Here is a 72,089-nt window from a genome sequence, read left to right as displayed (position 1 = left end):
TCATAGGCCATAGGATTAGGACTAAGTGGACACTGTGACACTCCATTCTTTTGAAATTTCTCATTATGCTCTTCATTACTACTGCTCTCATAGTCCATAGGATTAGGACTAAGAGGACACTATGACACTCCATTCTTTTGAAATTTTTCATCATGCTCTTCAGCACTGTTGCTCTCATAGTCCTTAGGATTATGACTAATTGGACACCGTGACACTCCATTCTTTTGAAATTCGTTATCATGATCTTCATCACTGCTACTCTCATAGTCCATAGGATTAGGACTAAGTGGACACCGTGACACTCCATTCTTTTGAAATTCCTCATCATGCTCTTCATCACTACTGCTCTCATAGTCCATAGGATTAGGACTAAGTGGACATCGTGATACTCCATTCTTTTGAAATTATTCATCATGCTCCTCATCACTGTTGCTCTCATAATCCTTAGGATTAGGACTAAGTGGAATCCATGACTCTTTATTTATTTGAAATTCTTTATCTCCTCTTTCATCAGTGCTGCTCTCATAGTCCTTAGGATTAGGACTAAGTGGAAGAATTGAATTTCTATTCATAGAGGAAGAATTTCCATTATATTGATGTATATTTATCAATATGATTAGAGTTGTTACGCAACAAATATGTTGATGCTTTACCAAGCGAAACTTCACTATCAAAAGAATCCATCCCTTTCAAATAGAAGAGGTTGAATGATACAAATGCAAACTCTTCTAAAGATATTATATAGCTTAGAGAATGAAATTTTCCCTCCAAAACTTTTTGCCAAAATATTTCCCTCCAAAAATTTCGTTTCATGTATTTCCCTTCATTATTTTATTCTACAATTTATTGAAAAATTTTAACTAATTTTTTTTATGAGATAAATTTTTAAATTTAAAATTGTAAACTAAAACTTTACCTAAATTATTTTAATAGTTAAACTATATAATATTTACTAAACAATTGAATGTTTTTTTTTAAATTTTTATAATACTTTCTAAAAAAAATTAATCCCACATTCACCGCGTTGTAAAACAATTCCATAATATTCACTTTATCATAGTTTCCTATATCGCCATAACAAAATTAACATGTTATTTTTTTTTTTAAAACAAATTAATCCCACATTAATCGTACGGTAAAACATCTCCATAATTTCACCTAAATAATAAATTTCATTATTACTATTACTCACATCACATCAAGGTTTTCTGAGGTTCGTTAAAAGACTTGGAGCGAATTTGTGGGGTAGCGACATTACTATCAAGAACATATTCAACGGAGGATTCTCGCATTTGAAAGGTTAGTTAATTTTTCTGCTTTGAAAATTGTAAAATTAAATATGTTTAATGAAGGTTTATTTATTTATTTTTAAATTAAAACTTTTTGTGGACCAAATTTACCCACTACTTCCACAGTGGGCATGGTGGGCCTGGTAATGCTCACGACGACCAAATAGGTCCGTAGGTTAGGGGCGATGGGGATGGCTACATAGCCCTCTGCCCCACCCTGATGGCTCGCCGGGTGGCGGGGCGACTCCAACAGCTCCCCTGCCCCACCTCGATGGCCCGCCGGCCCATAGGGTGGCAGGGCGATTCTCTGAGTCACCTCGCCACCCTGCAGGCCAACGAGGTGGGGTGGGGGGAGCTGTCGCCAGCTCCCCTGCCCCACCCCGGCAGCCCGCTGGCCTGCGGGGTGGTCGGGCCGTTGGGGTTGGGCGGGGTGGCGAGCGATTCCGAGAATCACCCGTTACCCTGCGGGCCTTCGAGCCGCTGTGGTAGGGCGGGGGGAGCTAATATCCCACCACCCCGCAGGCCGTTAGGCCGCCAGGGTGAGGCAGGCAGATCTGGAAGCTGAGAATCGCCCCACCACCCCACGGGTCGTCGAGCTGCCGGGGTGGGGTGGGGGAGCTATCGCCAACTCCCCCACCCCACCTTGACGGCCCGCGGGCAGCCCCCTCGCCCCACCTCGACGACCCGACAGCCCGTAGGATGGCTGGGCCACTAGGGTTGGGCGGGGGGCAGTGGTTGGGCCGCCAGGGTGGGTTAGGGGGCCAGACCCAATGATCGGCTCGGTTGGCCGACCGATTTTCAGGGTGCGGCGGCAGGGCGATGTATTTTTTAAATTTCTTATTTTTTTCTAAATTGTTATGGTTTATAAAATTAATTATCATTTATCATTTTCATTGTTAATTTAAGTTACTATGTTTTTGTCATTTACTGATTTATGTGTGCCTTTTTTTCAAGAAAATGACATCAAAGAAGATTTTTGTGAATCTTTCTGGACCAAAGACTCTTAAAGGTGGATCTTCAAAAAACATTGGTGAATGAACCCCACCTGAGTTGATGGCTACAAATCTTTCAAGTGCCTCAAATGATAAGAAGATGATTTCATACTGGAAGAAATCAAAAGAAGTGAAACTTCCATCAAATGTCTGGTATGTGAAAGAAAGAGAAATCCAAAATGTGCAGATATATCTATACTTTGATATACCTAATGATAATGGAGTTTATGACGTGATGGGAAAAGTCATAGACATGTGTTCAGTACCGGACAGTGAAGTTGTTTACAAACTTACAAAACCACCCATGTCACATGAAAGGATTAAATACTAGTTATCATATTCATTGTATGACACGAGAGAGGTATCTACAAAGTTGTGTAAACAAATCGTAAATGAGATGAAACAAAATATCGTAAGTATTGTTATTTATATATGTGTTTTGCATTCTTGTAACTATCTCACTATATTTTTTTAATTTTGTTTTTATTGACATATGATATTTTGTTTGGCATAATTTTGTTGAAAGTTGTTCAATTAGGTGCGGATGCATTCATTTCATAGAGCATAATATTATGAAAGTTGTTAGTAGTTTCTACTCAGTGTCGGAAGAAGATAAGGCAAACAAGCAAAATGTAGTAATTCATGATGCTACAAAACTACATCAAAGGTATCAGGAAAAAAAGCCCCTAATGGATAAATCTAGCAAGGGTAGAAAAGTTACTTTTGAAGACAAGAAAGTTGAAACTGGAAGTGAAGAATATGTTGTCGTTACTGAGGATGACATTGGAACTGAGAAGAGCCATAAAAGACCAAAAATAACAATGCCCAAGAATAAATCTGTTACAGTTAATGATAAGAATGTTATGAAGAAGAAAAGTAAAGTTGAACAATTTGAAGTAATCATTACCAATAGTCAAGAACCTAGTGAAACTTCAAAAGAAAGCAGAGAAATCATTAAACGAGGAGTTGATTTAGAGGATGGCATTATCAAAACAAAACAAAACTCCATTCGACAGAACTTGACAAAGAGAAACTTAATTGAGGTAGTCGTACATTTCAGCTTAATGTCAGACAAATCTATAAGGCAAGTGAAAGAAAATGTCAATATCAAATAAGAAAGCTACACCATCTGCATGTTCACAACTTGAAGACATTGATGAGGTATAATCCATATGCTCATGTGGTTAATTATGTGCTTCTTCTTGATCCAATTCAAGTTCCCAACAAAGAAGCATTTGATAAGTCAAAATGTTTTGAATATAATTATTATGTGCTTGGGGGGAACCATTCAGTAGAAGCTCAAGGACAATTGATGAAGGAATATCCCAATAACCCACGTTTTGAAACAATGAAATGTATCATTTATGCTGGTTTATCAGACACAGACACAAAGTTAGTGGCATGGGATCATAATTCAGATAATGAATATAAGACGTCTATGAATTTCATCCAAAGGGTTAGATTTATTCATAGTGAATTTGAAGAAAAATGTGGTGGGGATAGGAGAAATGTTACTATAGATTTATGAAAGGAATGTTGTATGGAAATAGGCTATCAAATTGAAGAGAAAATCAATTCAAAAGGAAGAAAAGGCGAAAAATTTAGTGATTTATTTAGAGGTGTTGATAACATTTTCCAGTTGGCATTTAGAACTGGAGAGATATGGGAGTTGATTAATGATATTTTTAGCATGTGGGAGAACATTGGCATTAAAAACCAGAAGGTCAAAAAGTCTAAGCCATTGATATGTAGCAACAGTAAATCAGGTCCTGAAATGAAGTAGCTTCCAGAAGATATGACTATCACACCTTGGAGAGCATTGCAAGGAGTGAAAGATGAAAAACTTATCAAAGCAATATTATCTCGTGTGAGGTTAGGGGAATTATCATTGGAGGAAATGCCTGAGGAATTTCAAAAGTAAGCTTATTGAATTATTTTTATTTATTTTCTAGATTATAATTTTCTTTTAAATATAACATATTGTTCTTGGTAGTATTTGTTATACATATCATTATATTAACTTTTTTTACATTATCTATGCAGTCACAAAATTTACATGAAAATTCAAGAGCAAATGGTTAAATTGTTGAATGAAGATAGTTGGGATGATGTTGTACGCAACTATCCAGATTCATGTTCTACATCAACATTAATTAATTATTATTATTATTATTATTATTATTATTATTTTATTTTTTATTTTATTTTATTTTTATTTTTATTTTTATTTTTATCTTGCATTTAAAAAGGTATGTTGATTTATACATTCATTTTTATTCATTTGTATACTATTTTTAATTTATAACTTACACATATATTTGTTTATTTTATAAAAGATGAAGAATGATGAAAATGGAGCACCAGATAGTTTCAGAACCTTTATTGAAAAAATAAAGATCGAAAGACTAAAGAAGCAACGTCTTAAGAATGTTGAACTTGATCCAACTCTTACTCATTTCATTTGGAATGGACTAGACACTATTCAATATCAAGTAATACATTGCGACTGTGAAGACATTCCTAAACTCATACCTAAAAGGGATTATGCCCTAGTTATTGTAGATATTCCCCATGGTTTCAATATTCCAAACATTGACTATGATAGTGACCCTTATACTTATCAAGCTCTTAGTAAAGTGGTTGCAGGATTTCTAGAAGTCATGTCATCACCATTATGGAGATTTGTGACATTTCATTCAGACACACAATTTGCAATGTTATTGTCAAGCCTTAAGGGGAAAACAAATTCAAGGATGCAGCTTACATGGTAAGACGTTTAAAATGTATATTTGATTAATGTTAAAAAATTCATTTATGTACAAGTTAATTGAACTTTTACTATTTCATGTTACAGGTAAAAGTGAAATCTTCTTAACCGTGAAGATCAACCATTTATAAATGATTATGAATTCATCGATATTGATAGTTGGGCAAAAGATGATAGCTATATGTCTGTGATTTTTAATCGGGTAGATGGAAAGATTCATAGCCAAATATTGACTTATGATGTTGTTGTGAGAAAACTAACATATGTAGACAAACAAGTAAAAGGAGAGATAGTTAACATTTATGAAAAACCACAGTTATTGATTAACTATCTTATAGACACATGTTCAAATGAAGGAGATTGGGTTTTGAATTTATTTTCTGGCTCAGGTAAGTTTTATTATATGGAATTGAATTTCAATATGTTATTTATTAATTTATATGTCATTGTACTAATTTACTTCATTATTTCTTTTGTGCTTGATAATTAGGTACAACACTAGTATGTTTCCTTCAAAAAGGAAGAAATTGCATTGCCATTGAAAAAGATCCAATACAGTGCAATTTTATTTAGCAAAACATTAATGCTTTTCAATTTCTTCCAGATGCAATGCAAGAAATTAGGTTGAAGAAAGGGGACATTAGTGAATCACGTGTGGCAAAAAAGGTAAAGGAACCCCAACCACCATTACATGGAATGATTGGAAAGACATACATTGAGAGATTCGTAGACAAGATCCATTAGAGGAGGAAAATGAGCAAAATGAAGCAGAAATTTTTGTGGAAGAAGACAATGATGAGACTCTAGAGGACGAAGAGTTTGGATTACGTGACATTTTTAATTAAATTTAAGTTATACTTGGAAATCAAGCTCATTTTTTGTAACTATTAATTGGTTATACTTGTAATGTTTTGACTTTGACATTTTATGAGAAGAATAAGCACTCAACTAAGATTGTTATGTATTCAATATTTATATTATGTGATTTTCGCGTTAATTTTTATGTTAATCATTATTTTTTCAAAAAAACTGTGATTATTATTATTTTTTTGACATGAAATTCATAAAAAAACTATTATTTAACCATTTTTAGTTAAATTTTTCCTATAAAAATTGTGATTTTGACATGTCATCTCTAGCAAAAAATTAGAAAAAATGATCAAAACGTGTAGTTTTTTAGTTATATTTATGTTAAAATGGCTATTTTTATGTCAATTGTCAAAAAATATTGTTTTTTAGAGACAATTATTTCATGTGGATTGAAATATTAATTAACGATATATAAATATGTAGAATATCGAAAATTCAAAATATCGACCTTCTTCTTTAAATATGCAAAACAATAAAAACCTCACTACAAAAAAAGGAATTAAAATAAAAACATGAAAATATGAAGAAGAAGACCACTTCAAAAATTATTAAATTTAGAAAATAAATATTTACATTTCATACATTAGAAAATTTAAAGTCAAAAAACAAGTCTTTTAAAAAAAGGGCCCAATGCAGAATTACCACTTTTTAAAATCAGCATGAAATTTACTACCATTCTAAAACGTAATGTTCATAAAAAAATTTAAAGTGAAAAAAACTATGCTCTAAAAAAAACGTGTGTGTTCTGCATCACCCCTTTTCAAAATTGGGTCACTTTTTTGCTATCTCTACGAAACGGCTAACAATATCAGTTCCCGTTTCAAAGTTTACATTGTTTGTCTTCTAAAACAAGATAACAATTGAAAATTAACATTCCATGTGATAATTAAACTATGTGATTACACATTAATGAATGATTACATATGCTTGATACATATTAGAGTCGTGATAACTTCTCCTATATTTCAATATTCTTATTTCTTTGATCATCTTCTTGTACATTTTTTGGACGACTTTGTCAGAATGCTTTAGATATAATTGCATTCAATGTCTTCAATTTTCTCAATCTTCATGAAAAAAAATCATTTAACTTAATATTTATATGAAAGTAAATATAATAAAAGTATTATTTTGATAACTTTTTGGATTAGATATACAAACATATTTGGCAATAATGCTTTCCAAATTATTCACTTTGTTTGTTGTAAAATCTTTTTATGGCGAGTCTCAGAAGTCTCTAACTATTGCTTCAAAAATGCTTGTCATAGTTTAAATATAACTTGAATTTTTCATTATTTGCATTGATATTTGTATTGTAAGTGAAAAGAAAATGAATATGTTATTTTCATTATATCCTCATATTTTAATTAAAAAGTTCTCCATGTCATTAACTTCTAACGCCACTCCAAATGCGCTATGGATCAATTGATCGTCATGCACATTCGTTATATTTTGTTTCTTCTTAAGAGTACCTTATTCCCCTGTTTTCAGACCCTGCACAACATTCAAAATATGTGAAGCTGAATGTTGGAAACATACTAGCTATCATTGTTGAGAATTACATTATAAGTAAAAAGTCAAATAAAAAAACTTCATGTTTATTACCTTTGGATCCACCTATTTCCCCTATTTTCAACATTTGCATATTATAGATTCTTCAATCTTTTCCGTTCAAATTGTGAATAACATTATTGAGTTTTATCGAGTAAAACATACACATGAGAAAAGATATTATGGATGTGCATGTAGACATAGATCCATTCATTCATTCAACAAAAGAAGAAGACAAGAAATAGAAGAACATAATCAAAGCTTGCTTGAAATTTATTATTTCATAAATGGAAATGTGCCTTGGTTATCTTAATTACATTATAATTTCAATAGTTTTTTGTATTATAACAAGCGCATTGGTTGGGGACTATGAAATCTCAATCCTAGGCTTCTTTTGATTCCTTTCCAGATTTTGGAGCTTACATATATGCTTCTAGAGATTAAGGGAATGGGAGAGAGGGGAAAATGGAATCAATGTGCAGATATTCCCAACATGGAGTCAACAAAAAGTATGTGATGAAAGTGCTTGACTCTCACAAAATTATAGCAACCTTATAATACACAATTTTATGATATTTGGTCCTATTGTTGAGCTCTCCCTTTATAGATTGGGTTGGCCCACTGTTAGTTGATAACTAATCCCTTTCTCCTAGGGTTTAGTTATCTTAAGAAATTACCACTCCTAATGTTATTGTAAAATTAGGAACGGTTAAGTGGGGAATACCAAAAATGTTTACATTCTATTTTTATTTCTTTCTGCCTTTGGAACCACTTCCTTTTAAGGATTATGAAGGTAACTTCATCTATTATCACCCCTTTATGAAGATAGCGCTAGTGGAAGAGGCGGGACCTACTACCCTAATAGTGCTTGAGCTAGTGGTTGCACATGCTGGGTTATGTCCTTTTATGGGGCTATTATGTGTAATCATAGGCATTTCTAAGTTGTTTTCACTCTTCTTCACTCAATAGTTTCCCACGCTTCAAATTCATAAAAGACTTATCTAGTTGTGTGTTCTCCATATGATCCATAGATTAAAATTAACATGTGATCCATAGATGAAAATTAACATAAGTAATTCTTTTAAGTTTCACGTGGACATGGAAGGATAAAGTTGGCTCAAGCATCCAACAAAAAAGGTACCCCTTGGTTTACCATGGATGATAATTAGAATTTTGTTGCTTTCAACATCCATGTAGATGATTTTTGGGAGTGCAGAAAAAAATGCTTATCCCAAGGATAAGGGAGGACATTGGTTACCATGTCTTCCATGTCATTGATTTGTAAAGTAACATGGATATTCCACTAGAATAGTTTTCGCAACAAATCTTGTATTATACTAAAATATTTTATTGCATAGGTTTATTTCCCTACAACTCATATTTATTATCACTAACTTATTGCTCAATTTATGAAAATAAACAAAAACATGAAAATAAAAGAACAAATAAACGGACATTCTATCCACACAAATAAACCCAAAATGTATCCTATGAAACCTATAATACGTAAACTTTGCAAGAAAATGAAGCCTATGCTTTGTTCTCTTTTATTTAGTTATGAATTGCAAATATAAAAAATTGATGCTCACAATAAAGTTGTCCTGACATTATGGCCTAAATCACTAAAAGCTTCTTAAAACCGTGAACGTAAAATATTTTTCTTAATAGTTAAAATAATAAACTTAAATACAATAAATTTAAAAACATAAAAGTTTTTCACATATTATTGAGAAATAATAGATTATATCATTACCTTAGAGTGTAGAAATAATATTCTTGGTTAAATATTTCATTGCAGGGAAAACACCAATTAATGAATGTTTTCAATCTTGCAAAATTGAATAAAATTATTAAAAATCCTTCTACTAAAAATCTACCATTCTAGTGAGTGATTTAATGAATGATCACTATAACTAAAATATATGAGTGGTTAGAGGTCTAAACAAAATTTATGTTTTTTTAGCACTTAAAATAGCAGTGTACTAATGCCCCATGTGCATCTTACACATTTTGGTTTTTTAACAATTAAAATATCAAAATGTACTAAAGCCCCTTGTGCATCTTAGATTTTTTTGAAAGCGTTGATCCACATTGTATACTTTTAAAACACCAATGTATATTGGATATTTTGAAAGCATCAATGTGTATTACCTTTTTTTTTTTAAGAATTGATGTGTATTATATTTTTTAAAGCATGTATATATATTATATATATAATTAAGCACTAATTTGTATATATTTTTATACCAATGAAGTTTTTTTAATGGTAATGATAAAATAATGACAATGGTGATCGTATCATTTACGGAAAGTGTCCCACTATTTTAGTTAGAAGCATGGGTGTATTTATTAGCATCAATGTGATTTTCCATGTATAATGTATAACAATTATTAAAATGGACTAACGTGTAAATATGTATGAAATACATTATTGTATTCAAATGAATATAATGCACCAATATGTTTCAATGTTAAACTTTTTCACATTGCTAGCATATAAATGTAATTTCTTGTTTTTTAAATAAAAAATTAAGTAATTATAAAAAATCCAATATTTTTTTATGATGATGCTAATTTTTATATTAGAGTTAATGTGTTTTTTTAATTTATACATCAATATATTGTATCATATAAACAAATATATGAGTCAATTACACTTATATTTATTGTAATAATGTAAATCATTCACGTATTTAATAAAAAAATAATATTTTACAATATTATGGGTTGTAACAAAATAAGGAACATTTCGTAATACAAAATTGAAAAATATAAAGGACGTTGATAATAAAAATGCTAAATTAATAATTAATTGTTACAATTATTGGTAACTTGTTATCCTAATTAGAATAATATGCCCACGTTTAACAAATCTTATTTTTAAAAACAAACATTATAAAATATAAATCTGTATAACACACACACACACAATTGAATGTTATTGTCTTAGGAGGGGATCAATAACTAGAAAATATAATGATTGTTTCCACCAAGGATCACATGGCATCACTGCTAAGAAACCCCCGTCCTCGCCCCCACCCTCTTTGCTCAATATGATATCTTGTAAACTATACCAAGCAAGGCTAGCCAATCTTTGAACCAGATGGATGGAATTATCACTATGAATCCAAATCACTCAAAAACCTACCCCTAAGGGTTTGTGACATTCACTTACATTGAACATCATTGATCTCTTGAATTGTTGTCATTGCTTGAGTTGCTTTCATGACTAGTTTCTTTACAGTCATTTGTAGAATATTATACTTGGGTAATTTGCAATGTTTTGTTGATTTGTTTGATCTTTTTTTGCCCCTTCCAGTTTTAGTTATAAACACATAAATAAAGTATATGTTTATATCTCTACTTTAGTGTAATATACATGATTGTGAAAATAGAAAAGAGTATCATAAATTTAAGTAATTCATAACCAATACATATTATTTTGAAGTCATTCATCATGTTGTCTCTCAACATATCTTCTATTTGCTCCATCCCATAATTTTTTCATGCAAGCTTTATACACATAGTAAAGATTGGATATAACTAAGGATTACTATTGTTTTAATAATTATAAAATAAGGGAAGTAAAACAACATAGCCACTTACAAGTTATTCAAGTAACCCTTAACATTATAGCATATACTCATAATCCATACATAATCCATTATTAATCAAATGTTCAAATGACTCATCTTTGTACATTAGTACCTAGTAGAAAACATCCATGGACAATTGTTAATTTATTAAATATAAACATCACAACAAATATGAAACATTAAGGAAAACAAAAGTGCTCACAAAATTTGCAATCAACTATTTTTTTTCCTTGTCATATTGTTTTTTGTGTTGAATGGGTTCCATATTGTTTTCTTCTACAACAAGAGAACAATTGAAAATTAGCATTCCGTGTTATAATTAAACTCTTTGATTACACATTAATGAATAATTACATATGTTTTATAGATATTGGGGTTGTGATAGCTTCTCCTATAATTCAATTATTCTTAATTCTTTGATCATCTTCTTGTACATTTTTTGGATATATTTATTAAAAAATTCCCCATGTCATTAACTTCTAGAACCACTCCAGATGCACTAAAGATAAATACATCATCATACGCATCCTTTAAATATATATATATATATTCTTCTGAGGAGAGTCTTATGCTCCTTTGTTGTTAGACCTTGCACACCATTCAAAATATGTGAAGTCAAATGTTGGACACATATTAGATATCATTGTTGAGAATTACATTATTAGTAAAAAGTCAAATAAAAAAACTTCATGTTCATAACCTTTGGATCCACCTAATTCCCCTATTTGCAACATTTCCATACTATAGTTTCTATGCTCTTTTCCATTCAAATTGTGAATAATCTTATTGAATCTTTTCAAGTAAAACATACTCATAAGGAAAAATATTATGGGTATGCATGTAGAATAGATCCTTTCATTCATTCAACATAAGAATAGGACAAGAAATAGAAGAACATCATCATAACTTTCTTGAAATTTATTATTTCATAAATGGAAGTGTGCCTTAGTCATCTAACTATATAATAATTTCAATAGCTTTTTGTATTATAATGAGGACATTGGTTGGGGACTATGAAATCCCAATATTAGGCTTATTTTGATTCCTTTCCAAACTTTGGAGCTTACAAATATGTTTATAGAGAGTAAGGGAATGGAAGTAGAGCTTGAGTTAGTGGCTACACATGCTAGGTTACAACCTTTGATGGGGCTATCAAGTGTAATCATAGAAATGATAAGTTGTTTTAATTCTTCTTCACTCAATTCTTTCCCACCCTTCAAAATCGTAGAAGACTTATCTAATTATGTGTTCTCCATATGATCCATAGGTGAAAAGTAACATAGGTAGTTTTTTTTTAGGGTACAGATGCACATGGAAGGATAAAGTTGGCTCAAAACGTCCAACACTAAAGGTATTTCTTGCTTTACCATTGGTTATAGTTGGAATTTTGTTGCTTTCAACATCCCTGTAGATGATTTTTGGAATGTAGCAAAAACTACTTATCCCAAGAAAAAGGGAGGACATTGGTTACCATGGCTTCCATGTCATTGATTTGTAAAGTAACATGGATATTTCACTAGAATAGTTTGTCACAACAAATATTATATAATGCTGAAATATTTTAGTACATAGGTTTATTTCCCTATATCTCATATTTATTATCACTAGATTATTGGTCAACTTATGAAAATAAACAAAAATATGAAAATGAAAGAATAAGAAAATGAACATTCCATTTACACAAATAAACCTAAGATGTATCGTAGGAAACCTATAATGAGTAAACCTTGCTAGAAAATGAAGCCTATGCATTACTCTCTTTTTTTAGTTATGAATTACAAATATAAAGAAATTAAGGCTCATTATGAAGTTGTCCTTGACATTGTGGCCTAAATCACTAAAATCTTCTTAGAACTGTGAATATAAAATTGTTTTCCTAATAGTTAAATAAATGAACGTAAATACAATAGTTTTGAAAATGTAAAAGTTTTATACATACAATTAAGAAATCATAGATTTGATCGTTACCTTAGATTCTAAAAATATTATACTTTGTTAAATATTTCATTATAAGGAAAATATCAGTTAATGAATGTTTTCAATCTTGTAAAATTGAACAAAATTATTAAATATCCTTCTACTATAAAAATTTCCCATTCTAGTGTGTGTTTTAGTAAATGATCACTATAGCTAAAATTTATGTGTAGTTAGATGTCTCAACAAAGTTTTTTGTTTTTTTAATCACTTAAAATAGCAAAGTGTACTAATGCCCCTAGTTCTCTTAGATATCTTGAAAGCATTGATTCACATTGTGTACTTTAAAAACACCAATGTATATTGGATATTTTGAAAGTGTCAATGTGTATTATGCTTTTTAAAGAATTGATGTGTATATATTATTTAAAGCATGTCTATGTATTATATATGATTAAACATTAATTTGTATACATTTGTATATCAATGAATTTCTCATAATCGTAATGATAACAATAATGACAATGGTGATGATAGCATTCAAGGAAAGAATGAAAATACAAAAATCCTTCTACTAAAAAATATACCTTTCTAGTGGGTGTTTTAGTCAATGACATTCTTCTTGTACATTTTTTTGACATCTTTGTACTATAGAAAGGACCATGATTGTAAAATGTCAATAAATAATTGTTACAATTATTGGTAACTTGTCACCATACCAATTAGAACAATATGTCCACATTTAACAAAATATCTTAATTTTTAAAAACGAATATTCTAAAATATAATTTTTTTTAACACACACACATAGATATATATAATTGAATGTTATTGTATCATGAGGGAATTAGAAGCTAGAAAATAAAATCATTGTTTCCACCAAGGATCACATGGAATTGTTGTCAAGAAACCACCCTCCTCACTTCCACCCCCCTCGCTTAATAGATATCTTGTAAATTGTAACAAACAAGGCTAGCCAAAATTTGAACGGAGGTGGATGGTATTAACACCATGAGTCCCAACGACTCCAAAACCTACCCTTAAGGGGTTGTAACACCAAATTACATTGAAAACCATTTATCTCTTGAATTGTTGTCATTTTTTGAGTTGCTTCCATGATTCATTTCTTCAATCACTTGTAGATATATTGTACTTAGGTTATTTGCACTGTATTGTTGATTTGCTTGATTTTGTTTTTCCCCTTCATGTTTTAGCTACAAACACATAAATATAGTATATGTGTATATCTCTATTTTAGTGTAACATACATGATTGTGTAAATTGAAAAGTGTACTGTAAAAATAAGTGATTCATAACCAATACATATTATTTCAAATTCATTCATCATGTTGTCTCTCAACATGTCTTCTATTTTCTCCACCCCACACTTTTTTATGTAAGCAAATGATAAAGAATGGATATAATTAAAGGCTTGTTATTGTTTTAATAATTATAAAATAAGGGAAGTAAAACAACATAGCCACTTACAAATTATTCAAGTAACCTTTGACATTCTAGCATATACTCACAATCCATACATAATCCATTATTAATCAAATGTTCAAATGACTCATCTTTGTACATTGTCACCTGGTAGAAATCATCCTTGGAATTTTTTTAATATACTAAATGTAAACATAACAAAAAATATGAACCGTTAAGTAAGTAAAACAAAAGTGCTCACAAAATTTATAATCAACTTTTTTTCCTTATCATATTGTCTTTTGTGTTGAATGGGTTCCATATTGTTTTCTTCTACAACAAGAGAACAATTGAAAATTGGTGTTCCATGTGATAATTAAACTCTTTGATTACACATTAATGAATGATTACATATGTTTAATACATATTGGAATTTGGGGTTTTGGTAGCTTCTCCTATAATTCAATTATTCTTTTTTTTTTTGACTATATTCTTGTATATTTTTTGGACATATTTATTAAAAATGCCGCATGGCATTAACTTCTAGTACCACTCCGTATGCACTAAGCCTTCAATTCATCATCATAAACATCCTTTATAGTTTGTTTCTTCTTAGGAGAGCCTTATTATCCCTTGTCATCAAACCTTGCACAACAATCAAAATATGTGAAGTCGAACATTGGAAACATATTAACTATGATTGTTGAGAATTGCATTATTAGTAAAAAGTAAAAAAAAAACAACTTCACGTTCATTACCTTTGGATTCACCTAATTCCCCTATTTGCAGCATTTCCATATTATAGCTTCTATTCTATTTTCCATTCAAATTGTGAATAATATTATTGAGTTTATTCAAGTAAAACATTCTTATGAGAAAATATATTATGGGTGTGCATGTAGACATAGATGCATTCATTCATTCAACATAAGAATAAGACAATAAATAGAAAAACATCATCATAGCTTCCTTAAAATTTATTTTCATAAATGGAAATGTGCCTTGGTCATCTTAATTACATAATAAATTCAATAGTGTTTTGTATTATAACGAGGGCATTGGTTGGGGACTATGAAATCTCAATCCTAGGCTTCTTTTGATTATTTTACAAATTTTGGAGCTTACAAATATTCTTATAAAGAGTAAGGGAATGGGAGTAGAGGAGAAAATGGACTCAATGTGCAAATATATTCAACATGGAATCAACCAAAAATATGCGTTGAAAGGACTCGACTCTCACTAAATTATAGCAACCTATTAGTACACAATTTCATGATATTTGGTCCTATTGTTGAGCGCTCTCTTTATAGATTAGGTTGGCCCAGTATTAGTTGATAACTAATCCCTTTTTCATAGGGTTTAGTTATCTTAAGAAAGTACCACTCCCGATGTTGCTGCAAAATTAGGAATTGTTAAGTGGGGAATACGAAAAATGTTTAAATTCTACTTTTATTTCTTTCTACCTTTGGAACCACTTTCTTTTAAGGATTAGGAAGGTATCTTCATCTACTATGACGCCTTATATGAAGGTAGTGCTAGTGGTGGAGGTGGGACCTACTACCCTAATAGTTCTTGATTTAGTGGCTGCACATGCTAGGTTACATCATTTGATGGGGCTATCAAGTGTAATCATAGACAATGCTAAGTTGTTTTCACTCTTCTTCACTCAATTCTTTCCCACCTTCAAAATCGTAAAAGGATTATCTAGTTGTGTGTTCTACGTATGATCCATAGGTGAAAAATAACATAAGTATCATTTTGTTAGGGTCCACATGGACATGGAAGGATAAAGTTGGCTCAAAACATCCAACACTAAAGGTATCCCCTGGTTTACAATGGATGATAGTTGGAATTTTGTTACTTTTAGCATCCATGTGGATGATTTTGGGGAGTGTAGAAAAAACTACTCATCCCAAGTATAAGTGAGGACATTGGTTACCATGGCTACCATGTCATTGATTTGTAAACTAACATGGATATTCCACTAGAATTGTTTGTCACAACAAATATTATATTATGCTGAAATATTTTATTACATAGGTTTCTTTCCCTATATCCCATATTTATTATCATTAGCTTATTTCTCAATTTATGGAAATACACTAAAATATTAAAATGAAAGAAAAAAAAAATGAGCATTCCATCCATATAAATAAGCCCAAAATGTATCTTGGAAAATCTATAATTTATGGAAATTTGACACTCACTGTGAAATTGCCTTTGACATTGTGGTCTAAATCACAAAAGCTTCTTAAAACTATGAACATAAAATATTTTTCCTAATATTAAATTAAAATAAACACAAATACAATAGTTTTGAAAACATATAGGTTTTACGCATATAATTGAGAAATAATAGATTTGATCGTTACCTTAGACCTATAAATATTATGCATTTTTAAATATTTCATTATAATGAAATATCAGTTAGTGGATGTTTTCAATCTTGCAAAAGTGAACAAAATTATTAAAAATCCTTTTTACTAAAAAAAAATATTGCTCTAGTGGGTGTTTTAATGAAGGATCACTATATCTAAAATTTATGGGTTCTTAGAGGTCTAAACAAGTTTTTGGCTTTCTTAGAACTTAAAATAGCAAAGTGTACTAATGTTCGTGGTGCATCTTAGATATTTTGAAAGCATTGATTCAAATTGTATACTTTGAAAATATCAATTTATATTGGATATTTTGAAAGCATCAATGTGTATTATGCTTTTTAAAGAATTGGTGTGTATTTATTTTTTAATGCACATGTATATATATTATATATGATTAAGCATTAATTTGTATATATTTTTATACCAATGAAGTTTTGTAATGGTAATGATAACAATAATGATAATGGTGACGATATTATATAAGGAAAGAATAAGATTACTAAAAAATTTACCATTCTAGTGGTTGTTTTAGTGAATTACCATATTCTTGTACATTTTTCGATGCATTTGGACAATATAAAGGATCATGATAATCAAAATGTCAATAAATAATTGTTATAATTATTGGAAACCATTCATCATACCAATTAGAACAATATGTCCACATTTAACAAAAGATCTTATTTTTAAAAACAAACATTCTAAAATATAAAATTTGTAATTCACACACACACACATGTAATCGAATGTTATTGTATCATGGGGGGGAATTCGTAACTAGGAAACATAATCATTGTTTCCACCAAGGATCACATGGAATTGTTGCCAAGAAACCTCACTCCTCACCTCCACCCCCCTCGCTTAATAGGATATCTCATAAATTGTACCGTACAAGGTAGCCAAAATGCGAATTGAGGTGGATGGTATTATCACTACCAGTCCCAAACACTCAAGAACCTACCCCTAAGGTGATATGACATTAACTTACATTGAATATAATTGATCTCTTGAATTGTTGTCATTGCTTGAGTTGCTTCCATGACTCATTTCATAAATCACTTGTAAATATATTGTACTTGGCTTATTTGCAATGTTTTTTTGATTTGCCTAATTTTGTTTTTGTGAGATTTCCTTAAATTGTAGAAACTGGAAACTTATTCTTATAAATGGTTAATTATGTAGTTTATTTTCTATGGAAAACAATGAATAAATCAGACTACATTTTTTCACAATTAAAATACACTTCAGAAATAAAATGGAAAATGAGAAAATGCTAGCACGACACAATAAAATTGATAGTTATTTTTGGAAAAATGTTCCCGAAAAATTCCAATGCAGGAAATTCGATGCAACAGATGAGGGTTTTAATATTATTATTATGTAGTGAAAATCTGAGTAAAATCTGGGTGCCAAACTGGCTATCCTTAGCAAATAATATATCCAAAATTATTAGAGATAATTTCCTCTCTCTCCATGAGCAATCTTGACATAATCTACCTTAAACAATTGGCCCTCAAGAACCCTTACGTAGGCCCCTGCACAATGCTTGTCCAAACCTTCATATGCATAGCCTGAATCTACTTCTAATCAAGTCATTCTGCCTGTCGCTACTACTGAAAATGATCCTCTGACCCTCTAGAAAATTTTCCCAGCCTCCAGCAACTGAATTGATCACCTTCTCATCCAAATCGAATTTACTCACTGAAGTTTCTTGTGCAATCCCTGCATAGCCTCTAGTGGAATAACTCGGCCTTTTTGATGCTTCCACTATGAAACAGGAAACTCCTATGGAATCACTGTCTTTAATATATCTTTGTCTCTACATCCCTTCTGGTTTGAAATTCTTTCCCTTGCTTGATCTCTACAGCTCGGTAGCTCGATCTACCAAGGAACCCAACCCCTCTATTGTATTCTCCATATATCCATCGAGTTGCTCTTATAATATCTCGTTGGTGAACCAACAACCATGATTAGATCCCCATCAACAACTAAGATCATCTCCAACTCTATCCATGTGAGTTTCTAGAGAATTCTCACCTTTCTCAATTAATTATTGTTAATTAATCACTTTTCCTAAGTTAGAATTAGGAAATATTTAATTATTGATTAAATAAGCTAATTGAGTTATCTCTAGGTTTTTTCTCCTGAAATGCTTTCTAGGTTTTGGAGATCTAGTGTTTCTTAGCCTCTCTGACCAAAGTCGAGACTAGAACACTTGTCTGATGCTATGAAACTAACATTCCCTCTTAGCGAGGAAGGTTTTCTCTCTCACTATCTCATAACATCCTTCCATACAAGCTGTTGATGTCTGACAAGTGTGACAACCTGCCACTGTCCACCAAGCCACTATGCAACTTTGATTCATTTCCCACTCTGAGCTGAACCAACCTACAACTGCGGTATTGCTGACACTACATTGTACACCCTATATTGTGTCCAATTGTGCTCTACACTGCAACTGATCTAACGTTGTTGCTAATGCTACAACTATTGCAATTAAGAATGTTGAATCAACTTTGTACCTAAATTGACTCTACAACTGTCTCCTGAGTCTCTGTCTGCTACTAGACTTTTCACTGTCTATTGAGTATTTTTCTGCACCTTGACTGGGTTTGCGCCCCTCAATAACTGACTGCAACTAATGCTGCAACTATCCCTCAAGATCTTACTGCGCAAACTAACATCGATCCAACTGCTACTGGAAATTATGGGCCCTTGTAGCAAGGGTAATGATCCATGAGGAAACTGGTGAGCTCCAGTATTGTAGCAATAATGCTACAACTCCTGGGGCTTCCTGTCTCTTAATTTTATCAACCCGGTAGTTCGTACAAACTTGGAAGCGGCGGTGCTATATGCACAAGTACTAGCTCTTGTCGCAGCTGTCACTTGGTCAGCTGGCACAAGTCCGCTAGGGCTCAAGCCAACTTCTATAGGCTCTCAGAAGAAGCTTGCTAATTGATGGACGAAAGCTATTCTCAAAGGAAAGCTACTTTACTTGACAAAAATGAACTGAAAGCAAATCAAAGCATGTAAACCTAGGAAACCCTAATTTGACTAGTCTAACCTCTACAATGCAAAGAATGTGAATAAAACTTCTACCAATGCTGTCATTACCTCTAATAAGTGAAAATGCATGGATCTAAGCTACTTGCATCATAAAAGACATGTTTTTATATTTTTTCTTTAAGTGGATGGAGTGATTGTGATTTTGTGCTTATTAGGGTTTGGTTGTGCAGATGTGATGCGGAAGGAAGGAAAGCTTGGGAAAGGTTGGGGAGGCTAGGAGAGGTCCCCAGAGATCTTTAGCATCAGTCCACAGAGGTTCCTCACGTTCAGAGGCTCAGCAACCGAGTGAGTGGCCTCCTACAGGATGTCTGCAGGGGATTCTACAGGAAACACAGGGGTTTCTACAGGAAGGTCTGCAATTCTTCTACAGGATGTTCTGAAATGGGATGTTTGAGGATGGATGGTTGATGGAAGATGCATGGATGGTTATGGAGGTAGGATGGGGGTCTGAAATGACCCAGGAACTGATGGATGGAGTGGTGAGGTGATGTGGAAAGCTGACTTGGCTTGAAGGTGGTTGAGACAACAATGGAGAAGGAGGTAAGGTTACTTGGCAAAAGAGAAGATGGGAGATGAAGAAACAGACTTGGTGATGGAGGAGCTGACCTGAACGAGGCTCAGATGAACGAGGAGGTGATGAAGGTGATAGAGATGCCCTGCACAACGCTTATTCAAACAAATCAATGAATTCTTGCAAACAAACAAAGTCCTAGCTAACTCAATCCAACTGTTAATGAATGAGTAAACAACAGCCTTGTTTGAAAAGAGAACCATATACATCACATGAGCAAGAACATGCCAAAAGATCTAAATGCATAACAAACTCCTACCAATCTATTATAAACATGAAAAGCTACTTGAACCATCAAAACAAACCTAAGTAACAAAGCACGAATTAAGTCTAAAGAGCAGATTTTATTTCAAGAATGCAGCAAACACATAAAGATAAACAAGGGAGGTACTGGGCGCTTGAGATGGGCCCAACCCCAAGAACTATAGCCTCCCAAGAGAGATTTAGAGCTGGTGCAAAGCTGGATCCATCTTTATTAATCAAGAAATGAAAAGCACATCAAAACTGTCCATAAGGAGAGCTTGAGAATAAGCTGAAAGCAAAGCTAATCCATGGCCTAAAAATCGAACTACAAGCTAGCTAACTAATGGCTAAAACAAAATGACTAACTAGCTACAAAAATGACTACCAACTAGCTAACCAAAATGAGGCCCCAAGCCTTCTTATTTATACAATTTGAGGACCCAACAGTCCTCCTAAAAGTTAGGGACTTGGCTGCCCAAGACTTGTAGTTAACAGCAGTCCAACTTGACTTGCTTGGCTGCCCTTGAGCTCATTGATTTGGTGGCCTTTGAACTCCGAGCTGATGGTGGAGAATTCGAGGTAAGGGTCCATAAATGAGGGGGACACCTTCCTACAAATCCTCTAGCTTGTTCTCCCACGAATTTGGCTGCCAAGTGCTCATTAAGACCTTCAATTTTGTCTCCAAGTTGACCAACAAGGCTACACAAAGCACCCATTAGACTTGTTGGCATAATGACTAACCAAATTCACTCTATTAACATAAAAATAATCAAAAACATGCAATAAACAAATGAGAATGGTGGAATAAGCCAAATTAGGAGGTTGAATGAGCCCAAATAATTGTACATTTTTGGGGCTCATCATCACCCCCCTACTGAAAGTGTTGCTCATCCTCTGAGCAACCAAATCTCTCCCCTTGTCTTTGATGGCCCTGGTGACTTCCTTGGCTAATCATCTCGTCCAATTTCTCCTTTGGATTCCTTCTTTCAAACTTCCTGTAGAAATAGTTTGCTGGCTTCCTGTAGAAACAGTCTGCCAGCTTCCTGTAGAACCACTTTTCTCTGATTTGCTTGGCTGGGGGTGCCTTCTCCTTGAACTGTGCTGTGGCAGCCTTCATCTTCTCCTCCTTTCTGCTCTTCTCCCTCACGGCCTGCTGCTTTTCCTGTTGAATTCTCAGCTTCCTGTAGAACTGTCTCATCATCCTGTAGAGAGGCCTTTGTGTCCAACATTTTCATTCTTTCTCTCTAAGTGGATGTCTTCGGGCTTCCCTGTTCATAGCTGATGGATATCTTTGAAGGAGGCTCCTCTTTTTGTTTCGCTTTCGTGTCCTTAATGACAATTTGCTCCTTTGACAGTGGTTTGGGTTTGCCCACTTTTATTTGTGTGCTTTTTTTTTTTTTTTTTTTTTGACTTTAAAGTACATGAAGGTTTGCCTCTTTCCCTTCCCTTTTGGTCTTGGAGGTGTGCTAATGGTGGCAAGTATGGCTGCTGCCTCCTTAGCTAGGATGTCCACCTTCTTCTCTTTGGGTTTTACCTTTTTGGGGCTTCCTGTAGAAGCCTGTTTCTACAATTTCGGGCTTCCTGTAGAAGCCTGTTTCTGCAATTTTGGGCCTCCTGTAGAATCCTTTATCTCTGTTTTCGGGCTTCCTGTAGAAGCCTGTGTCTTAATGATTTTTGGGCTTCCTGTAGAAGCCTTGGTCTTTGCTTTTGGGCTTCCTGTAGAAGCCTGCTTCTCAATGATCCTGCATCTTATCACAAAAAGGCATCCATTGTGCTCTGGGGAAGGGCTCTACCACTGCCGGGTTTTCCCTCAATTTAGTGGACTCAGTGGGTTCCCGTCTTATAAAACCACCCGGCATGATGAACACGGTCGTTTTAATTAAGGGTGGCAAATGCAACAGAGATTTGGTCTATTAAGACAGAGCATGCACATAATCCACAAAATTCAACACAGTCTACTTATATCGACATCCTGTAGAACGATAGCATAGGCACAGCAAACAACGATTCCACCAATATCTTTATGACCCGACTGTGGACGAAGGTCTTGCCACTTTTACTAACCAGTTGCATGCAAAGTTCAGGGTTACCTCTTTAATTGGCCAACCTCTTCCGTGAGGCACCCGCTTTCCTGTAGATGACTGCGTTCCTGTAGACTGCATTCCTGTAGAACTGCGCTCCTGTGATTTTTCTTCTTGGTTCTTGTGACAGAGTTTCATCACTATGTAGACCTCTCCTTTGACCAATTCTTGGGTCATAATACTGCTGCTACCCCAGAACTCGACTGATCAACAAGAATTAAGCTCTCACAGACATAGTGCAGAGCTGATTTTTACACCAACCATGTAACCTATTGCAAAACAGAGATTGGACATGTGCATAGGTGAGTGTTACAATGGTTTATCGCTTCCAACAGAGGAATTTCTTAATAGGACCCATGGAAGAGAATTTGACGTAGAATCAGTTGAACATTCCGTGCACACACAGGAGAACTACTATTATGGATTCAAATGCAAGTGCAAATTAATCAGCGGATGGTGAGGGCATTTCACAGTTGCGTTCAATTGGCTGCTTATGGAAGCTTCCACTGATGGAGGGTGAGCTGGCGAAGTGCACGTTGGCCCCATGCAAACTGTAGTTCTGCAATGGCATAAGAGTTTTCTGCAGCAATCTTGATGGCGGCTGCTCTTGTGCTAATAAAAATTACCAACAAAATCCACACTTCCAGTTGTGTGCAGGTTGACTAACAGCTAAGCGCTCATTCTGCGTGATTTTTGGGGTGAGGTGGCACATACGTGCGTTAGATTTTTCAAACTGCAGTGATACATGACTTCTTCTCTCTGTTAATTAATTGACATCCTGTTCATTGGAGTTAAACTTTCTATCACTGTTTTTTCTTTTAATTTTTTTTTTTTAATTTTTGCGAGAGTCCATTGTCCACGTGCACTGCGTGGCTGCCGACGGAGTTCTGAAGCAGACAATCAATTGATCCTTGCTACATTCGTGGCTTAATCCCTCATCCCATTCGTTTATGCAGCTCCCAATTAAATCTATGCAATAGAAGAATGAGATTAGTCACATACCTCGAAGTTAAATGGTTGCCGTGAGCTGCTGTGGCCTGTCATTGCTGCATGCATTGGTTTTCCTGATTGCATGTGGCTTGGCTGCTAACCTTTGATTGTTTTTTTTCCTTGTGCAGGTGTCCTCTGGCCGGATCTGAGCTGCGTGCATTGATTTCCACGTTCAACTCTGCCAGTTCGAGCTGCTGCTGCTGCATGGTCACAACCAGAACTTCTTTTTGCCATTTCTCCCAAACGGTAGATCGTTTTGGTCTGAAACTTGGCGAGCATGTTACTACCATCATTATGCATCTCCCATATCAAATTCGTGATCAATGGATGCACGGATTTCGAGAAAAATGGAAAATGACTGAAGATTTCAGAGGTCGATTTCTCGGAAACCGTGCATCAGAATCGGCTGAAACTGCTTGGGTAGGCTACTATCACCCATGTCCATCTCCCCATGAAACAGGTTTTGAAACGGATGCACGGTTATGGAGAAAATGCAAAAATGGCTGATGGTGATGGAGGCTGATTTCTTGGAAACCGTGCATCAGAATTGCATGAAACTGCTCAGGCATGCTGTCATCAACCTTGTACAATTCCCCATAAAACGGTTTGTCAAATGGATGCATGGTTTTCAAGTTATGGCAAAAACAAATTTGGCTCTAGGTATTTTTGCTTCAAGGCTTTTTGCATGTGTTTGCATGGTATGACAAAATGAATTTTGGCTGTGATGCAAGTATGGAGATGATGGAGGAGGAGTTGGAAGATTGCAGGAGGACTTCTGAACCTTTGAGGAAGCTACCATGCTCGCCAAACCACTTTTTGAAATGCATGCCTAGTTTCCCACAATTTCTACAGGAAGATCCTGTAGAAGCACAATGAGAAGCACAAGGAGGTGAAAAAAATGATGGATGAAGGCAAGGGATGGACACACAAGTGCTTGCAGGCCTAACCAATAGGCTCCCACCATCAGATCCACTTTTGAAATTGGATTTGGCTCGTCCAAAGGTTCTACAGGATGTTTCCTGTAGAAATTCAGAGCTTTCCTGTAGAAGACACAGTTTTGAGGAAAGAAGCATAATGACATGAAAAAATGATGGAAAATGGGTGAGGAATGGAAACATAGATGAGTGTAGGCCTCATGGACATATTCCAAGCCTTCAGGTCCTCTTTGGAGATCAATTTGGCTTTTTTGTAAGCTTCCTGTAGAAGATACGAACCTTCCTGTAGAAGGCACAAAAACTCCTTTGACCTTGATTTGAGTGCTCCTCCTGCCATGAAACATCCTTCTTGCAACCTGAAATGTCATTGCTGCAACATAAAATTATTCAATGATGATTAGCTTTATTTTTCTTTCTCTTTTTTTCTCTCTTTTTTTGAAAAACAACTAGGGCGCCTCATGGAGGTTTTCACCCTAATTGCCTGCCTTGGGCGCCTCCAAGGGAGGTTTTCACCCAAAGATCTTTTTCTCTTTTATTTTCTTTTCTTTCCAACCCATTGACCGCCTCATGGAGGTTTTCAATCAATGAGCCAATCTAAGGCGCCTCCGAGGGGGTTTTCACCTTAGATTTTTTTTTTTTTTTTTTCATTTTTTTTTTTTTTTTTTTTTTTTTTTTTTTTTTTTTTTTCTACCCTACCCTACTTGAAAAAACAAAATCATTTTCAAGTATAAGAATACTTCCAATGGAGCCATGTGCACATCGAGATTAGAGACAAGATGATGTAAAGGCTCGGAATGCATGCTTTGACAACTATCCAACTTTCAGAGACAACATGATCTGACTTTGAAAGTATAAAACATAGCTGAGGAGGAGAGTACTGCTGCAACTTAGTGACCTTCTGAAACCATATCTCAATATAGCTTTGATATCCTTGGTCATCTTGGTGATTTGGATCATTCTTCATGTCACCTTCTATCATGACCTTCTGATCTTCCTCTTGTTGTTGATTTTTCTCTGGAATACATGGAGTCTTTGATGGTAACCATGAGGGAACTCTCTTTATCTCTGATTCTGATCTCTTTTCTTCATCAGGTGCAACCCTTGGTTCTTTGATCTCCTCTTTTGAATCTTCTTTTGCTGGATGTGATCCTTCAATGCTTTCAAGATGATCTCTTTTTTGCATTACTTTTCCTGAGCTTTGGTGAACGTTATTGAGCTCAAAAGGAGTCGTTTGCACATGTTGTGCCTCATATTTGCAATTGGGTTGAGCTGCTCCATTGTATGGCTTTGTAAATGGTACGGGTAGTTGAGTGGAGGTGTGAAATTGAGACGGAGATGGATGGCATTGTGGTTGGGTAGGCATTTGGGGTTGCCTTGGTGGAGGAGGAGGCGATGGTTGTGGATGAGTAGGTGGTGGAGGAAAATGAGCGGGATGAGAGTTGTACTGGGGCCTCCACTCCTGATAAGGTGCATTCCACTGAGGCTGTGGCTGAGCATAAGAGTGAAACGAATGAGCAGCTGGTTGGGCATAATATGGTTCTGTGAAGGAATAAGGAGGAGGTGTGAACCAGGAAGGATGAGCAGGGGGACCCCAAGAAGACATGAAGGTGGCTTGATAAGGGTCGTAATAGGTCTCGGGTGTCCCTCGTAGTTCCTGCTGGTAGGGTATGGGTCCATGTGGCCTCCTTTGGTTCATATAACAGAGTGATTCAGTGGCTCCCTTGGCTCTTTGATATGTAGCTTTGATTCTGGGCAAGGAAGGGCACTGATCTGTAGGATGGTATTCTTCACAGATGAAACACACTTCTAGAGAGTGCATTGGACATTCGTGACAACGGCGCCAAAAAGATGGTGAGCTCCAGTATTGTAGCAATAATGCTACAACTCCTGGGGCTTCCTGTCTCTTAATTTTATCAACCCGGTAGTTCGTACAAACTTGGAAGCGACGGTGCTGTATGCACAAGTACTAGCTCTTGTCGCAGCTGTCACTTGGTCAGCTGGCACAAGTCCGCTAGGGCTCAAGCCAACTTCTATAGGCTCTCAGAAGAAGCTTGCTAATTGATGGACGAAAGCTATTCTCAAAGGAAAGCTACTTTACTTGACAAAAATGAACTGAAAGCAAATCAAAGCATGTAAACCTAGGAAACCCTAATTTGACTAGTCTAACCTCTACAATGCAAAGAATGTGAATAAAACTTCTACCAATGCTGTCATTACCTCTAATAAGTGAAAATGCATGGATCTAAGCTACTTGCATCATAAAAGACATGTTTTTATATTTTTTCTTTAAGTGGATGGAGTGATTGTGATTTTGTGCTTATTAGGGTTTGGTTGTGCAGATGTGATGCGGAAGGAAGGAAAGCTTGGGAAAGGTTGGGGAGGCTAGGAGAGGTCCCCAGAGATCCTTAGCATCAGTCCACAGAGGTTCCTCACGTTCAGAGGCTCAGCAACCGAGTGAGTGGCCTCCTACAGGATGTCTGCAGGAAATTCTACAGGAAACACAGGGGTTTCTACAGGAAGGTCTGCAATTCTTCTACAGGATGTTCTGAAATGGGATGTTTGAGGATGGATGGTTGATGGAAGATGCATGGATGGTTATGGAGGTAGGATGGGGGTCTGAAATGACCCAGGAACTGATGGATGGAGTGGTGAGGTGATGTGGAAAGTTGACTTGGCTTGAAGGTGGTTGAGACAACAATGGAGAAGGAGGTAAGGTTACTTGGCAAAAGAGAAGATGGGAGATGAAGAAACAGACTTGGTGATGAAGGAGCTGACCTGAACGAGGCTCAGATGAACGAGGAGGTGATGAAGGTGATAGAGATGCCCTGCACAACGCTTATTCAAACAAATCAATGAATTCTTGCAAACAAACAAAGTCCTAGCTAACTCAATCCAACTGTTAATGAATGAGTAAACAACAGCCTTGTTTGAAAAGAGAACCATATACATCACATGAGCAAGAACATGCCAAAAGATCTAAATGCATAACAAACTCCTACCAATCTATTATAAACATGAAAAGCTACTTGAACCATCAAAACAAACCTAAGTAACAAAGCACGAATTAAGTCTAAAGAGCAGATTTTATTTCAAGAATGCAGCAAACACATAAAGATAAACAAGGGAGGTACTGGGCGCTTGAGATGGGCCCAACCCCAAGAACTACAGCCTCCCAAGAGAGATTTAGAGCTGGTGCAAAGCTGGATCCATCTTTATTAATCAAGAAATGAAAAGTACATCAAAACTGTCCATAAGGAGAGCTTGAGAATAAGCTGAAAGCAAAGCTAATCCATGGCCTAAAAATCGAACTACAAGCTAGCTAACTAATGGCTAAAACAAAATGACTAACTAGCTACAAAAATGACTACCAACTAGCTAACCAAAATGAGGCCCCAAGCCTTCTTATTTATACAATTTGAGGACCCAACAGTCCTCCTAAAAGTTTGGGACTTGGCTGCCCAAGACTAGTAGTTAACAGCAGTCCAACTTGACTTGCTTGGCTGCCCTTGAGCTCATTGATTTGGTGGCCTTTGAACTCCGAGCTGATGGTGGAGAATTCGAGGTAAGGGTCCATAAATGAGGGGGACACCTTCCTACAAATCCTCTAGCTTGTTCTCCCACGAATTTGGCTGCCAAGTGCTCATTAAGACCTTCAATTTTGTCTCCAAGTTGACCAACAAGGCTACACAAAGCACCCATTAGACTTGTTGGCATAATGACTAACCAAATTCACTCTATTAACATAAAAATAATCAAAAACATGCAATAAACAAATGAGAATGGTGGAATAAGCCAAATTAGGAGGTTGAATGAGCCCAAATAATTGTACATTTTTGGGGCTCATCAGAAACACATGTTTGATCTTATCCTCCTTGGACCCTGCCCATAATCTCTACAACTCAGGTGACTAAAGTTTAATGTCACCCCACTTCTCTCCTAGAGTTATAGTTTCAAATAGTGTGAATTCATCCTCCACCCTGGAAGACAAATTGTTGATCTTCATCAAAGTTTCTACTTGCTCCTACTTTTCCTTCTTATCCCTCTTTCCCTTGGGAAAATGGGTACTATAGTGACCGAACTCACCACACCTGAAGAAATTTATCTTTGAGAGATCCTTCTTCTTTTCTTCTCCCTGTGAGTCATGTCCTTGATTGGGACCTTTCCTTCCCTTCCCCTTTGACACAAGGGATACATTCTCCTCTTCCTTCTGACCCATTGGTCCTTTGATACTGCTTCCATTGATGTTGATCTCAACTAGAGTAGCCTCATCTCTGTTGAGAAAACTAGGGGCAACTAGAGTAGACGATTTCTCTTACTTTGATAACTGCTTGTGATTTGTTTTTACTTAACTTGATTATATTTATTCTTTCACTTGATTATTATTAGTATTATATTCATCAAATAGATACCAACCATAAAGAACAATAAGACAAAGGAAACGAAATGTAGGCAATCATCCAAGCCAAAAACCTCTCCATCTTGAGAGGAAAACCCACCATAATTATTTCTCTTCTTATAGACATTCAATTAAAAAATTCCAAGACCTTTTACCCTTGATCAAGACCCTCCAAGACCAAGTCAAACCTTGCTTATATAAACTTTTGAAAAAACTAAATTCCATCAGTTCTTCTGCAATTTTTACCCCCCAATAGTTTCTTCTCCAACTTTGACCTGTCTAGCAGATTCTTCTACAATGTTGACCTACCCAACAAAATATTCTACATAACCCTAAACCTTGCACGTGTGAGAAATGTTGGTGTATTCTTTCTCCTTTCCTCTTCACTTGGGTGGATTCTCTCTCCAAGACAATTCGACTTCCATATAGCTCTACTTGATGACCTATCTTCGCTTTTTCAATTCAGCTTCTTCAGCTGTAATAAGAGCCCTAATTTCTTTGCACTTGTGGAGAGTATTATCCAGAAACAATCCAAAAAAATCGGCCTTCTCTTTCTCCTTTGTCCTCTTCTTCTTCGCACTCCTTTTCTTTTTTTGTTATCGAACTTGAGTGTGTTTAATGTGTCCTCCATGTGAGGTTGGGTTTCCTTTATATAGGTGTATCATTGGGTCGAATTTCAACGTTTAGGACAACTTGTCTATGAGTGTAGGCTAACTTGAATATTGCATCATGTCGAGGTCTTAGAGGGTCTTTTGACTTAAATAAAATTTCTTTTTACAATATGTAACTTGCCCAAATGGGTCTTCAATACATGAAAATAATTTTCTTGACTTGTTGATCTAGACTTATGCAGGAACGCAATAGAATACATACATAAACATAAGCATAGAGATGCACTAGAATCAAATCTTCATTTCACTAATATAAAAAAATTGACAGATGCTTACATACAGAATGGAAATAAACTAGCTTAGGTGATGGTAGCTTATCTTTTAGAAGAGATGTGGTGGCTACATGCCTCTAAATTATTGTGTTACAATGAGGCTCAAGGTACTTTTTATTATTTAACAACAAAGGGAAAACCTAATCAACCTAAACCCTAACCCTAGGAGATGGAACACCAAGAGTTTGTGGGCCCCATTAGGGTTAGTTGGGTAGCCAACTTCCCGGGATTGTAAGTTGGTCATATGATATTTGTTTGTTGCGTATGATATCTTGTTAGAAATATTTCTCTGATTACTATAGGATTTAAGGTAGGGCCCTTATTATAGATATGGGCCTGCTTTAAACCTAAAAAAAAATGTCATTGAAGGGGTCAAAATAGCTCTAAAAGTTCAGGACTCGAAAAACTGCTAAAAATAGTAAATGATGCTACAATTAAGGAAATGATGAAACTGAATAGAGGTCTAGGTGGAATAGGCAGGTGGCCACCAATATCCACTTGGATCAGTCCTCCTCCCTTAGGAAGCAATGGTCCCCATTGTATGCATAACCTCCTTGAGGTGAGGAAATTTATGTTGAACTTAGTCCCTTGTGAGCCACTTTCCTTGGTGAAGGAGGTTTTCTGGTTTAATAACTCGATATAGTTGGATCCCCTGTTGGTGAGTGTTCTTGATCTGTGTGTTCATGATCCTATCAAATTTGACCTGTTCGATATAGCTCGTATTGAGCTTTTTGGTGTCAGCTGCTCAACAACGTCGACTTTGTCTAATAATGTGGGAAAGTATGGCCGCAGACAATCCACAATGAATATTGGGTGCAGGCCAAGGAATGGTGGAATGTTGAGCTCAAAGGAATTATCTCCTATAACCTTAGTGATGGTGTAAGGCCCATATCAGAGTAGGTGAAGCTTGCGGTGGGGCCTAACAAGGCGCTCCTTTTGCAAATGTAACCAAACTTTGTCACCCATCTGGAACTTGTGTGGCACCCGATGGTGATCATGACATTGCTTGAACTTAGCATTCGCTCTGTCCAATATGTCATGGACCTACTGGAGGATGTGCTAAATGTGCTCAATGAAGTTGTTAGCCCCATTAGATTCAAACTGGACATGAGCTAAATCTTCCCAAGGAGCTGCAAATGGTATGGCAACATCAATAGGACATAGTGGCTAAAATATCAGTCCCACCTAAAAGGGGTTGTGGCTAGTTGAGTTGTGGAGAGCGATGTTGTAGTTGTGTTGGACATAGGGGAGGCTCTGATCCCATGTGTGTGGGTGATTCACTTTATATATGCACACAATGTGCATGATCATCTTATTGACGACCTTTGTTTGGCCATTAGTTTGGGGGTGAAATTCCATGGACTTAGTGAGCTTGGTATCCAACAATTACTAGAAGCTTGACCATAATGCACTTAGGAACTAGCTTTCCCGATTTGAGATAATGGACTATGGGATACCAAAGTGTACCCATACTCATTCACAGAAGAGTTTGGCAATGGATTCTTCTATGATACTCTTCTTGGAGGTTGTGAGAATGACCATATTAGATAATTTGTCGACGACCACGAATACACAGTAATTTCTATGCTTGGTATAAGGAAGGCCCGACGTGTAATCCATGGAGATGGATTCCCAGGGCTAGCCAGGATTAGGGAGACGAGTATACAAGCCTTGCTTCTTGATTGTAGGTTTGGCAATGGCTTAGTCATTGTAGGATCTTATGTACTTCCCAACATCCTGTTGAAGGTTTGACCAATAAAAATACTTTTATATCACTGCCACTATCTTGTCTACCCCAAAATGTCTGGAAACCCAACTGTAACGTGCCTCCGAAATCATCTTGGCATGCTTGCTTGAAGGAAAACAGAGGTGTCCCAGGTGGCATAATAGTGTGTCCTAGAGGTGAAATTTTGGAACTTTCTTACTTTCCAGGATCATCTCATATGTGGTGCCAAATTCTAGATCACTCTTGTAAACATGTGGCCATCCCTAAGTCTCGAGTCCACAAGAGTTACGCACAGTGGTCAGCACCATAACAAATGGTCGGTTGAGGAAATCTGCAACATTATTGGTGATACCCTTCTTATACTTAATGCTCAAATTGAACTATTATAGATATGTCGACCATTTCTGATGGCGATTGTCCTGCAACTTTACTTGCATTTGTATGAACTACAAGGGTCGGTGGTCTGTGTGGATGACCGTTTCCTTCCCCATAATGTAATGCTTCCATTATCGGCAGGTCTACACAACGGAATACATCTCCTTGTCATAGGTGGGATACTTTTGGATTTTATCTAAAAGTATCTCACTGTGATATGCCACTAGATACCCCTCCTGGGTAAGAACTACACCAATAACATAGTTGGAGGCATCTGTCTCAATTTCAAATGGTTATTACAGGTATGGTAATGTGAGCACTGGTGCAGAGTAGATGTGATTCTTCAACTGAGAAAATGCCTTATGCTAGGATTCAGACCAAAATAAATTTTCTTTCACTCTGCCCTTGGTGACTTGACTCAAAGGCCAAGTGATATGAGAGAATCCCAACATGAACCTGCAATAAAAGTTAGCAAGGCCCAAAAAGATATGGAGCTCGATTAGAGTGGTAGGGGCTGGCTAATCCTGAATAACTTGTTTCTTGGTTGGGTCCACATGCACACCCCGCTCATTAATGATGTACCCTAGATATATAACTTGGGCCATAACAAAAGTGCATTTCTCCAAATTGGCACACAATTTGTGTTGTCGCGGGGTTTGGAGGACCTATTGAATATGGTGTATATGCTCTTCCCAACTCTGGTCGAAGCTTAGGATGTTTTCCAACTACACTACCACAAACGAGTTGGTGAAGGGTCGCAAGATGTACTCCATCAACCGCATGAAGGTTGCAGGGGCATTCGTCAACCCTAAATGCATGACCAACCATTCGAAAAGACCCTCCTTGGATTTGAAGGAAGCCTTCCACACATCAGAGGGTTTAATTGGTATGTGGTGATAACTAGACTTCAAGTCAATCTTGTTGAAATATACCCACCCCCCTCCCCCCCCCAACCTTGAGTTGGTCCATAAGGTCATTAATCTGTGGGATTGGATACCTATTTCGGACAATGATTTTATTCAGCGCTCATTAGTCAATATAGACCCTCCATGTTTCATCCTTCTTCTATACCAACATGATTAGGCTCCCTCAAGGTGATGAACTTGTCCCGATGTGCCCTTTCTGCAACAACACATGAATATGCCTCTTGATTTCATCGTTCTCCATAATAGAGCATCAGTAGATTGGTCCATTGGGTAGTGACGCACCTGGTCTTAGATTGATGGAGTGCTTGACTTGACAGTGTAGGGGTACCCCTGTGGGTGAGATGAAGATGTCCTTGTACTCCTCCATGAACTTGTCCATCTGTTGTTTCCATGCAAAGGAGCCCTATCTAGAGGCTGTGGATGTGGCCACAATATTCCTCTTGTTCTGAGGGTGAATCACAGGGAAGAAAAATTTCCCAATCTACGAAATGATATTACTACGTTGTTTAGCAGATATCAAAGAAAGGGCATAGGCAGTGCTACCTCTGGTATCCAATACAATTTTTGACCCAAAGTAATAATATGAGAATAAGTTTTAGATTCATATACAAAATGATGCTTCCATATTTATGGTTGACCTAATAAAACATCACAGACTTCTAGAGGGGCAACATCGCACAATACCTCATCTGCAAAAGGATTGATGCTATAAGGTAGGAGGCACTGCTAGCTGACATAGAGATCTCGCCCTTGGTGGGGCAACCTGATGGTGTATGACTATGGGTGAAACGTTGTTGGAAGCTTCAATCTCTTAACAACCTTGGATGAGATTAGGTTCTTTTGGCTCTCGCTATCAATGATGAACTACACCGGTGAACCCTTTACCCACATATGCAAGTGGAAGAGGTGCCTCCCCTCCTCTGGATCCTCATGTTCCGCCTTTTGGATCTTGGTGGTGGCTACCATCATAGTGGGTTCAACATTAATGATTTTCTTTCCCTTGTTGGTTCCCTTGGTAAGTTCTAACTTAGAGTCAGATCATGCATCTGTCTCAGAGTCTTTTAGGTCGACCACTAGTGCCTGATTCACGTGATATTTGTTCATGTTATGAGTGGGAGTTTTATGGAACTCACACCACCTTCCATTGTACTTCTTCGTCTTTCCATTATTCTTGGCTTGCTTCTTCGAGGAGTTGTATTGGGGTTTGCAACCTGACTCTACCCTTTGCTTTGTGGCTTGGAGTGCCTTTGCTCTACTTTGGGTTCGCAAACCCAAAGTTTCGCTTCTTTAGCTTTAAATTTTGCTCAATCTTGGTAGCATATTAGTATATTGCACCAAGCAAGGAGATGCTAGGAACTCCATTTCCTCTTGAATATATTTTTACAAGCAACTGCATTACTTGAGCACCAGATTTTTCTCATAATCTTGGATGCCCAACCTTGTGCATAGGGTATGGAAAATATTCATCATCTCATGCACATATTGATCCCTTTGTTTCCACAGTGTAGTCCATTGTATGTACTTGTCCTCATAGCTCCCCACGGGGTAATATTGTTCCTTGATGACATCTCAGAAATAATTCCAAATGGGTGCATCTACAAATAGTGAGGATTCTCTCTTGTGCCTCTGTTCAAAGTAGGTTTCCCACTAGTCCTTGACATGGGGAGCCACTTTGAGGAGTGAAAAAATAATCTTTTTTAGATTGGAAAAATCATGAACCAAAAAATATCCTTCCAATAGATTTAATCATCTATCTACGACTTCTACATCAATCTAGCCTTAAAGTATGGGAATGTCAAAGTTGACTTGTATGTTGAAGGGAGTGGCTGTCAAATGAAGATGCGTTGCTCGTGGGCATCTCCTGAAGTATCTAGGCAAAGTTATCCATCATCACGTTCCTCTGTCTCTAAAGGGATTCTTTGAGTAATATTTTGAAAGGATCTCCTGACCCCTCATATTTTTTTTCTTTCTCCATGGGAGGCCATCGAGGTTTGTGAGGCTGGTCTTGCAAAGGTTCAACCAGTTCGAGCCCTAACTTCGTATACCCTCACCTTGTTGGGGACATGTAAAGAAAAACAGAGAAAGAGTATACCACTTTGATATCAATGATTTGGACTTATGTAGGAATGCAACAGAATACACACATTAATATAAACGCATAGATGGAGAAAAAATAAATCTTCATTTCACTAATATCAAAGAACTGAAAGATGCTTACATACAGAGTGGAAATAAACTAGCTCAGACGATGGTAACTTATCTTTGAGAAGATATGTGTCAGCTCCATGCCTTTTAACTATGTTACAATGAGTATCAAGGGACTTTTTATTATTTAAAAATAAAGGGAAACCTTAAACAACCAAAATCCTTACCCTAGGATATGGAACATCAAGAGTTTGTGGGCCTTGTTGGGGTTAGTTAGGTAGTCAACTTCCCAGCATTGTAACTTGGTCATATGATCTCCATTTGGCGCGTAAAATACCTAGTTAGAAATATATCTCTGATTATTACAGTATTTGTGGTAGGCCCTTGCCTATGAATATGGGCTTGCTGCAGACCTAAAAACACATCATTTAGGGGGTCAAAACAGCTTCAGAAGTTTAGGATCTAAAAAAATGCTTAAAATAGTAAATTTTGTTATAATTAAGGAAAATGATGAAATCGACCAGAGGTCTAGTTGGAATAGGCAGATGGCTATCAATATCCACCTTAATTACTTGTTGACTCAATGACAAGCCCTAGAAGCTCTCAATGGGAGCTTCACCTATAAACTAAATTTTCTTGAGCATGAAACCCATGACTCAAGAATAACAACAATATTTTTTTTTTCTCATTACATCAAATACATAAAATCATGATTACATATGTCATTATTAAGACCGAGCCTAACTACATATTTCAATACTCCCTCTTAACTAGGGAGGTATTCATAATCCATACAAGGTACTTAGACATTCTCAATCTGAAAAAGTCTCATAAGAAGAGTTAGATTGGAAAACCATTTGTTTAGCATCATATCATCCAACATTGTCACATAACAAGGCCTTTACTAATATCTCTATCTCTCCACAAGATCAGAGCACAATGTTGGCGATACCAATGACCTATAGGCACAATCATCTTTGTCTCTTAAGGAACATACCCCACCCGAGTGTTCACAGGTTATGTTCTTCTAGGACTATTCTTATCTTGGATTATCAGTGCTTAAAAAATATTGGTCCTCTATGTCTACTCTTATATTGGATTCCCTACCACATCCTCAAAGAGTATCGGATGCCAGATGCTTACCCAATCCTCCATTATTTCTTCCCAAGAGAAGACAACAATGGTGTGCTTACCTCTCCCTCTCAACTAGGGAGGATATACCCATTCCTAAGAAGGAATGTACCCATTCCTGTAAAATGAATGTACCCAAGCTCCCTCTCAACTAAGGAGTTTTCCAATATCCCTCTTGGCTAGGGACTTACTTCGAAGTTCCTTCTTAACCAGAAACTTGCTTCTAGGCTCCCTCTTACCTAGGGACCTTTTTTGTGGAGATCATGGGACCTTCAGCTACATGTATAGCTCCTCCATTCGATGTCATGAATTTTATATTCATGTTTATGGAGCCTTCATCTTGTAGGTCTTTGGCCATCCATCACTTTCCTCAAGTCAGTCATGTCATCCTTCCTCTTGTATGAAACTAATCCTCTAGCCCACATCTGGCTTTCCTTCATGCAACTATCTCTTCCTTTTCATGTTTCCTTCAAGATCTTCCATCCAGTCACATGAGTTCTATTGGATTCTCAGTGCTTAAAAAATATTGGTCCTCTATGTCTACTCTTATATTGGATTCCATACCACATCCTCAAAGAGTATAGGATGCCAGATGCTTACCCAATCCTCCATTATTTCTTCCCAAGCGAAGACAACAATGGTGTGCTTACCTCTCCCTCTCAACTAGGGAGGATATACCCATTCCTAAGAAGGAATGTACCCATTCCTGTAAAATGAATGTACCCAAGCTCCCTCTCAACTAAGGACTTGTCCAATATCCCTCTTGGCTAGGGACTTACTTTGAAGTTCCTTCTTAACCAGAAACTTGCTTCTAGGCTCCCTCTTACCTAGGGACCTTTTTTGTGGAGATCATGGGACCTTCAGCTACATGTATAGCTCCTCCATTCGATGTCATGAATTTTATATTCATGTTTATGGAGCCTTCATCTTGTAGGTCTTTGGCCATCCATCACTTTCCTCAAGTCAGTCATGTCATCCTTCCTCTTGTATGAAACTAATCCTCTAGCCCACATCTGGCTTTCCTTCATGCAACTATCTCTTCCTTTTCATGTTTCCTTCAAGATCTTCCATCCAGTCACATGAGTTCTATTCATAGATGTTGGGTCCCTATAATACTAGTGATTACCCCATTAATTGTAGTTATACCCCTTATTAATATTGTTGTGCCCCTATTGCCCCCATATTGTTATTATTGTGCCCCATAGAATCCCTCTATTGTTATTTTTGTGGCTTTATATTATTATTGTTAGGTTGGTTGGATTATATTGTGACTCCTTAGACTCCTATATATAGAAAGGAGGTTTTTTCATTTGAACCATCCAAGAATTGTTCATTTATGTAATGTAAAGGAGGTTTCCCCCTCGAAGAGGCTGAATTCTAAGGCGTTGATCTATCTTTTCTTGAGCCGGTTTCATAACAATAGATAACATACAACTCTATTTTGGTAGCCATGTACCAACCCACCCAGATGTTTTTCAAAAAACAAAAATGGACATCAAATCAAAATTACCTTTTGTGATGGCCCTTAATGACGTATTCTTGTTGCAATATGAACATCCTGCATACATATTGACATATATCCAACATATTCAATGTTAGGGGTCTTCTTCCTTTCCAAACTTTATCAGAGTCTTCATATCTTTTTCCTGGAGATGCCATGGTTAATTCTTCTAGTTATCGGATGTTGATTTTCTTTTCTACGTGATCATAGTTGCATCTTTCATGGTCTCTTCTTCCTTTATTCACATATTTCTTCCCAAGAACATTCCATTCATAGTTCCTTCATCTTTCTCAACCACATCATATTCCATATGAGGACATATTATGTTGATTTCATCTACTCAATACGTGAGCCATGCCTTCATGCATATTTCCAACCCTTTCCTTCGACCATGCCCATGAGGTAGAGATCTTACCCATGCTATATGCAACTATATGATGACATGACTTGATTATATATGTACATACATACCTCTATTCTTCTTTTTGGTCATCTATAATTCCTTCAACAACTTCTTTTAATTGATCGAGAGTACTTCAAGCATCTCAACATGCTGCATTCCATTATCATCATACCATCATTCTTCCAAACAATAAATCCCATACAAGGTGGAATTTTCAGTGAGACACTTTCTTCTTTCAAGAGATGAACCTTCTATTGAAGATTCCAATAGACTACCTTGATTATCCTCATCCTAAAAATGATCCTTTCTAATGATGTATGATGAGATTTATACTAGATGACTCTCTTCTACCCATAAGTAGTACTTATGCTTCTAGTGAGGTTACTAAGAGCTACTTCCTTCTAATGATGACTGCCATAGGCTTCTACTTCAAATATCTTTCAAGCTTCTTATGACAATGCCATGAGATCATGCTTCAATAGTATGCTCTTATGATGCCATCTACTAAAATTATGTATCCTATCATGTTCCAAATGTTTATTACCATGATAGCTATACAAAAACTAAAAATAAATTGGTGGAGAAGATTATCTCAATCATAGTAGATATCTTTCACTTCCTCCTTCTTTTATTTCTTCTTCTCATAATCTTCCACTTCTTTGGTGCTATGAGCTTCTTTTCTTCCTCTTTTTTGTTTTCCTTATTGAGTTTGGGACAATATCTCTTGGAGTGCCATATTCTTGACAACCATAGCATTGAACCTTGGCCATATTATTCTTGTTCTTTTTCTGAGGACCAAACCTTCCAAAATTTCCTTTCTTCTTAGCCATGGCAGAAAATGTTTATGCTTGCTTGTTTGATCCTACATCACTGTTTGCCTTCATCCTAGTTTCTTCAATTTTGCGTAATGACCAAAGTTCATTGAATGGGGTGGCCTCTTTCTTTCCATAGATGCTTGATGCAAAATTCCCCCATTCCTCTAGTAGTGAATTGAGCGTTATGGTGGTCATTTCCTTATTAGAAATTATTTCTCCCAACTCTTGTAGTTGGTCTCTAATTTCTGACACCCTCATAAATTATGAGGCTATTCCTTCTTCTTTTGATGTCTTCATCTTCTGGAGTTATTTTCTTAAGAGATCACTTCTCCTACAGTGCTTACATAGAACAATTATACAAGTTTGTCATATATTTCTTTCGATGTTTTGTACTTTGATACATAGGGAATGAGGGGATATTTGATGGATTCTATAAGAATCCTTTGAGCAATTTCCACTTTAATGTACCTTGAAAAAGATTGAGATTCTTTGTAGGTTTAGTGATTGAGACATTAACATGTTCCACGAATTCATTTTCTATGAGGATCAAATTTGTCCTCTTCTTCCATGAAAGAAAGTTTAATGCCCCAACCAACCTGTTTCTTTCCTTGCAAAAAAACATTTTGATAGATTCAGATAAGGATACTTACTTGAGAAGATAATTCTTGATGACAATATATTCAACTTGATGATGATAATAATGCCTTCTCCTTGCTTTTCTTTGATGTATAGGCTTCAAGATACTCCAATTTGTAGTTTTTCTTTATAGGGTCTTTGAGGTATCCTTCTTCTCGATGTGATGGTTTGAGCGAGGTTCCCAAGAATGTTTCAAGTGTGGAGTCTTTGAACGAACTAGGGTTTTGAGGTCTTCTTTAGTAACTTCCTTCTTCAAGGTGATGACATAAACCTTGTCCTTGTGATGTCTTTGAGATGATAGGTACTTCTTGATTATTGATGCTCTTGATTATCTTCTAGTGCTTCGGCCCTTGAGTGTCCTTCTTTAACCCACCCTTCCTTGTCTTATCACCTTAGCTCTAATACCATGTTGCAAAATCTAGGGGAAACTAGAGTAGATAGTTTCTCTTACTTTGATAACTTCATGTGATGTATTTTTACTTAACTTGATTATCTTTCTTCTTTCACTTGATTTTTATTAGTATTATCTTCATCAAACAACTACCAAACCATAAAGAACTATAATACAAAGGACACAAGATGTAGGTGATAATCCAGGCAAAAACCTCTCCAACTTGACAGGAAAACCCACTAGAATTCATTCTCGTCTTGTAGGCCTTCAATTGACAAATTCCAAGAACTTTTACCCTTGACCAAGACCCTCCAAGACCAAGTCAAACCTTGCTTCCAAAAACTTCTGCAAAACTAACTTCCAACAACTTCTTCTACAATTTCGACCTCCCCAACATATTCTTCTGCAACTTCAACCTATCTAGTAGATTCATCTATAACTTCGACGTACCCAAAGAAATCTTCTGCAAAACCCTAAACTTTGAACGTGTGAGAAATGTTGGTGTATTCTTGCTCCTTTCTTCTTCGCTTGGGTGGATTCTATCTCCTAGAGAATTCAACTTCAAATATCTCTTCTTGATGGCTTATCTTCACTTCTGCAATTCAACTTCTTCTACTGCAATAGGAACCCTAATTTATTCACACATGTGGAGAGTATTAGCCTAGAAACAATCCCAAAAACTTGATCTTCTCTTTCTCCTTTGTCCTCTTCTTCTTTTCATCCTTTTCTTTCTTGTGATTGAACTTGAGTGTGTGTAGTGTGTCCTCCAAGTGAGGTCGAGGTCTCCTTTATATAGGCTTCTCGTTGGGTCGAATTGCTCCTTTTAGGCCGACTTGTGCATGGGTGTAGTCCAACTTGAATATTGAACCATGACGAGGTCTTGGAGGGTATTTTGACTAAAATAAAATCTCTTTTTACAATATGTAACATGCCTATATGGGTCTTCAATACATGACAATAATTTTCTTGATTTGTAGACTCAATGACAAACCATAGAAGCTCTTAATGGGAGTTTGACCTATAAAATAAATTTCCTTCAACATGAAACCCATGCCCCAATAATAACAACAATAAATTTATTTTTATCATTACATGGAATACATAAAATCATGATTACATATATCATTATAAAGGCTGAACCTAATTACATATTTCAACAATCTCCTCCCATGTAAAATATGCCCACAACCAAACCTAACTTGATAGATTATCTCATTTAGTGATTCCTTGGATGAAGGTATCCTGCTATGGAGTGAAACCATTGAGAGTTGTGTGCACCAGCTCACTCTCTTGAGGTGCTTATCCAACTACAACAACCTTATCTTAGACACTCTGAATTCTAGTGAGATAAGGAGTAAAACCTTCACCCTTATGCATCGTGGTGGACCTCAAGTTTTCCTTCAAAAACTTCTTCATGTTCGTGGAAGGATTATGGAAAAGCATGGAAATTTCATCCCACATTTATTTGGCCATATTCTTGGTCACTAAGTGTGAGACTATATGATCCCGAATTCCATCAAGGATCAACCATTTTGTCTTGGCCATCTTCGTATTGTAGTTCTCTAGATGCTACGGATATGTAGGTACAACTGCAACTCTCTCTACATATGTCTTCATACCATGCTCATCTAGTAGGAAGGACATTATGGCTTTCCAGATACAATAATTTGAGGTTCCATAAAGCCTATCTTGATCTTAAAGTCCTGTTGAGGCCATTCTTCTACAAAACTCACATCTGGGAAATAAACATGAATCTCCTCCCTTTTATGTTTGATTGCTTGCTCTGCTACTCACACTACCTCTTGGAATGCACAATTCTAATAGATGCTATTGCTACTTGTAACTGAAAATCACATATTTCTCCTAAACCCTAAATATGGAAACCTTCTATGAAAAATCCCTTTGTGTGTGCTTTTCTCTTCCACCTAGCATTGATCTGCTACTACTAGTCTAGTTACAAAATCATTATTCCGATATACTCTCAATGAACTCTTTGATCTACCCATCGAGAATGCTTCCTGGAAATACCATTTCCTTCTAGAATTGCTACTGGGGTATTCAAACCTTTTCTGCCACTTGCAACTGAAAAATCGAACCCCTACCTAACAATTTGCACTGCTGTGCAGACCCAAAAAAGTTTCTCAGAGACTTCCTCTGAAGATGAAAACATTATCCTTGCTTCTGAGCTCTTGATATGTCTTTAACACTTCTCTGATGCCATGTGAAATTTCCTTAAATTGTAGCAACTAGAAATTTATTCTTTTAATTGATTAATTATGTAGTTTATTTTCTATGGCGAACAACGAATAAATCACACTGCAATTTTTCACAAATAAAATACGTTGCAGAAATAAAATTGAAACTAAGAAAATGATAACACACACACACAATAAAATTAACTCAATTATTTTTGGACAAAAGTCCTCGGAAAAACCTAATGTGGTAAAACTGATGCAACAGATGAGGTTTTATTATTATTATTAGGCACCCGTGAAAATATGAGCACAATCTAGATGCCAAACTGGATATCCTCAACAAATAATTTGGCCAAAATTATACTAGTTATCCTCTTCTACTCACACTCACTCTTCGAATGAATAGTTCGAATAGTTGCTACTGCCACCTACAGTTGGAAATCACATATTTCCTCCCAAACCCTAAATATAGAAACCCTCTAAGAAAAATCCCTTTGCGTGTGCTTTTCTCTTCCACCTGGCATTGATCTGCAACCACTAGTCTATCTGCAAAATCACTATTCCCAGATATGCTCAATTAACTCTCTAATATACACATTGGGAATGCTTCCCGACAATACCACTGCCTTTTGGAACTTCTACTCGGCCATTCGAACATTTTTTCCACCTGCAACTGAAAAATGTTAGATGATCCAAAAATAAAATATTATAATAGGTTATAAAGTTGGAATAAAATAATTATTAATTTAAGATATTAAATCAATAATTATTATTCTAGAATGTTTAAATATTTAATGGAGACATTTAGGATTAGTATATTGTTGTAACAAGATATGACTCTCCAAATGTGTCATATCTTAGGCTCTATTTTAGGAGATTAGTTAGCTAGTTGTTTTGAATAGCATTTATTGTAAATGGACACTTGTTATTTAATAAGTGATCCATAATTAGAGGTAGTTAGGACATTGAGCTTATAAATAGCTCATTGCAAGAGTGTTTGGTTGTTCGGGTGTAAACTCTTGCAAAATCAAATATGTAATTTTTTTTTTTTAATAAAATTATGTGTCTTCTAGTAATGTTGTATTGTGGTACCAAAGCTCTAGTAATGCTGCAGTGGATGTGAAGAGGAGATTCCAGCTCCACAAGTTTTTGGAAAACTCTATTGAATTATTCAGCAAATGATTGGTATGAATTTGTCCAGTTTTATGTTCAAAAGAAAATAAATTTTATTATTTTAGTGATTTTATATTTTTTAAATCTGAAAATCAAGTGTAATAATTACTGCTGCCATCGTGCACTGTCAAATTGAATTCCTGACCACTTAGATTGCTTCCCTAATCAACGAAGCCATATTTTTTTGTTGCTGGGATTGAAAACTTGGCATGTTCTTTTGAAGCACCTCGATCTGCGCTTGTGTAAAGGAATTTTGTACCTCAATTAAGGCTCACAACATGTAGATAGTCCATAGAAATTAGTGCAGATTTGTATTATCGCAGGTGGAAAAGTGAATCAAACGCTTGCTGTTTTCTGAGCAGTAGCAAACCTTAGAAATTTGGTGCGTTCTGATCTGTTTCGACTGCAAACTCATGGGTAAGAGCTTCCATTTCTAAAGTACTTAGGAAACTCTTGTTGAGCGGAGCAGATTTTTTGTTTTCTGCACGACACGGGGAAATTTCCTTTCGAATCGATTATTGAAACAAGCTTCTTGATATTTGCATTTGTAGAAGCCATTTTCCTTTGAATTTATACACAATGCAATACACGTCGAAACAAAAATAAATCAGCACGCACGTTAGGATAAACAGAGAGCTTTTTTGCTGAAATAAAATGTAGTAAACATAAAAGGCAGATTATCTTTTTGTAGCGGAAGTGGCATATTTTCACTCCAGTATTACGGGCAGGTGCCCTTTAGGTATTCAATGTGCTTGAAAATCGAAAATTGTGCTTGAATAACAGTGTGGTCACTATGTGAAGGACATAATCCGATTTGAAGCACGTTTTCCCAATTGCTTGACTGCGTGAAGGAAGTAATGTTGCGGGATCAGGTCGTAGGCTTGAGGTTTGCAAGTGCAGTCACACCCTACGATCCATCTGAGCCTGGGAACATGGCACTATTACATTTTGATCTGTATCATTTGCAGCGTGAGAGGGGATTTTTGTCTCCTTAATAGGGTTTCTGTACGAGGGAAATTCTCATGAAAATAATTTGAGATAATAACTATGTGATGAACGATTTCATGCGATCATGGATCAGTTCATTTTGCAGATTGTTTATTCAGCAGCTTCTGTGCAATTAACAGAAATCTGTAAAACCATATTAATTTTCTTTTAAACTTTGTACTCTTATGAATTTAATGGTAAATTTCAGGCGACATTGGGTTGCTGATGCTCATAATTTTTTCTTTTTATCAATTTCAGTTGCTAAGCCTTCATTGATTGAAGATGCAATAGAATTTTTGTGTTGAAGAAGAAGATTTCATGGAGCAATAGAATATTGAAGAGTATAATGTCTGAATTTGATGACCAGCCAGCCAACGTTTGACAAGTAAAAATATCTAGCGTTTGCCAGTTTTTTTTTTAAAGGTGAATCTCGAATTTTTTTGTGGAGAAATAAGGAATATTGTATTTTGGAAAGATATGGTGTTTTTTTTAATTTTGAGAATTTATTGTGTGTGGAGTAATAAGGTGATTTGTAAATTTTTGGAGTAATAAGGGGATTTTAATTGTAATTTTTTGAAGGGATAAGTGTAACTCAAAGTAATTTTACTTTGGGGGGGGGGGAATTTTTTTACCAAGTTTTGCAAGAGCATTGTTGTAAAAATCAAATTTTGAAACTTACTTTGTAATTTTTGAGAAATTGACTAGAGACAAGTGCAAAGCTCAGTAATTTTTTTCCTGCTTCAACAACTATACGAGGGTCAAGGCCAAACCCCGATAGATCGTGTTTTTCGCGTGGTGTGTTGCATGTTGTGTTGCCCATCTTGACATTTTTGTTCTGATTCTTGGTGCGAAGGTTCAACACTACAATGTCCAAGTTAATTAATTTGTTCTCCAATTCCGACAAACTTGAAGGTACAAAATCCTATAAAACATGGCACCCCCTCATCGAAAGCACTCTTATTTACAATGAATTATGGAAGGGTATATGTGATGGTGATATTAAGCCAAATAAACCCACAGATGCAGCTGCACTAGCAAAATGGGAAGTTAAGAATGCCAAAGCCTTAGCTCTTATTAAATCTTCTGTCAATGATGAAATTTATGTCCATATAGAAAATGCTATAGATGCATGGTCTGTTTTGAAAAATTTTAAAGACCTCTTTGATACTCAACCTGAATCAAAGAAAGTTGATCTACAATTAAAATTGTTGCAACAAAAATTGACTGAAGGAGGTGATATTCTTGAATATATCTCAAGACTTAAGAATATTAGGAAAGAAATCATTAATGCTGGTTTTCCAGCAATAGATGATAGATTTATGGTCACAATTGTAATTTCTGGACTTCCTTCTTCCCACAAACATTTTTTGGAGACTCTACAATTAATTGGGAAATTAGAGAAACTAAATTTTGATGAGTTCTGAGAAATGTTGACCCAACATGATAAAACCTTTGGGAAGAAGAAGAAAGTTGGTGAAGATGTTCTTTTCACAGAGGCTAGCACTAGTAAATCATCAGCTAACAGTTCTCGAGGCAGAGGCAGAGGGAATTTCAATCAGAATCAAGCAGCACATAATGTACAAAGTCGAGGTTGAAGCCAAAGCAGAGGAAACAACTTTAATAGAGGCAAAAATTTAGGAAGGAGTAATTTTCAAGGTAGATGAAACAACCAAGGAAGAGGCAATTTTCAAGGACAAGGAAATAATAATCAAGGTAGAGGAAAATCTCAAAATAGAATTCAAAGAAGAGGCAAAGGACAATCTTCAGGAAGAGGAAGAGACTTAAGTCAAATTGTGTGTCGAAGATGTAACAAAATTGGACATTATGCTAAAGATTGTCAAACTTCTCTTAATAAAATTCCCAAGTTTCAGCAGCACTCAATGTAATTTGCAAATGATCAAGATGATGATAACTCAAAATATGTCTTTACTTCCTCACCAGCATCACAACTTTCATCCCATCTTAGAAGTGATTATGAAGATGCCTGGATCTTGGATTCTGGGGCAACTCAGCACATGAATTGTCGACGTGATTTTTTTTGGAATTTTCAAGATTTCCAACTTAATTCCATTTTTCTTACAGATGATACAAAACATACTCCTTATGGAAAAGGACCAGTTAAAGTTTTTCTCCCTGGCATTGGAGAAAAAATGATTTCCAATGTATGGTATGTACCAACTTTTAAGAAAAAATTGCTCTCTTTAGTCACGATTCGACAAGCATGACATCAGGTGATTATGGAAGATGGATTAGTCAAGATTAATTCAGTCAAATAGAGCTTGAAAACTGTCATTACAGGTTATGAAGATGGAAAACTGTTAAGGATGAAACAGAAAATTATTCCAAGGCATTCTGATTTTGCAGGGGTAGTCACTATAGGAATTTCACCTATTAGATTATGGCATGTAAGATATGGACATTTAAATTTTGAGAGTCTTTCTCAATTTCAAAAATAAGGAATGGTTAAAGGACTTCCCACTTTCAAAAGGGAAAATGCAAAATGTGAAGCTTGCATTTATGGCAAACAAAGTCAAGAAATTTTTCCAACAAGTTCATGGCGAGCAAACAGGCGGCTACAACTAGTTCACAGTGATGTTTGTGGACCACTACAAACTTCCTTTGGTGGTTGCAAATATTTCTTACTATTCATTGATGATTTCAACAGAATGACTTGGGTTTACTTCTTGAAGAACAAGTCAAAAGCTTTTGAGAAGTTTAAAATTCTTCGCTAACTTGTTGAAAATGAAGTCAAAGAAAAGATAGGTACTCTCAGGACAAATAATGGGGGAGAATTCACTTCAAATGAATTCAAAACTTATTGCAGTGAAAATGGCATAAGACGACATCTTACTAATGTTTACACTCCATAAAAAAATGGAGTAGTCGAAAGAATGAATCGCACCTTGTTAGGAATGGCGAGATCCATGTTAACTTTCAAGAGGTTAAGTCTAACATATTGGGCAGAAGCAATACATACAACTGCCTACTTAAGAAATAGATCTCCAACTGCTTCTTTAGACGGAATCACACCTTATGAAGCTTGTTTTGGTTTCAAACCTCGAGTTAAACATCTTAGAGTTTTTGGATCAGTATGTTATGCCTTAGTTCCGAAAGAAAAACGAACTAAGATTGACTCAAGAAGTTTGTAATGCACAATGATTGGCTATTCTGATGAGAAGAAAGGGTATTGTCTTTTGACCAATGGAAAATTTATTGTAACCAAAGACGTCATCTTTGATGAAACATAAAGTAAGAGTGCTAAAGAAATCGAAAGTCTTCTTCAAAAGTTAGAAACTAAGGGCGGTAAAAGAAAAGGAAAAATGCAAAGTCAACCAAATTGGTAGAACTTGATTTTCCTTCCTCTGAAGATGAGTCATCCAGTCCATCTACTTCAACAACATCATTTGGGTCTTCTAGTAGTTCATCCACATCTCCAAGTAGCAATAGTTCTTCTGATAGTGCTTCTCCAGACTCTTCACCTGAACGAAGAACATCAGTTTATATTAATCCTCTTTACAATGATGGAGACTTTTTAGAATTGCAAACAAGTGAGCACCAACTACCGAAATGGGCAGTTCAACTTTTGAAAGATGTAAAGCCTGATGAGCAGAATAAAACGGGCACTAGAAGGGCACATAGAAGTGAAGGCAATTTTGCCTTGTTAGCAAATAATTTTACTAAACCTTCCACATACAAAGAAGCAGTAAAACATAAAGAATGGCAATAGGCTATGGTTGAAAAATATCAAGCAGTAATTGCTAACAACACTTGGAAACTTGTTGATTGTCCACAAAATTTTAAACCCATAAGATGAAAATGGGTTTACAGAATTAAGTATAATCAAAAGGGAGAACTTGAAAAGTATAAAGCATGACTTGTTGCAAAAGGTTTTGCGCAGCAGGAAGGCATTGATTATGAGGAAATTTTTGCTCCTACAGCTAAGTGGAACACCATCTGATTAACACTTTCACTGGCTGCTCAGAAAGGATGGAAAGTTCATCAAATGGATGTGAAAAGTTCTTTTCTCAACATGGATTTACAGGAAGAAGTGTATATGACACAACCACTACGTTTTGAAATTGAAGGACAAGAACATAAAGTCTGCAAATTGATCAAGGCTTTATATGGATTAAAACAAGCTCCTCAAGCTTGGTATGCAAAGATGGATGAATACCTTAAGAAAGTTGGTTTTCAACGAAGTGAATCTGATGATACTTTGTATGTGCGACAACAAGGAAAATATCTGGTAATTCTTCTTATGTATGTAGATGATTTGATCATTATTGGCAACCATGATGATCATATTGCATAGGTGAAAAAGGAGTTACATGTAGGTTTTAAGATGACAGATTTGGGATTACTTCACTAATATCTTGGAGTTGAAGTCTTCCAACGTCCACATCATATTTTCATTTCTCAGAGTAAGTATGCAGTAGAGGTTCTTCAACGATTTGGCATGTAGGATTGCAAGCCTGTTCTCACCCCCATGGAGAAAAACTTGAAACTTTCAAAATTTGAAGGGGGAAAGGTGGACAGTACTACTTACAGATAGTTGATTGGCAGCTTGATTTATTTGACAAATACTCGCCCTGATCTATCTTATGCAGTCAATATTCTTTCACGTTTTATGCAGAAGACAACCACTGTAATGCAGCCAAAAGAGTTCTTCGATATATCCAAGCAACAAAATATTTTGGTCTTCTTTACACAAAGACTAAAAACTTTGCACTTGGTGGATATTCAGATTCCAACTTTGTTGGAAGTATTGATGATCGAGCATCAACATCAGGTTATTTAATGAACATGGGGTCAGCAGTAGTGCCTTGGAGTTGTAAGAAACAAGCTACAGTGGCCACTTCTTCAGCAGAAGCAGAGTACATTTCAGCATGGGAAGCAACATGTGAAAATGTTTGGTTGCACAGAATTTTGCAAGACTTAGGCATTTCTCAGGCAAAAGCTACATCATTATTCATTGACAGCCAGTCAGCCATCAAACTTGCCAAGAACCCATTTTTTCATTCAAAGACAAAGCATATGGACACCAAGTATCATCATATCAGATCTCTTATTGCCAAAGATGTCCTCAAGTCAGTTTATTGTCCTTCCAAAGATCAGATCTCCGACATTTTCACGAAACCACATGGCAGAATAAAATTTACTAAGTTCAAGGATGAACTTGGTATTTGTTGTAATGTATCTTTGGATCATAGGGGGGAATGTTAGATGATCCAAAAATAAAATATTATCATAGGTTATAAAGTTGGAATAAAATAATTATTAATTTAAGATATTAAATTAATAATTATTATTCTAGAATATTTAAATATTTAATGGAGACATTTAGGATTAGTATATTGTTGTAACAAGATATGACTCTCCAAATGTGTCGTATCTTAGGCTCTATTTTAGGAGATTAGTTAGCTAGTTGTTTTGAATAGCATTTATTATAAATGGACACTTGTTATTTAATAAGTGATCCATAGTTAGAGGTAGTTAGGACATTGAGCTTATAAATAGCTCATTGCAAGAGTGTTTGGTTGTTTGGGTGTAAACTCTTGCAAAATCAAATATATAATTGTTTTTTTATTTTTTTATTTTTAAAATTACGTGTTTGAGGACACTTCTGCCATCAAAAAATCAAACCCCTGCCCAACAATTCACACTTCCTGGCTAGACCTCTGTGCATACCCAAAAATTTTACTCAGAGACTCCCTCTGAAGCTGCAAAATTTCTCCTTGGTTCTGAGCTCCTAGTCTCTCTTCAACACTTCTCTGATACCATTTGAAATTTCATTAAATTGTAGCAACTATAAATTTATTGTTATAACTAATTAATTATGTAGTTTATTTGCTATGGAAAACAACGAATAAATCACACTGCAATTTTTCACAAATAAAATATGTTGCGGAAATAAAATTGAAACTAAGAAAATTATAGCGCACACACAATAAAATTAACACAATTATTTTTGGACAAATGTTCTCGGAAAAACCTAATGTGGGAAAACTGGTGCAGTAGATGAGGGTATTATTATTATTATTAGGAAATCATAAAAATATGAGTACAATCTGGATGCCAAACTAGTTATCCTCAACAAATAATCTGGCCATAATTATATTGGCTATCTTCTGCTACTCACACTCACTCTTGGAATGCACAGTTCTGATAGCTGCTACTACCACCTGCAACTGGAAATCACATATTTCCTCCTAAACCTTTAATATAGAAAGCCTCTAAGAAAAATCCTTTTGTGTGTTCTTTTCTCTTCTGCTTGGCTTTGATCTGGTACTACTAGTCTAGCTGCAAAATCATTGTTCCGAGATATGTTCAACGAAACCTCTGATCTACCCATCGGGAATGCTTCCTGATAATACCACTGCCTTTAGGAATTGGTACTGGGCTATTCAAACATTTTCTTCCACCTGCAACTGAAAAATCGAACCCCTTCCTAGCAATTCATATTGCCTGGCTAGACCTCTTCGTAGACCCAAATTTTTTGCATAGAGACTCCCTCTGAAGCTGCAAAATTTCTCCTTGCTTCTGAGCTTCTGATCTATGTTCAACAATTCTCTGATACCATGTGAAATTTCCTTAAATTGCAGCAACTAGAAATTTATTCTTATCACTGATTAATTATGTCATTTATTTGCTATGGAAAACAACGAATAAATCACATTGCAATTTTTCACAAATAAAATACGCTACAAAAATAAAATGGAAACTAAGAAACTGCTAGTGCACACAATAAAATTAATGCAATTATTTTTGGACAAATGTCCTCAGAAAAACCTAATGTGGGAAAATTAGTGTAGCAGATGAGGGTTTTATTATTGTTATTATTAGGCAACCTTGAAAATATGAGTACACTCTAGATGTCAAACTGGCTATCCTCAACAAATAATATGGCCAAAATTATACTAGCTATCCTCTGCTACTCACACTCCCTATTGGAATGCACAATCTTGACTGTTACTACCACCTGCAACTGGAAATCACATATTTCCTCCTAAACCCTGAATCTAGAAACCCTCTAAGAAAAATCCCCTTGTGTGTGCTTTTCTCTTCCACCTAGCATTGATATACTACTACTAGTCTAGTTGCAAAATCATTTTTCCTAAATACGCTCAATGAACTCTCTGATCTACCCATCGAGAATGCTTCTTGACAATACCACTGCCTTCTAGAATTGCTACTAGGCTATTCGAACCTTCTCTTCCACCTACAACTGAAAAATCAAACCCCTACCCAACAATTCGCACTGCTTGGCTAGACCTCTGCGTGGACCCAAATTTTTTTCTCAGAGACTCCCTCTAAAGCTGCAAAATTTCTCCTTGTTTCTGAGCTCATGATGTATCTTCAACACTTCTCTGATACCATGTGAAATTTCCTTAAATTGCAACAACTAGGAATTTATTATTCTAACTGATTAATTATGTGTTTATTTTCTATGGCAAACAATGAATAAATCAAGCTGCAATTTTTCACAAATAAAATACGTTGCAAAAATAAAATGGAAACTAAGAAAATGATAGCACACACATAATAAAATTAACACAATTATTTTTGGACAATGTCCTCGGAAAAACATAATGTGGGAAAACCAGTGCAACAGATGAGGGTTTTATCATTATTATTATTATTATTAGGCAGCCATGAAAATATGAGTACAATCTGGATGTCAAACTAGCTATCCTCAACAAATAATTTGGCCAAAATTATACTGGCTATCCTCTGCTAATCACACTCCCTCTTGGAATGCACAATTCTGATAGTTGTTATTTCCACCTCCAACTGGAAATCACATATTTCCTCATAAACCTTGAATCTGGAAACCCTCTAAGAAAAATCCCTTTGTGTGTGCTTTTCTCTTCCACATGGCATTGATCTGCTACTGCTAGTCTAGCTGCAAAATCACTGTTCCAATATACGCTCAATGAATTGTTTGATCTACCCATCGGGAATGCTTCCTGACAATACCACTGCCCTTTGGAACTACTACTAGGCTATTCAAACATTTTCTGCCACTTGCAACTGAAAATTCAAACCCTTGCCCATCAATTTGCACTGCCTGGCTAGACATCTACGCAAACCCAAAATTTTTCGTATAGACTCCCTCTAAAGCTGCAAAATTTATCCTTGCTTCTGAGCTCCTGATCTATCTTCAACACTTCTCTGATACCATGTGAAATTTCCTTAAATTGTAGCAACTAGAAATGTATTCCTGTAACTGATTAATTATGTATTTTATTTGCTATGGAAAACAACGAATAAATCACACTGCAATTTTTCACAAATAAAATACGGTGTGGAAATAAAATGGAAACTTGGAAAATGATAACACACACAAAATAAAATTAACGCAATTATTTTTGGACAAATGTCCTCGGAAAAACCTAATGTGGGAAAAATGGTGCAACAAATTAGGGTTTTATTATTATTATTATTATTATTATTAGGCAGTCGTGAAAATATGAGTACAATCTAGATGCCAAACTGGCTATCCTCAACAAATAATCTGGCCAAAATTATTAGAGAGATTTTTCTCTCTCTCCATGAGCATTCTCAACACAAATTGCCTCTGAAAACTAGCCCTTAAGAATCCTTTCATATGCACTTGCATAAAAGCTCACATGCAAAGCCTAAATCTGCCCTTGATCAAGTTGTTTTGCTTGTTGCTACTGCTGGAAGTGATCCTTTAGCCCTCTGGAAAAATTTCCTGCCCTCTGGTAATTGAATCGACCCCCTGCTCAACCAAATCAAACTGCCTCATTGAAGTTATCTCCACTGTCCCCGTGCATCCTCTAATGGAATAACTTGAACTCTTTTCTACTCCCTCTACAGAACTGGAAACTCCTCTAGAATCATTGTCTCTACTCCCTCTCTATCTCTGCGTCCCTTCTAACTTGAACTTCTCTCCCTTGCTTGATCTTTACAACTGGGTATCTCAATCTGCCAAGGAACTCAATCCCTCTAGTTCATTCTCCACCTACCCATCGAGTTGCTATTATAATCTTTTAATTTTTAACGAATGAACATGATTAGATCCCCATCAATGACTAATATCATCTCCAACTCGATCTGTTTGAGTTTCTAGAGAATTCTCACCTTTCTTAATTAGTTACTGTTAATTAATCACTTTTCCTAAGTTAGACTTAGGAAATATTTAATTATTGATTAATTAACTTATATGAGCCATCTCTAGATGTTTTCTCCTGAAACTTTTTCTGGATTTTGGAGATCTAGTGTTTTTTAGCCTCTCTAACCAAAGTTGAGACTAGAAAACTTGTTCGATGCTACAAAACTAACAGTCCCCCCTCATGTTTGAGCTACAAAAAGATAAATAAATTATATGGGTATATCTCTACTTTAGTGTAATATACATGATTTTGTAAATTGAAAAGCATACCATAAAAATAAGTGTTTCATAACCAATACGTATTATTTCGAATTCATCCATCATGTTGTCTATCAACATATCTACTATTTTCTCCACCCCATTCATTACACATTAATGAATGATTATGTGTGTTTAACACATATTGGGGTTATGATAGCTTCTCCTATAATTCAATTATTCATATTTCTTTGACCATCTTCTTGTACATTTTTTAGACATCTTTTTCATAATGCTGTAGGTTTTAACCCCGTATAGAAATTACTTGCATACGAATTATAAACACAAAAAATAAACAATGTGAGAGCATAACACATAAAACACATATACACAGAGATTTTCCCCTGGATCCCAAAACCGGGACTACCAGCTTGATTTTTCATTATGTTCCTTTCAATGTTATAATACATATTTATACATGCCAAAGCATCCAATACCATCAACCGAAAACCATCGCGTCCAAAAAACATGTGCGAAAATCATGCAAAAAGCCATAGGTGGGTCCGCCAAACCTAACATAGGGTCCAAAACCAAAATTTTCCGAGGCGCTGCCCCAGACCCCATAAAGTAGGGTTACGGGTACACCTCAAACCCCCTGTGACCCCCCCTCACTACACAATTGGTGCAACGAAGGGGGTGCTCTGCCCTCCCTCTAAACCCCCCAGTTAACTATGTGGGCTAGTTGTGGAAAGAATATAACACAACCCAACATTCTCCCACTTGTTGTTTCTTTCCACAAGGGGCCACAAGAGAGCTTAGTCATTTTTCCAGCCCTGAAATACCCATTTTTTCTCTACACCAAGAGAACTTCTCAGAGCTCACAGATTTTGTCAATGCATCTGCAGTATTCTTCAAAGTGTCCACCTTTACTAGCAACACCTTTTTGTCTTCTATCATATCCCTCACAAAGTGATACTGAACATCAATGTGCTTTGTCTTTGAATGATATGCAGGGTTCTTTGCCAAGAAAATTGCACTTTTTTTGTCATAGTCTATCCTTATAGCTTCTTGTACTAACCCCATACTTGAACACAATCTCTGCAACCAAACTGCTTCCTTTCTTGCATGAGTGGCTGCCATGTATTCCGCCTTTGTAGTTGATAGTGCCACTATAGATTGTTTCTTACTCATCCAAATGACTGCACCTCCAAATAGGTTAAACACATACCCACTTGTAGATCTTCTCTGATCCAGATCTCTAGCCCAGTCTGCATCAACAAAGCCATCAATGTCCAACACTCTGTCCAATCCTGGTCTTCCTTGGTAGCACAAACCATAATCACTAGTGCCACGCAAATACCTGAAAACCCACTTCACTGCTGTCCAATGCTCCTTCCTTGGTTTTGACATAAACCTGCTCAATACTCCCACTGCATGTGCAATGTCTAGTCTAGTACAGACCATTGCATACATCAAGCTACCGACTGCACTTGCATATGGAACACAGGACATGTCCTCTTCCTCTTCTTGTGTCTTGGGACACTGTTCATCAGATAACCTCACACGTACAGGAATAGGAACCTTCATTGGTTTACTATCCTGCATATTAAACCTCTGTAGTATTGTCTCGACATACTTCCTCTGGTTTAACCAAAGCTTCCTCTTTGTACGATCTCTTTTAATTTCCATGCCCAAAATATAGTTTGCAGCACCAAGATATTTCATGTCGCATTTGGAGGAAAATTGGGTCTTCAAATCCTGGATAATTTCTTTTTCATTTCCAACCAACAACATATCATCCACATACAAGACCAGATAAATAACACGGTCACCAATTAATTTAAAATACACACAGTGATTTTCTTTGCTTCTGGTGAAGCCAAGTCCCCATATAAATGTATCAAATTTCTGCTACCACATCCTTGGTGACTGTTTTAACCCATATAGAGACTTCTTTAACTTGCATACTAGTTCTTTATTAGCCTTCACCGGAAAGCCTTCAGGTTGCTTCATGTAGATCTCCTCTTCCAGATCCCCGTGAAGAAATGCTGTCTTCACATCCATCTGTTCTACCTCAAAATCAAAAGCAGCAGCAACAGATAGAAGTAATCTAATAGAAGTTACCTTAGCAACAGGAGAAAAAATACCACCAAATCAATTCCTGGCACCTGGGAATAACCTTTTGCTACCAACCGAGCTTTGTATTTCTCCACTTTTCCTTCTACATTTGTCTTCTTTTTGAACACCCATTTGCTGCCAATGGGTTTCCTTCCAGCCGAAAACTCCACCAGATCCCAAGCCTCATTTTTGTGCAAAGATGCAATTTCATCAATCATGACCTCTTTCCAGAGTTTTCCATCCTCTAAATCCACTGCTTCCTTCATAGTTCTGGGATCATCATAAGTAACATACAAAGCAAAATTTGAACAGAAAGCAGATGACTATACCTTTCTAGTTGCCTTCTTTCTTGAACTGATCTTCTCACAACCGGAGTTTGTGGCTCTTCATCTTCTGATTCCTCCTCTGCTGTAGAGTCTAATTCTTCCTCCTTTAGCTCAAACTCTATCTTCTCAGGTTCCTTTGGTTGGACTTCATGTTTAATAACATCTTTCACCTCTCTGAACACCACATCTCGACTGTACACAACCTTCCTTGTTACTGGGTTCCAAAGCTTATAACCCTTTAAACAATCCTTATACCCAATAAAGATGCACTTTTCAGATTTACTATCCAACTTGGTTCTTTTCTCCTTTGGAACATGTACGTATGCATCACATCCAAATACCCTTAGATGTGAAAGAGAGGGTTTCTTACTAGTCCATACCTCTTGTGGAGTCTTATCCTCTAACGTTTATGAAGGTGACCTGTTGACCAGGTAACATACAGTATCCAGCGCCTCTGCCCAGAATTCCTGTCCTAACCCGGCACCACTGAGCATGCTTCTTGCCCTTTCCATCAATGTCTTGTTCATTCTTTCTGCAACTCCATTTTGCTGAGGTGTATATGGAGTAGTCTTCTACCGTGATATACCACACTTCTTACAGAAATCTTCAAATTCCTTGCTGCAAAACTCTCCACCATTATCTGTCCTCAACACCTTTATCTTCTTCTCTGTTTGGTTTTCCACCAAAGCCTTAAATTCTTTAAACCTGTCAAAGACTTTAGATTTCTTCTTAAGGAAATATATCCATGTATTCCTTGAGAAGTCATCTATAAATGATACATAGTACATAGACTTACCCAGTGATGGAACCTTCATAGGTCCAAACACATCACTGTGCACAATCTCTAATATCTGTTTCGCCCTGTTACCACCAGAGGGGAAACTCACCCGATTCTGCTTCCCATATACACAATTTTCACAGAAATCAAAATCCAGAGAGCTATTACTCATACCTTCTACCATACCTTTACCATGAAGTATTCGAAGGCCCTTCTCTCCAATATGTCCAAGCCTTTGATGCCACAACATGGTCTTCTCTCCAGAGACCACTAGATTTTCTGCTCCACTTTCATGAACCATAGAACTATTGCACCCATCAATAACAGTTCTACCTTGCAGCTTGTATAGAGTTCCAATCCGAACTCCCCGCATCAATACCAATGCTCCTCAAACCATTTTGCGGGTATCCTTCTCGAACACTATTTTTACACTTGCATCATCCAGCTTGCTTACAGAAATTAGATTTTTGGCTAATGAAGGAATATGTAGAACACTTGGAAGTGTTCTAACCCTTCCACCTTGCAACTTCAACTTTACTTTTCCGCGACCAATGATTCTAACCTTCCTGTCATCCCCCGAGAACACATCACCACCATCATATTTCTCATACTTGCAGAACCACTCTTTATGGGGAGTGATGTGAAAGGATGCACTTGAGTCAATCAACCATGCCTCATGATCTACATGTGTACTTGAAGAAGACATGTACACATCCCCACCTTCATCTGAGGTGGTTTTCTCCTCTGCAGAAGGAGCCTCATCAGATCCCTTTCCTTTGTCAGGATCTTTAGATTTACAATCCCTTTTAAAGTGGCCTTCCTTTCCGCATTTCTAGCACACCACCTTTACAAGCTTTCTTGAAGATTTAGATCTCCCTCTACAGACAAGGCATCACCATTCTGGCCCTCCATAGTTTTTTGTCTCATCTCTTCCGTCAGCAAGGCTGAGAATATTTCATCAAACTACAAGGCAGTTACATTGCTACCTATTGCAATAACCAGATTATCCCACAAATCTGGTAGAGAACACAACAAACTGATGCACTTATCTTCATCTGAAATTTTAATGTCAATAGATGCTAACTGACTTACCACAATATCAAATGCGTTTAGATGCTCTGTCACCGAGTCTCCATCTTTCATCCTCAGGTTATACAACTTTTTCCGTAGGAGCAGTTTATTCACCAAAGACTTAGATTGGTACAAAGTCCCTAACTTTTCCCACAAAGCCTTCGCCGTAGCTTCCCCTAATATATTCAGCAATAGTGAATCTGAGACACACAATCATATTGTGCTCTTTGCCTTCCGATCCAACTTCTTCCATTCTTCATCGGACACTCACGTTGGTTTAGTACCTAGATCTATCGTGATCCACTGATATTTATCCACCAACAGATCCTCCATCTTGAGTTTCCACAATTCAAACCTCTGTCCATTAAATTTCTCGATCTCTATCTTTCCACTGCTCGCCATCTTCTTTCACCACCAGAATCGATCTCGCAGATCTCCCGCTGAACAGGGTCTACCACAGGCCTGAGTGAAACCACTCAGCAACAAAGGCGTACCCTTGAAGCCAACTCTGCTTTGATACCAAATGTAGGTTTTAAACCCGTACAGAAATTACCTGCATACGAATTCTAAAACACAGAAAATAAAAAATGGGAGAGAATAACACATAAAACACATATACACAAAGATTTTCCCCTGGATCCCAAAACCGGGACTACCAGCTTGATTTTTCATTATGTTCCTTTCAATGTTATAATACATATTTATACATGCCAAAGCATCCAATACGATGGACCAAAAACCATCACGTCCAAAGAACATGTGCGAAAATCATGCACAAAACCATAGGTGAGTCCGCCCAACCTAACATAGGGTCCAAAACCAAAATTTTCCGGGGCGCTGCCCTGGACCCCATAAAGTGGGGTTACAAGTACACCTCAAAACCCTTTGACCCCCCCTTGCTACACAGTCGGCGCAACGAAGGGGGTGCTCCACCCCCCCTCTAAACCCCCAGTTAACTACGTGGGCTAGTCATGGAAAGAATATAACACAACCCAACAAATGCTTCAGATATCACTTTATTTAATGTCTTTAATTTTTCTCAATCTTCGTGAAAGAAAAAGCATAATTAAAATATATTAATATTTATATGGAATTAAATATAATAAAAATATTAATTTGGTAATTTTTTGGATTATATATACATATTATAGAAAACATATTTTCCAATAATACTTTCTAAATGATTCACTTTGCTTATTGTACAATATTTTTATGGAGAGTCTCACAAGTATCTAACTATTGCTTTAAAAATGCTTGTCATAGTTTAAATATAACTTGAATGTTTCATTCATTACATTGATGTTTGTATTGTAAATGAAAAGAACACCAATGTGTTCTTTTCACTATATCCTCATAATTTTATTATAAAAAATCTTATGTCATTAACTTCCAACACCACTCGAGATGCACTAAGGATCAACTCATCATCATACAAATTCATTAAATTTTGTTTCTTCTGAAGAGAGCCTTATGCTCCCTTGTTGTCAGAACCTACACAACATTCAAAATATTTGAAGTCAAATGTTAGAAAACATATTAGCTATCATTGTTGAGAATCATATTCTTAGTACAATGTTAAATAAAAAAACTTCATGTTCATCACCTTTGGATCTACCTAATTCCCCCATTTGCAACATTTCCATTTTATAGCTTCTATGTTTTTTTCCATTCAAATTGTGAATAATCTTATTGTGTTTTTCAATTAAATCACATTCACGAGAAAAATATTATGGACGTGCATGTACACATAGATCCATTCATTCAGTCAACATAAGAATAAGATGAGAAATGGAAGAACATCATCATAGTTTGCTTGAAGTTTATTATTTTATAAATGGAATTGTGCCTTGGTCATCTTAATTACATAATAAATTCAATATTTTTTTATTATAACGAGGGAATTGGTTGGGGACTATGAAATATCAATCCTGGGCCTCTTTTGACTCCTTTATAAACTTTGGAGCTTATAAATATACATATAGAGAGTAAGGGAATGGGAGTATACAAAAAATGACTCAATGTGCTAATATTCCCTACATGGAGCCAATAAAAAAATCTGAGGAAAGGGCCTGATTCTCAAAAAATTCTAGCAACCTAATAGTACACAATTTAATGATATTTTGTCCTATTATTGAGGTCTCTCTTTATAGATTGGATTATCCCATTATTAGTTGATAACTAATCCCTTTTTCCCAAGGTTTATTTATTTTAATAAAGTATCACTCTTAATGTTTTTGCAAAATTAGGAATTGTTAAATGGGGAATACCAAAAAGAGTTACATTCTACACTTATTTATTTCTAACCTTGGAATCATTTCCTTTTAAGGATTAGGAAGGTAGCTTCATCTACTATGAACCCTTGTATGAAGGTAGCGTTAGTGATGGAGGTGGGACTTACTACCCTAATAGTTCTTGAGCTAGTGGATGCACATGCTAGGTTACATCCTCTGATGGGGATATCAAGTGTAATCATTGACAATGCTAAGTTGTTTTCACCATTCTTCACTCAATTCTTTCCCACCATTCAAAATAGTAAAAGACTTATCTAGTTGTGTGTTCTCCATATGATGCGCAGGTGGAAAATAACATAAGTCATTTTTTTAGAGTCCATGTGGACATGGAAGGATAAAGATGGTTAAAAAAAACTAGCGTTAAAGGTATCCCTTGGTTAACCATGGATGATAGTTGGAATTTTGTTGCTTTCAATATCCATGTAGATGATTTTGGGGAGTGAAGAAAATACTTTTTATCCCAAGGATATGGGAGGAAATTGGTTACCATGGATTCTGTGTCATTGATTTATAATCGAACATGGATATTCCACTAGAACCATTTTGTCACAACAAATCTTCTCTTATGTTGATTTTTTTTATTACATAGGTTTATTTCCCTATATCTCATATTTATTATCATTAACTTATTTCTCAATTTATAAAATTAAACTAAAATATGAAAATTAAAGAATAAGAAAATGGGCATTACATCCACACAAATAAACCCAAGATGTATCCTAAGAAACCTATAATGGGTAAACCTTGTTATAAAATGAAGCTTATGCCTTGTTCTCTTTCTTTAGTTATGAATTGCAAATACAAATAAATCAATGCTCACTATGAATTTTTCTTTGACTTTGTGGCCTAAATGGTTGCTACTGAATGTTCTTCTTTCTATTTTATGCTCTTAAACCCAACTTTTAAGAAGGCAACATGGTAAAAGAAGGCAACACCCTCTCTTCCTATTGGCCTAGTATTTAACATGGTCTAATACATATCTAGGGTGAGGTTTCTTGCATACCTAAATCATTAATTAATGTTAGGATTTTGGATGTTCTATAATATTCTTTAAATTCCACAGGTGTCTAGGTTCACACATGAGTAATGGGGGTTGATATAGCATCCACTCAATACCATGGTGGTGACACTATTTTCCAACTTGTGAGTGGCATAACTTCCACATGTGAACTATGAATGAGGTGAATTGGAAAGATGTTGGTATGTAGAACAAAGTTGGGGGTCTATAGCTATTGCTGCAAATATTCTAAGCCAAAAAGTACCATTTGATGCCAGAAAATGACTCTAGAAGATTCCAAACCCCAAATTTCCAAACTGGGACCTATCCCTAAATTTGTGTCCTTTAAGTCAATTCCTCCAAATTTTTCCCTCTAAAAGTACCAAGGTAGATGAAAAATTATATAATTATCTATTACAAGTTAATTTCTTCCTTGGAAGAAACTTACACTTTCTTTCATATATTTGAATAAAAAATAGGAATATATTTGCATTTGCTAGGAATTTGCCAGATCTTATAGTGGCATAAATATCAAACAAATATAAACAATAAATATTTTGTAGTCCTTTCCACAAATGATATTACATATGTTGTGTGTCAGCTAAAAATATTTTTGTCATTATGTTGTAAGCACCAAACATTTTTAAACAGTCAAACAATAAAGACTTGATAAAGATGTTCTATAATATGTACATGTGAGTCTAAAAAGTTAAAACAAAATATAAAAGGGAAGGAAATAAACAGTAAGATATATTATATAATGTTGAATAGTGTTAAACCCCATCCAATTCTATCACCTGCCAAAGCCCTTGATCTACATTCAAGCTTTCCTTAGAAAGCTTGTTAGTAATCCCATTTCATTACCAAAAACCATGTATGCGTGTGACTGAGTTAAAAGTAGGCTTAAACCTCAAAATATCCTCCAAAATGTGAGAAAAGGTGATATTCCAATGAACTTGGGTCTCATTGACCCAATTCAAAACTAGCTAAGAGTCCCCAAGCAATTGAATTTGTTCTCACCGTTTTTCCTTAGCAAAGGAAATGTGAGATCTGCAAGCTAATAATTTTTCCCAATTGTTGGATTCCCATCCAAACCCATCTTAACATGAGAAAACTATTGTGCTAAGAGATCTAGAATGAAACCCCCCCTGCCCCACTCAGTGATCCCTCCTCCTGAGAAGCCCCATCGAAATAACCCCATTGAATATTGACATCCAATTTTTCATTTAATACAGTCCTTCCCTTAGCAGACACCTTTATCCAAGGATAGTGAGAAATAATAGCTAAACCTTCAGTAGTAACTTGAATCAAATAGGATGATTTGTCCTGAAATTTTTCCTTGTTTCTTTATAGCCAGATGCCCCAATTGAGGATGAGTAGGAGGGATATAAACATCTTAGTCACCCTATTTTTGACCCAAAATTTCCAAATATCCAAAAAAGTGACCCCCTCTCAGTAGCAAAAATGGCCAAGAAGATCCCTACAGGTTGACCAGACATGTTTTGTAAAAGAGAATTGAACAAAAATATGATCACTAGACTCTTCACATCCTTTACATAGTGCACACCAGCCTTGACAGACTTTATGTATGTGCTGCATTACACCCAAGTGGGAACTTTTCCCTTAATGATACACCAAACTAGAAGTTGAGACTTTGAGGCGCATTTTGACTTCGAGAGAAATCTTCATCATTAGACAAGCTCCACATTTTGGGATAGACTATTTAACTATATACATTTTATCTTCAAAGTATATACTACATCTAGAGTTGTTGAGTAGACCAGCTCATCCTAATAATCAGATAGTTGTATATTGGGATGAAATAAGATCATTTATGAAAATAGACCATTCCTCCCTAAAGGCCCCTTGAAGATTTAAATTTTCCACAAACAACCACCCTTGGTGCCATAGGAAGTACGAGTAGGATTATTAATTTGTGAAATTCTAGAGAAACATTAATCCTTGTACCTATCAACAAGAGCTTGTGACAAACGATGAAAAATACCACTACCCAGAGAAGGATCCATACCTAGTCTAACCTTGTTCCCATTACCAATATTCCAAACTAGACCAGAGGAGATCAAGCTACAAGAATTTAGTACAACCTTCCAAACCACTGAAATATTTTGCCTTGTCTTGTCTTGAAGCCACACCTAATAATCTAAGCAATATGGAGCAATGTATTTATGAGAGGATACTTACATCCATAGGCTATTGGTAGATAAAAGTATCCACTTGCACTTTGCAGCTAGGGCCTTGGAAAACATGAAAATATTTTTTAGTCCCCATCTTCCCAGTATCTTTGGAATATCAAGGCAAGACCACTTTACCCAAGGAAGGATGAAATGATCTTGAGAGCCTTCCCATAAGAACTTAAAACATATCCTCCTAGATTTCTTGAGAACACCCTTTGAAATCTAGGCCAAATACATCTAGTATATTGGAATGGATTTAAGAATAGATTTGACTAAGACTAGCCTTCTTGCTCTACAAATCCACCTAAAGCTCCAGAACTTTGGTCTTTCCTCTAATTTGGCAATCAACCACATACAATGTTCCATTTTATAACAGTTTGGCTTTAGATGAAAGCCCAAATATGTTAGCCCAACTTCAAGCACAGATACCTAGAAAGGAAACATAGAATTGATATATTAAATCTCGTGCTCTTCTAGTTTGAGAATGGAGATGGAATATTTCCTCTTATTAATGACCATACACGTAGCCTTCCCGAATAGGAGAATAATTTCTTGAAGTTTATGGATATATGTTACCACACCATTGCAAAAGATAAGGATATCATAAAAAAAATAGTATGTGTTATTGATAAAGCTTGAGCAATAACTGTTCTTATAAACTCTCCCCTCCTCTTTGAATCCTCCAACATACGGCTTAGGCCTTCAACAACAAGTAGAAATAGGATCAAAGACAATGGACACTCTTGTCTTAAACCTCGATGAGCATTGAAGAAATATGAGGCTAATCCATTGATTAAGAAAACAAATGAAACAAACATCAAACAACTCATAACCCAATTAATAAACGAGACCTAAAAACCCACATGTGTAAGGAGGAGTCTAATAAAGATCTAGTTAACTTAGTCATAAGCCTTTGATAGGTCTATCTTAAAAATAAATCCTTTAGCCTTCATAACTTCCAGCCTATGTAGCCCTTCTTGGGCCACCTCAATGGCTTTGTGAATTTTCCTCCCCTCTAAGAACTTGAATTGCTTCAACGATATAGAATTTGAAAGAATGAGCTTAACCCTTCGAGCTATAACCTTTGATATTACCTTGTCGACATAGTTACATAAATATATAGGCTGAAAATACTCAAAAGATACAGGGTTGTCAACCTTAGGGATTATGGCTATAAATATTGAATTGAAGGCTGAAAAAACCCTACCTTCCTGTCTGGATTCGTTTACAACATGTAACAAGTCTAATCACATAGTATCAAAGTAAGTTGTAAAACATTCGACATCCCAACCATTTGGATGTTGGATCCTATTATTTTGAAAGCTAGATAGAACAACTTTTAGTTCATCTTGAGACACTTCCTCCATCAAATCCCTATTATCATTAACCTCCAAAAAGCTTGGAGAATAAACCACATGGATTACTTTGGAAATAGTAGACCTCTCTGGTTCCTTGAAGGTAGATTGAAAATGTGGCATTCCCAGAGAAGAAAGGCCCTCAAAATATGTGACCTCTCGACCATCAAGCCCCTCCATATGAAAAATAGTATTTGAAAATTTCTAACCCTTAACATAGGCTTGAAAAAACTTGGTAATTTCATCACCACAATCTAGTAAGATAACCTTACTTTTAAGGTGCTAAACAACTTCCTTATTGGTTAAAATCTCTTTTCTTCTAGTTTCAAGTCTAAATAGATTCTCCCTAGGTTCATGTGTGAAAAATCCAACAACACTAGACTCAACAAAAGCCTCAATTTGTTGTTAAATTCCTATCAAGTCTTCCTCCTCCTTCTTACGAATAGTTGTATCCCATTCCTATGGTAGCATTTTAATTTGATTTAAATAATTCTCCAATTGGGAAGCTGCAGACAACCCTGAACCTACTTCAAATGGGCACCAATTGACCTTGATTAAGTAAAAAAGACTCTCCTCTTTAATCTAATTTGAGTTCATTTTACAAGGGCTAGCAAGCCTATGGGTATGACCCATGATTTCTAACAGAATACGGGCATGATCTGATTCACCTCCAGAGCCCACCCCTAGAAGGAAAAGAGGAAATATGGGTAGCATGACCTCAGCCACAAGAAACCAGTCCAATATTTTTGCAATATGATCATTCCCCACCTGAAGGTTCCTCCATGTAAGCTTGATGCATCCCAGATCAAATAGTCTCTTAGATTCAATATGATGAGAGAAAATTTTTGTGAGGGGGTCAATTCTGGAATGAGCACCCCATGATTTGATAACTCCTAGAGATAAATTTAGATCATCACCAATAATCAAGTTTTCCACATTTAATACATACTTTGCAAAAAAATCATTCTAAAAAAAAACCCATTCCTCATTTGGACCATATATATTGATGAAAGTGAATGTGTTATCCAGTTCCATGGAGAAGCCATTTATGCCAAGGCCAGAGGAGATACTCCAAAAACTTTTAACTTGGATTTTCCACAAATCCCACCCCAAGGCCAGACCCCCTGACTGACCTTGAACATCCAATGTGAAATTTTTCTAGGAGTGGAGGATGGAATCTAAGTAATTTAAAATGGTGTCCCCATCCCCAAGTGTTTCTTGTAGAAAATTTACATTAGGATATTCCACCTAAAATAACCTTTGAAGAGCAAGTTTTTTGGGATTTCTTGCCAAGCCTGTGAAATTAAAATAGAGAAGTTTCATTTTGGAACCTCGTGAAGGGCTATCAATGCTTTAAGAGCCCCATCAATAGAATATTACCTACTTACAACCATTTCCCCATGGGCATTTTCTTTAACCTGAGAGATATGAGACCTCATCCCCCTACTCTTCACAATAAGCCTAGATATAGAGACTTATCCCATACACCTTAAAGGCCTTCAGAAGCAAAGAGAACTAGCCTCAATTTAAGATTGTATAAAATATCACTCCCATACAAAAAACTAGAAAACCCCGAGGAAACTGAAGCACTTGGAGAGGAGTAACCAAAACACCCATGGGGAATAGGACAAGAAGATTTTACAGGGGATAAAGGAGTTAAAAAGTTTTGAGAGACCACAGAATCCATACCCACATAGGAAAAATCCCAATATTTTCCTATATTAGAGAAATAACTAACAAGAAGAGAGACAAGAGGAAATGGGACAAAAGTACCAGGAATAGAGGTGTGTGTCACTGATTGAAATTCTATTATCAGAGGAGCCAGGATTGAGTCTTCCTACTAGTATACCACATGAGAAGTTGATATGGAGCTAAACACCACAGAACCCAACGACACCTAAAATTTGGATCTCACACCTACTTTTTATTGAAATCCCCTTTTTTTGACTAGGGCCATACCATCAATATTTTTGTTTTCTAGAGGCCTTATCCGAGCATGGAAATTTCTTGAAAGGAAGACTAAAATTTTGAACTAGGTGACCATACTTATGGCACTCCAACAATAGAATGGAAGAAATTCATAATCCAAAAGGTATCGTCTCACACAACCCTTCCTTATGTTCATAGTTTCATGGAGTTTATTTTAGAGGTCCAAATTGACTAAAATCCTAGCTACTGATAAATCCTTCATCTCTTTGAAGGAGTAGTTCTCCTCCATAAAGCACCCCTTACTATTCCCCAAGTTAGTGAAAATTTGGGGGTTACACATGTGGGTCAAAAGAATAAGGAAGCAAACCCGCACCTGAACCTAAATATAGCCTATCCCTACTAGCATCAAACATAGGGGATAAGAACTTGAAAATAATTGGAGTAAAATCAATGGACGAGATCCATTTCACCACTAACTACATTACTTCATGAGATTTGAAGATTAATTGGAATCATGCATGTGCTAACAAAAGGATATTAGGTGCCTATGAGACCCTCAAACTTAACTTTTGGTCCCACCATTCAATAAAAATATCCATAAAAAATTTATGGCCCCTAGCATGACCCACCAATGATTTCTCAGCTAAATTCATATCCCCAGACATCTCCATGTTGTCCCCCAAACATAGGTTATATGGAGATGGAAGTTTAGCTCCCTTTAAAATCTCGTGCTTATTTTTTTTATTTACAGGGTTCCCCTTATCTCCTGAATCCATAGGGTTAGGACTTTCCAGTTCCACCTCCAAAACCATCAGGATAGAACCATCATTCATATGAGAAGAACCCAATTGATACATTGAAATTTGGGGAAGGATAGCACCAACGAATGGAAGAGTAGCATTTGTTAAGGGAGCATTCAAAAAATATTCTGGAACCACTGAGAGGCCACCACAGGATGAAGAGACCAAAAATGTTGAAACCCCACCACGAACAGATGAAAAAGGAAGAATCACATCCGAAAAGTCCACCGAAAATGAATTAGTACACCTTAACAGACCAAAACCAATGGAATGTGGGAGTGGAGAAGGGAAATCACCTTCACTAACTACGTGAGTAAAAATCATGGAAGCATTAAAATTGTTTATCTCAGATAACACTGGCATGAGATTTGGACACCTGACAAGAGGGGACTAAGAACCTCTAGGAGGTAAATAGTGCACTGACCAAGAGAAACCACCAAAGAAAGGAACCCCTCTTTTGACATACCCAATGAAGGAGATGGTTCCCTCCCCATAGGGCCTATAACCATGAGAGAAGACAAAAATAGGCCCCTTGAATGAGTCACTGAGTCATAATTGACCACCTCCTAGTTAGTCATGCTTCCACCACTCAACTTGTGCCAAATCAAAACACCTTTAGAACCCCGATAGGAACAAAAAGAGCTTACAAGGAAAAATAATTCAAAGTGAGGGAATAAACAAGAATTGTGCCACCTTGAGACAAAAAAAAGGACAAAAATATATCTCTATCCCCCTTCACCGCACTATATATATCAGGCGAGGAAAGTCACCCACAAACTTAGAAAACCCTATTCTGCATCCATTGTTCTCAGATGCCTCCATTTCGTTCTCGTTCTCCCTCATCTAATACAAATTAATTAACTGTGAAAATGTTGATTCAAGATTCTCCTAACATGGTGTTGGGTCACCAAAATGCCATTTTTTACTAACCTTTTCCTTGATTTTTAACGATTTTCAGCTTGCATGTAACCCTGGATTAAGACCATTTAATGATATATGTGGGATTAGGTTCTATATTTTCCAATGTATTTAGTTTAGTATTTTCAGTGAGTTTGTGATTAATTATTATAAAAATAACATGTTTTCACTTATCTTTGAAAGTTGTGTGGGTTTGGTGATGACTACAGAAAATGTAGATTTTGTAGTAATGCAAACTTTTACCGCTTAGCCTCAAACTTGAATTCCCCCCTTAATATTTGAATATTTTGGAATATCACTCATGTATCTTGGATGGAAAAAAATAATGAAATATTTGTTATCAAATATTTTAGTGAAAATTGTGTAAATATTTTTAGACATACTACTTGCTAGTTATTAGCAAATGGTTGTAACCACTTGAGAGCATATGTCCATATTATGAGGGAATAAATGAAACTTCTTAAATTTCTCTTCATATAGTTTTATTTAAGTGCATGATGTTATAGTTTAGTTTGCAACCATGAATTTTTGGGAGATAGAACTCGCTCCATGAGAACTTGGTGGTTTTTAATTAATGCAATTTGATTTCATAGTTAGTATTTCATTCATGCAAGTGTCATGTGTTCATTTTTTGTAGTGTTATTTAATTTTGATCCTATCTTACCAACAATTGAAGGATGATTTGTGGAAAAGATCAAAATTCTAAGATATGCAAAGAGAAACTTGGCGATAGCAAGGTTCCATAGCATGATCTGTGCCTAGGTACATGATAATAGCCAAAAATGGTTGAGTCAACTCTTTATTTATGTAGACTAGTTTATTTATGTTTCGAGTGCTATAGTTGAACTCTGGAAGTTAAGATATGTGACATGACTCTAGTTACTTTACACAACTATAGAGGTTAGAATTTTCATGCTTAGATAAACTATAATTGAAACTAAAGTAAATCATAGATCATAGGAACATGTGAACTTTTGTAGTATATTGTTATTTTAATTAGTTTCTTATGCCAATTCTTGTACATATTATGTTTATTATGTACATGATTACAAACTTCGGTTGATAATTTAATGAAGGAATTTAAATACAACTAAAATTTCTAACATTTTTGTTGTCGTTTACAATAAATCATGATAAATAGGATGCATGAATATATTTAAATAGATTTATTGATAAACTATTTCAATCATTTCCACACTTGGCACAATAAGAACCACTCCATTTACTAACCCATTGGCAAGTAGATCTATAAAAGAAGAAATGCATCTAATGGATCAAGCAAATGAAAGTTAAGGATATTCTCAAAGGAAAATCAAATACTTCAAGGTAATCCATAAAATTGATAACTTAAAATCTTTTCTTGTAGAAATATGTATAATGAAGTGATAAAGTAAAAATTTTTCTACAAATTCGTCAAACAACTTCAAATTTTCTAAAAGCCATATCAAAAGATCCACAAAATGGGTATTGAAGAAATTTGATAAAGGAATTATTTACATCATCATAAGAATTTCCACCAAGTATTTCATACACTTTATGGCTTAATTTAAGAAAAACCACATGACTTTTTATTCTTGTAGCAAATTGGCTTTGGAAATCCCTTAAAAATAGAGTTGGGTCAGTCCATATTTGAGGGACTAAAGTAGAGATTTTTTAAAAGTTGTTTATAGGAGAGATAGCCCTTGGAATATTATTTTCAACCCAATTTGAATCACCTCCATTTGAAGGCATTCAAAAAAGTTATGCCCAAATTAATAATTTTTTGTCATAAAATGAGCACCATGGAAAATTTGCATCTTGATTGTTCATTTGTATATTTGACATATCAAAACATTATATAATCAAAACATGTTTATAAGGGATATAGGTATTTGAGTCTAGTTTAAAACATAATTTGAATCACTTCATTTGGGAATCATATGAAAAAAAATCATAAAATAGTGATTGCTTATCTTAAGAAGGACATAGTCAAAACCATGCTTCCTTCACTCTTCATTGACAATTTTTAGCTATTAAATAAGGGTTTTTTAAGAACATGTTTCTATGGGAGATATCCACTTGAATGCACTTTAATATTACACTAGAATAATATTGATTGAACTTCATACAAAAAAGCAATGCTAAAAAGAGTCATTATATGTCTAAACTATAAGTTAGTAATAATGTTTCCTTGCATATTGTTCTTCATCAATTTGATATATGAGTTAAATGAAAAATAAATTGTTTCTATTGTAGAGATATAATTTAATCTATTTTAATCTCCAAGTGGAATCACATCAATCCATTAACAAATAAAAAATATGTGTTGAAAATTCTAATTGTTGGTCTAAGCATAAATTCATGCACAAACCTCATTATCTATTATATTCTTCGGTATCTTTTGCACATCAGTTCAAATAAATTTAAAAATATATAGGAGATATACCTCTAAAATATCACTTGAATTGGACGTCAGACAAAGGTTTTATCAACAAAACAATGTTGGGTTGTCTAGGTGGTCACCACTCCTCAATAAGTAAAAATTTATCTGTCTTTGTTTTTCCTTGGATTTGTTTCTTTTGTGTTACTTGTGATTTTTTTTTGTGTAATTCTTGGATGAAGAGAGATTTTAGACCTTTATTTCTCCATCATCTCACATTTTATTGTAGGTAAGTGTTAAGACTTTGTAGATCACAGAAGGATCCAGAAGGTCAAATATGAATGAGTGATTTTAAAAGATCAAATTTGGAATACTTGTGAATGAGGGCGTGATATCAAAATGTCCAAGGAAAAAAAATAAAAATCTGTGACATCATGAGATGTTGAACAAGCTATGTTCGAAGGACTAGTTCCTTGGAGCTTTCTAAAAAGCATATTATTATTGAGCAATGTACCAACAAACCCAAAAGCTTCCAACGTGGATAGAAATCAATGCAAATGAAGCATGATATACAAGCCAAGTGAAGACTAGTATCAAGGAGAATTCAAGCTCCATTGTCACATCCACCATACCATTTCTACAAATGAGGCGTTCTCAAGAGGTCCATAATTCATCCTATTTATTCACCATGGTATGTCTATTTATATTACATTCTTCTAATCTTAACAATCCATCCATGTTGAAGTCCAAATTTTCATTTACTTAAGTAGTGAATCTTAAACTTTTAATGATACTACTACTAGGACATGACTTCAACCCATCTGTCCTTTACAATCATTTCATATCTTCCTACTCCATCCACCACTAACTCATGATTAAATTAACTTATCTTATTTACATGGTGAGTCATGAGTAGTCACCTCATTGTACTTTTCCTGTTGGTCGATTTAATTTCTTAAAGGATTCAACATTAAATTATCAACCAGAATGTTTATAAACTTTGAGATACTATAGTATATGTGTAGAGGTCATATTACTAATGGGTTTCCATCCTATCACTATGAAAAGGAAATGACATGGAAAACCAAACCAACTGAAAGTAAACTCACTGGGAACTTGTTCTCTGGACAATAGACTTAAGGAAAATGGTTATGGGGATTTCATGAAACAATCTTATTGCATAGGGAAGTTCTTGCATTCATATCTCGCT

This window comes from Pinus tabuliformis, chromosome 7, assembly GCF_031772625.1.
Source record: "Pinus tabuliformis cultivar Carrire ecotype Pingquan chromosome 7, CPIR1, whole genome shotgun sequence".
Taxonomy (NCBI): Eukaryota; Viridiplantae; Streptophyta; class Pinopsida; order Pinales; family Pinaceae; genus Pinus; species Pinus tabuliformis.
This window is presented reverse-complemented; position numbering follows the sequence as displayed.